Here is a 72089-nt window from a genome sequence, read left to right on the forward strand (position 1 = left end):
TAGTGGTGTTGACAAATTTTTGCATGTTGTCAACAAAAGTCAGCACCAGCCTTTCAGTGTCTGGAGGAACCTGAATAGAGAAGGTGCCTTTGTAACCAGTGCGGCTGATTCTGACTCCATTCCTGAAGATGTGACCAAACCTCATTGGCTCCCCGTTGTCTGCAGCAGTGGCCCTACCGTGCACAATTGCCTTGGTGTCCACACACTTCTGACAGCCACACTTCGTCACTACCATGGTGGGCAGTTGGTAGCCCTGGCACAGTAGCTGCCTCTCCTCCATCTTTGCCACACCACAGCAATAAGCCACGTTGTCGTTGCACCTGATGCCATTGTCCAACTGTCCAGGACAGGTAGTTGAGGGGCACTTGCCCACGTCATAGTATAAAGAGTTTGTGCTGTTTTGGTAGCAGTCGTGTGGAAGACGTATGAGGTGAGATTCAGGCTTCGGGTTGCATGAATGCACATCTCTACCTGTGTTTGAAATGAATGAATAAAAATAGTGTTGATATCACAGAGCATATCCCGCTGATGGATGCCTACTGTCTTTAAGAAGGGCTCACCTATGATTGTAAGAGTGGCCAGTTTGGTTTTGACAGCTCCTGATGGCCCACTTGCTCTGCAGTAGTACTCCCCTGCCTGCTCAGGACGTAAATCTTTCAGGACCAAAGTGCTCTCAGATCGCAATTCCAAAAGATTGTTGTTATGAAACCTGGTAGTTCAAACAAATAAAAGAGAAAAGATAAAACACGATTTGAAAAAACTGTACTTGGTAGTCTAAAACAGAAACGGTGTTTTTAGATCTATGAGCTAAATTCTTACCATTGGTACTTGTCTGCCTGTGGCGTTCCTGCCACTTTGCAGCAGAAGGCAGCACTTTGACCTTCCCTTCTGGTCTTGCTCTCAGGGTTCCTCAAAATATGAAGCTTTTCTAGAAACATTATAAAATAATGCCATGTAACTTATTTTCCCCTGCATACTCTCTTTTAGTAAAATGTAACTCTACAGGGTTTTATTAGTTAGTTAGTTACTGTACCAACTCTTTTCAGCTGCACACTGAGAACTGAAGTTCGCCCAGAGCTGAAGGGCACAACAACATCAAGAGAGGCATGGCCTTGCAGGCTGACCGTCATGGTTGTGTTGCCGTCGGGGCAGATTCCAGGGATGCGAAAGTGACCGTTGTGGTCTGTAAGAGTAAGGAGTTTTCCTGATCGAAGGATGGCGGCTCCTTCAGCATTCAGACCTCCAGCACTCCGTACAGAACCCAGAAGAATGTGTTCTTCACACATGCAGGCATCACAGTCGGCATTTACTCTCCCCATCACACAGTGCAGGGAACAGTCTGGGGAAATAAACACAAACAACAGAGGTTTGTAGGTTTGAAAGCTCTTTCTTTAACTTGTTTAATATATTCCATGAGCTTGTGCTCCTAACTGTGGTGATTTGGTAACTACTGCCAAACAATTCCAAGGTTAGCTCACCAGCCTTTGTGCATTCTGCTCCATTGCATGGTTTCTCTTCTATTTTAGGCCCACTGCAAGTCAGCATTTGAGAGGTGCAGCTTCGATAGCGAAGCTGCATTCCCACTTGATCACATAGAGCAGGACATGGGCCCCAGTTTGACCATGGACCCCAGGTTCCCTGAATGGCCATACTTATTTCTGATTGGACAAATAAACATTTTTTAAAAAGTCGATTGGACAAAAACATCTATTATTCTCTGTAGGCATGTTTTCAAGAAACACTTTGTAACACAGTAAAGCCCATAATTAAACTAAACCGAGATGAAAGGATTTTTAGTAATAGAACAAATAAATATTTATCCAAACCTTTGAGGCAGAGGAAACGTACTGCATAATTTGAGCAGTTGCGCCCAGGACCTTGTTCCTCATTGAGACACCAGAAACCCACAGTCGGATCTGCATGAATCTTTTCCCCAGTATCTCGAGCTGAGATCCAATCTGTGGTTCTAGCTTCGATTGCTCTAGGGGTCTCACACACCCGGGTACGGTAATAAAAACGAATAGCCTCCAGCTGCTCGTAGTCTCCACGGCCTCCAGGGTGGTCAACATTGAACCAAGTGGTCCACTCATAATTGTCTAGAAATGATAAATTTACAGAAGCAAACGTGAACATACAGAAGAACCGATCTTAAGGATTTAATAAACTTACCATCTGAGTGAAGGACAGGAGAACCAGACTCTGTGTTGTATTTTTGCCATGATCCTGCAACATACACATATATGCATGGACTCACAACACACTTAATGCATGTTCTCATGTCTGGTATTATGAGTAGGGTCTACTTAAATGATAAATGACCAGCACTTGTATAGCACCTTTGTAGGACTTTAAAGTGTCTTACACTATAATCAGTCATTCTGTTCACGTAACATGACAAGCCACCCTATATACACTGCCCAAACCCCGCCCGCCCCCCCAAAAAGGTCACACTCTAGTGTTCTGTTCGACCGCCTTTAGCTTTGATTACACCACACATTCGCTGCGACAATGCTTCGATAAGCTTCTGCAGTGTCTCAAGATTTTTTTGATCCAGTGTTGCATTAATGTTTCACCAAGATCTTGCATAGATGATGGTAGAGTCTGACCGCTGCACAAAGCCTTCTCCAGCACATCCCAAAGATTCTCAATGGGGTTAAGGTCTGCACTCTGTGGTGGCCGATCCACGTGTGAAAAGGATGTCTCATGCTTCCTGAACCACTCTTTCACTATTTGAGCTCGATGAATTCTGGCATTGTCATCTTGGAATATGCCCTTGCCATCAGGGAAGATGGAATAACCTGGTCATTCAGTATATTCAGGTAAAGTTAAAGTTAAAGTCCCATTAGTTGTCACACACACAGGTGTGTGTGCGAAATTTATTCTCCGCATTTGACCCATCCCCTGGGGGAGTGGTGAGCTGCAGACAAGCCGCGCTCGGGAACTATTTGGTGGTTTAGCCCCACAATACAACCCCTTAATGCTGAGTGTCAAGCAGGGAGGCACTGGGTCCCATTTTTTCCAAGTCTTTGGTATGACCCGACCAGGAATCGAACCCCTGATCTCCCAGTCTCAGGGCGGACACTCTACCACTAGGTCACTGAGAAAGGTAGTCAATTGACCTCATTCTTGGAGCACATCCTGTTGCTGAACCTAGACCTGACCAACTGCAGCAACCCCAGATCATAGCACTGCCCCCACAGGCTTGTACAGTAGGCACTAGGCATGATGGGTGCATCACTTCCTCTGCCTCTCTTCTTACCCTGATGCACCATCACCCTGGAACAGGGTCCATCTGGACTCATCAGACCAGTTTTCAATAGTGCGATGGACCGTTCTTAACCCAGTTTTGGTCATTTCTGTAATCCCCTTACATATTTTCTCTGCTTGATGCATGCCGATGATCTGACCCTTCTCAAACAGACCAACATCTTTTCCACGACCACCAGATGTGTCTTTCCACATGTTTGTTTAATAAATGAGAAGCAACCTATTGCACCAGTTGGGGTTAAATAAATTGTTGCCCATGCAGTAATTATCCAATAGGAGCCTTGCACCCATTTGCTTAGTTAAATCAAGGTAACAACCTTTTTTTGCTGGGCGGTGTATGTAAATATGTAGTCTGGCTTCAAGCCATTTTGAACCCCTTAGTAATAGGGAGGAAACTGAAGGTTGTCTTTAAAACTGCATCCTCAAGCAATTGGACAACGCTAGGACCAATAGGGGGCATTGAAAAGCAAAATTTGGGCAACTTGAACAAGGAAACTTTTTTGTTTCAAGTTTTTGCCTATAAACAAAAATGTGTGGACACGTTTGTGAGATTCCCACCTTGAGCTGTGAAAACACTGATTCCCAGAAGCAGAAGAAGAGACCTTTGTGACATTCTCACACTTTGTCGCCACGTCTGACCTTTCACCTTCATCTCTGATGTATGTTTCTCACCAGCCACTCCAAAACAGAAGCTCTATAGCAGCAGACACACCTGGCAGGAAGATAGGACCCAAATATTGTAACCAGAATGATTACACAGATTACAACAGTGAATATTAGTAAGTAGGCAATGAGCATAAAGCTTAATAAAAAAATAGAAGTGCATGCTTCTTTCTTTTTTTTCATTTTGGTTTTAGGGTGAAAAAACTTGGACGTACAGATCCCCCCACTCAGATTACACATCTGTGTTAGCCATCACCATTTGTCAGGGGAACACTCAAACATCTCCGCATCCACTGTTGAAACACTGACCACAAATTCCCAACACCCCCTCACAAACACAAGGGCTGCATTTTTAGACAAAACGAGTACAAGTTGTACATGACGTGTTAAACTGTCCGTTTGGGCTTCTGGTGTCACAAAGCACAAAGGTACATGCTGCCAACGCAAAACAAATAAAGACATCAATGTGGTGTTCAAATGAAGTTGTAGGTATAAATAGCTCATCCTGAGTTTTCCTGCATATCAGCTTGATATGGCTACAAAAATATGTAAAATCATTCATTTTCTTACCTTCGTTTATTATTTTCCTCTTTGCTCAAAACTTCTGGTTTAAATATTTTTTCTGCAAAGTTCTTCTTGGCTTTTTTTCAGAATTTTTCTTCTTACATTTCTCTCTGTCTCGTGTTTTTGAACTCTGCTTCAATCCCCTCCTCCACTGTCCCATTTATACCTCTGCCTCCATCAGCCCTCCCCTCCTCTCTCAGCAGATCACCACTGGGTTGTTTTGTTAGCAGCATTGTTTTTCTTTTCTTCCCCTTATGATATCAAATGGTTTACAGATGGAGTGGAACAGCCCTGGAAGGGTCCAGGTAGCCAGTGCTGGTGTTAAAGAACAGAAATGACGAACTAAAAATTGTGTCTCATCCGCTCTCAGCCTGTACCTGGAGTAAAAGTAGGAAAAATGATTACAGCTACATTTAAACAAGGATCTGTTCATATTTGTGACGTTTTTGTTTCATTGGCTGTCCTGAAAGTTTGAAAAGAACCAACTTGTGATTCAAATTAGGCTCCAGATTACAGAGTGAAGATTATTTAGTTCACTAAGGGCAAGGCAGCTTTATTGTATAGCATGTTTCAAACACCGAGACAATTCAATGTACTTAACCATCTTTTAGAGTACAAACTTCACAACTAGAGTCACAATTATCCATCCATTCATTCATTTAGGGATTTCTCCTTTTTCAGCCATCTTCAGTTTTTATCATAATAAAAGAAACATAAACCATATTTATCCACTCAACTCATATTTGAATGCTATTGAATTTAAAGCAAAAACAGAAAAAAAGCTGTCAAAAATAAAATACATATTCACAGTATAACGTTCTAAATGGTAGATTTTATTTTAGCATGTGAATCAAAAAGAAACACAAATACAACATCCAAATCACAACTTTAGTGAATACTTTAGCCCATTTAGTACACTTCCAACTCCAGCAATAGATTTTTATGACACGATAAACTCAATTGTGTTTTGTTAAAAGGGGACATTTTTTTTCTTAAGTTATGATGGCTCTAGTCAATAAAACCAGTGGTTAGGAAGTTCTATGAACTACATCCCTCTCACGTAAATCGATTTCAGTGTTTATTTGTCAAGATTTTCGGTACCTTCCAGACTGAGCCATTTCAGGGCTCTGTCACTTTAAGAAAACAAATTTGATCTGGCCACACCCATCCAACCCCTGCTCAAGCTGCTGTAAGCTGAGAAGCTCCGATATCTAGGAGGGGCTCGGAGAAGAGCTGCTGTCTCTTGCACACAGGGGTGAACCGGGATGATAATTCATCCCTGGAATATCTCTGTTTGTCTGGCCGTATTCATTAGAGTGTGGGTGGGGGGTGGGGTGGTGGTGGTGGTGGTGGAGAAAAAAAGAGCTCTGCCTCTATTTTTAAGAATACTCTGCATTAACTTCTACACATAGATAGGAGGCGGATTGTTGCTGCAGTCTGCTTGACCCTCTGTCTGGGATGTTTGAGCGGGAGTCGGGTGTGTGCGTGTGTGTGTGTGTGTGGGGGGGGGGGGGGGGGGGAGGGGGGCGCCGACAATGTCCAAGAGCACACCGGCCATTCTGGGATTCTCACAACGACATCACAAACGAGGGCTTTTTGAAACGGCTTGTTTAAGACCTAAAACTGGTAAAGCCAAACACTGAGAAAAGGGATGGATGTTTTTTATTTCAACTTTGGGGTGTTTATAGAGGCAGTAGAGGCCCACATGGCAGCAAAAAGATGCAAAAGATGAATTTAGCATAAAAAGTACTAAGTGTGGAGAATGTTTTTTTTATTATAGTCAGCCATCTCACCGCTATTATTGATTGTAAAGCACTCTGCCCTCAAAGCGTTTTGACCAACCCCCTCACACACACACACACACACACACACACACACACACACACACACACACACACACACATGCTTTTTGGAATCTTTTTGCCAACTGAAAATGATTGTGGTAGGGAAATGTGCTCTGACATGAGGACGTGGAAAGGCTTTGTAGCTGCACATCCAGGATATTTCCTTCTAGCAGAAATTAATTTAGGAATCTCTAGACAATTAAGAGTAACTGAAAAGGTCCCCAGGTTGCACAAATCCTTAGCTGCTAAGTGATCCATTGTGTCCGACAGTAATGTTATCTGGTGTTTGGTGATAAGCAGGCAGTCTCTGACTGGTTTTTAACAGCTTTCAGCAACACAAGTAACTGTTGCAGCCAGAAACAACAACACAAAAGTTCTCACTGAGAGCCAAAACATCTGAAGGACAAATTATGAAACTCTGAAAGGCTCAAATTTTAACATTCAGTAAAATCTCTACAAAGCTGAAACAAATGAGAAAAAAAGAAAATCAACTTGGATGTAATCTGCACCTCACTCATTGTTGCTGTAAGGATGTTCTAATGCCAGATGAGGGTTTTATTTTTTATTTTTTTGCAGAAAGAAGCATCTTCATTTTTTTCACACAAAACATCAGTTTACTGTCCTGATTTATAAATTGAGGAACAAGACTCATTTGTCCTCAAGTGTTTTCTTTATTATTGTTATTTACAGGCCAAGGGTTAGGGTCAGGCTTAACTTCCTGATTCATCCAATACAGCACTTGTAATATAAAAGCACCTTGTGGGAATTTAATGGAAAGTAAACATGCTTGAGGTATTTTTTTTACCACAAGTTCTTTTTTAGTTTGAGATTATAGGTCTATAAAATTCAGAGGCAATTGAAGGGTCAGAGCAATTCTCTTGGGGTATTTGTCATAATTTGGATAACTATTGTGGTGAAAAAGCAGCAAAAGAGCTCATATGAAAATGATCCAAGCACTCAAGCACTTTATTTGATGGAATGTGAGGTTTCATTACCGAGGTCAGGTGAGCATGAAAGACCAATGCAAAACTAATGGCAAAGCAGGGAAACGGATGAGATTCATGGCTTGCTTAGATGAGTTTGCATAATGACTCAATAATTGGCTTTAATCTCACAGCTGCATAACTCAGATTCAGTTCACACCTCAAAGAGCTGTTTGTGTGTCTTTACTCGATTTAAAGTTTTCACGAAGAGAAACAACATCTGGTCCTCAGATGATGCTTTGTCTTTTTAAACACAGATCACAAGTAAAGGTATGTGTGCTCAGGATAAACGCAGCTAAACAGTTAAATTATTTTGGAAAATGTCTTCGGAAGGTCATCAGATTTAATCGGCTATTAATTCTTTTATTTATTTGATCCAAAAACAAACAGACATGATGCAATATTTTTGATATTTTATCAGTTATTTTGACCAACAGCAAACACAATTATTAAATCATCAATGCATTCCTGTGAACTACCGGTGCCAATAACAGAAATTGGAAACAGGAATTGGAAACAGCAATGGTAGCAGAGGAGTTGAGGGCCCGCCCCGTAATCGTAAGGCTGCAGGTTGATAGAATACGACTATTACATATGTATGTATCTCACAGACACAGGAAGTAGTCTGAGCGCTCTCCCACTGTAATTGCAGAAGCAGAAACTGGTCTACATATTTTCACTGGAAGAATCATTAAAATGGACCAACAGTGGCTTCCCTTTGATCCTGTGAAAAACGTTCTTGGAGTGTGGTTTCTGTGTCTCTTACATTCATGTCTGCATTTAAATGACTCTAGTGCTTCACACCTCTGTAGGTTGAACAACATAGGATTTTCTTAAAGGTGCAATTTGTAAGACTGACATCCTGCAGTCAACTGTGGTTACTGCAGTCCATTTTAAGCAAAAATTCCGTTCTGTGAGTTTCATGGGCTGTTGCCAGTTACAGTTTCTAGATGACATGCGAGGATGAGTCATACACAGTAAGGAGATTAATACATTGTCATATCTGGTGGGTGTTTAACGGTAGGGAGCACTTACTACACTTATTACGATAGAGTCTCCTCCCCTTCCAAGTCAACAGGGCTAAAAGAGCTATTTTCTAATCCTCTTTGCCTTACGCCCTGGATCACACCTATGTTGTACTTCTATTTAAATGAAAAGTAATTGTGTGTTTTTACCATGCCTGTTGCGTACTTTGAGATTTATCAGCTTGTAAAAGTTTGTAAATTAGCATGACTACAAATCAGACATCAGCAGACTCTCCATTCCTCCAGCGTAGCTGCGACTTACCAAATGGCAAGATTTATGGTGAATTTATCCTCCCGAGTGAAGAATTTGATGTTCGCTGAACTTACAGTCAGTTTTCCTCTGCTTTTCTGGTTTGATGACGTTGAATTGGTGATGTGCATTTGTAGTCCTGGACGTATTTTCACACAAAACCTAAAGTAGAATTTCTCCCGTTCAAAAAGAAGCGCGTTCTTGGTATCAAAATGTGTCTTTAAAATTCACGGACTTAGGCTCCCTATGTGGAAGAGCAACAGCTCTACTTTCAGCTCCCCTGAGGTGAAGGAGCTCTTCATCTCTAAAGCTCTCATTCACTCATTTTTTATATACTTGCAGAGAGGTCTTTAGCATAAATTGAATGCCTTGTGAGCTGTTCTTTGTGGAATAAAGCTTTGGCGCTTTTGATTCAGGAAGTTGAAGTTAGTTAAGGGGGGCCAGAAAATGGAAGGTTTTGAAGTCTTACTCATTATTATTCAGCCATCTCGTCTCTGATTGGCTAACAGCAACAAGACATCCAATCCTTCCATTTGTTCTGCCATGTTGTGGACTTGTTAATGCTAAGCTAATGTTAGCTTCTACTAGCCGAGACATGCTCAGTTCTCTGCTGGATGCTAAGTCAACAGCAGCCTTCCCTGTCATGAGCCAAGATGGATGAGTCCATGAATGCTAATTTACTGTGTGCCATAGATCAATGTGGCTTTTCCTGACCTGAGCATTTTCCTGTCTATTTTCTATCTAATACAGGAAACAAAGGTAATAGAGGGCCATTTTCACATTCAGCCTGTTTTTCCTGTACCATTTTTTTGCTTCATTTCTTAAAATGCCCTTCACATACTGGTGGCAACCAATACATTAATTGTTTCGTCGTCATCATCGTCTCGTCGTCGTCGTCTTCCTCCGCTTATCCGGGTCTGGGTCACGGGGGCAGCATCCCAACTAGGGAGCTCCAGACCGTCCTCTCCTCGGCCACCTCCACCAGTCCCTCCGGCAGGACCCCAAGGCGTTCCCGGACCAGATTAGAGATGTAACCTCTCCAAAGTGTCCTGGGTCGACCCGGGGGCCTCCTGCCAGTAGGACATGCCCGAAACACCTCCCCAGGGAGAAGTCCAGGAGGCATCCTGACCAGATGCCCAAACCACCTCAACTGGCTCCTTTCGATCTGGAGGAGCAGCGGTTCTACTCCGAGTCCCTCCCAAATGTCCGAGCTCCTCACCCTATCTCTAAGGCTGAGCCCGGCCACCCTACGGAGGAAACTCATTTCGGCCGCTTGTATCCGAGATCTCATTCTTTCGGTCATTACCCAAAGCTTATGACTAGGGCTGCAACAACGAATCGATAAATTCGATGAAAATCGATTACTAAAAGCGTTGGCAACGAATTGCGTCATCGATTCGTTGTGACGCACAACTCTTCCAACCCCCCCCCCCCCCCCCCCCACCCCCTCCCCCATCCCACCCGCCGTTGCGCGCAAATCAGCGCGAGGGAGAGCCGGCAGGTGTTTGGAAGAGGAACATGGCAGAAGCAGCGAGACCCAAAAAAATAAAAACTTCTAAAGTTTGGGAGCATTTTCAGTTAAATCAGGCGAAGACATTCGTTACCTGCAACGTTTGTAGGTCAGACTTAGCATGGCACTGGAGTACTACGGTGATGATGCAGCATCTTATACGCAAGCATGTCAGAATGCGAGGAAGGAGAGAGCTCTGTGTCCGGGTAAGTTAAAAACTTTTCAAAAGTGATTCACCCAAGCCCCGGATTATTACACAGGCTAGACATTCCCTAAGCTCGTAAAAAAAGTCTATAAAATCGTAAGCGCGACGCTATTAGATAAGCGGGGGGGGGGACGGACGGGACGACGACGACGACTCGCGCTGCTGCGAACCGGTTCCGCCGTCACATTCCCGCAGAAACTGGTTGATCACACCAGGGCCAGACTGACTCTCAGACATTGGGGTCCAACACTAGACAGATGATGGTTATAGTTTCGTTTGTTAGTTTTGTTTATCTTGATCAATTAGTTTTGTTTATCTTGATCCAGAAGTGTAGAACACCAGCCTTTAATTTATAAAATTTTAGAGGTTCCAGCTAAACCAGAAAGCTTGATATATTTTGTTGTATTTTATTCCTGGGGCTTGTTCCCCAGCCTTTTTTCGTTTGTGTAACTGGTATTATCCTGTGAGGCGGTTATGTCCCCTCCTTTTATGTTATTAAAATATATTGTTATTTGACAGCCCTACGACTCCTCCCACTCCTTTTCCCTCTAGTCATCCTTGTACCTTCATTTAATTACCTGTGCCCGGATCCTAAACTTGAGCCGTAACACTAATAAACTAAATAAATGAGTGTCTAATCGTGCTGCAGACACGTGTCGTCAATAATTTGGCACTTCAGTGCATCTTAGTTAAAATTTAAATATTCTGCCTAAAACTGGCAGTGTTGTGCCGTTGTCAGGTAAAAACTCTGCACTGTATTTTAATTTAAATCTGCCACCGCTATTGGCTAAGAAGTATGCTATGATGTAAACTGGTACATTATGATGTCACAATGCTGTCGTGAGCCTGAGTGTGTGTGTATTTGTTAGCGGCTCCGCCCTCTCGGTCTGCCAGGCAACAGCATGTGTTGCATTTTTCAAACATGAAGTGGGAGTGGAGTTAGACTCTGGTAGGGGTTGACTTGCTCTTTAAGCTGTTTAACTTGGACCTAGCATTTTAGGTCACAGATAGGTGTAGCTTAGGGTCTCTGTCTATACACCTTATAAGACAATTTAGGTGATGGCATGTTGTTTTTCTATTGAACTGTTTTCTAATAATGTTGTGTTTAATAAAGTGAAGGAAGGAGAGAAATAAGGTGTCCCTAGCAGTTTTTAAAAGTGTCCCCATGTAATCCGATTAATCGATTAATCGTGTCGAGACCCCATCCGATTAATCGATTATCCAAATAATCGTTTGTTGGAGCCCTACTTATGACCATAGGTGAGGATTGGGACGTAGATCAACCGGTAAATCACCACGACAGATCGGCTCAGCGTCCACATCGCTGAAGACGCCAAACCAATCCATCGGATTTTATTATTGACTAACACTGTGTTTGATTAGCTTTATTAAAAATAGAGTTCTTTGATTTATTAAAAGGAGAGAGTCCATTCTTCATTCTTCTCTTGAGCTGGAAAGAAAGCAGTTTAGAAGTAAATGCATGAGACCTTGAGGCCATATCTTATGCAGACTAGTTCTGTGTCAGAGGAGAGGGGGAAAATGACTTTTGATGGAAAACAGTCATTTCATTCCGTTACACTCCTGACTCGAGTAATGTAGCTAATTCACATTTTTCAGAAACAGAAAAAGATATTTTCTAAGAATCTTACAAAACATTTGTAGACCAATAAAATTAATATGTTTCAAAGTTGTTCATGTTTACCTTCCTAAATCACATAACTAGCTTGTACCTTCAGCTTAACTTAGATAAATCACACTTACCTCAGATGAGTTGCAGAAATACTTGGTTTCGTACTCCACATTCATGGTAATAGCCCCTCGAACATTTTCTGATTCCACCAGCTGCAACACAAAAAAACGTCACCACAGTCAGTTCTAGAAATCTAAATCAAAATGATGTAGAAGTTTTTATGTCTGATCCCGTTTAGATGGATTTCAAGCTGTGGAGGATTTGAGTCTTTTTCCTCAAGATGGAGGTTTTGAATTAGCTGAGTGAAACATGGTTTTATTCAGCTAAATTAAATATGATGCAAAAATCTTAAATGTTTGCCAAAGTCCACAATCCTAAATTGCTCGTGATCTGTTTTTTATTATTTGGGTTTAGCTTTTCTATTATTTGTCTTTATCTCTTTAGCATGTATCTTGATAGTGTCCTGAGTAGTTCAGTACACGTTCTTAATAAGCTTGGAGGTTGAATAATAACTTTTTTTTTTTTTAACTTTGTTACCTACAGTGCTTAAACCTGATATAGGTGGTGAGTTTGCACATCTCTGAAGGCACTTCTCATGCAGTACTAAGGTCATAGGCGTCATTTTAACCGGGGACGCCGGGGACATGTCCCCGGCAAAATTTGTGATTGGCAGCTGTGTCCCCCCCACTTTCAAAAACGCCTGCTGATGAGGATTTTTGTTTTACCAGCTCAGATCTTATCCAGGGCTCGGCAACCTATTCCCATCAAAGAGCCATTATTACCCGTTTCCCACAGTAATTCTGGACGGACCTTAATAAGCAGTGACTTAAGTGAAGCAGGCAGGTCGCGCTAGAAAATTTAGTTTAAAAAGACGTCATAAATGTGTTCCCCCGTCATTTTTATTTATAAAATATGAAGTAAAAACTCACAATTTAATTTTCATTCATTTGTCATTAATATGTCTACACCCGTGCGTTAAGTGGACCATCTTCCAGTAAACGCACAGCATCCAGCCCACCTCTCCAAATGCGTAAAATGTGCGTCAGCCGCTAGTTAGGTGCGCCGCGCGCACCATCAGCTGATCAGCCCAGACAAGAGCAGAGCAAATAGAGAAAGAATAGAGGATAATTGTGTCTGGATGTGGATGGAGATTACATTTTACATCAGCCTGATCATCATTTAAATACGTAACCCATCACCTGTCTTCTAGTCCACGCTATCAGCATTATTTTAATTGGTGTGTGTGTGTGTGTGTGTATGTGTGTGTGTGTGTGTGTGTGTGTTTTCCACTTCAAACACTGGTCTAACCAACCAGACCAGCGTGTCCAGTAACGTATTAATGTTACAATTAAACTGTTTCCCTTCATGTAGGCTAGGAACGTTTCACCTGCGTGGCCCGGCCGCTTCTGCTCCACACGAACTTTGTGCGTAATCAAATGTCTCTACGCATCATGCGTCTCCATATTGGAGACGGGAACAAGCGCTGTTCAGCCAAAGTTTCATAATTTCATAAAAAGAAAATTTTTCCAAGTGACACATCCCTCAGAGAGACCGGGTTTCCAGACTGTTGCGGTAGTGGACGTGGTTCTGCGCTGCAAACCCCTCAGATCTTCAGCTCACTGTCCACCGTGGGCGCTCCGAGCCACGCTGAACCAGTATAAAGCTCTGATGTTCTGATGGGAATATTTTACCTCCGCGATGTGCGTCAACGATTAAAATGTCAGCTCATCCATGCGCATCAGTGTGCGTCGGGGTAATTCTTTCAAACCAAGCAACATCCTTGAGTTCATCTGTCAAAATAAACAGTCAAATGGAAATATCTGTAACCTGCCGTTTAACTGTTTTGCCTTCTTGTGAAGATTGTTGCAAAGAGAAACAATTAAACTTGATTAACCCCAGAGCCACCCAGAGCGCATGTGGGAAGGTTCCTCCCACTAAAGCGAGTGTTTTCCAAACCCTGTCTCTCAGAGAAGACTTGTCACTTAGAAAATGTTCCCTGATGATGAAACTTTGGCTGAATAGCGCTTGTTCCTGTCTCCAATGTGGCGACACATCCAGGAGCCGTCTGAGGAGAATCCCAGAATCTCACATCCTCTTCAGCTCATAAAGCGCCTATGATTACGCACAAGCGTGACGCGTCAACCCGGTCTCACAGTAAGACCGGGTTGGACCTGTTCATGTTTACGCAGACAATCTTTACATGTAGAATTGGCTTACAGATGTAAAATTAATGCAGTAAAATATAAAGCATTTTATTTAAATATCCATTCATTATTTTACAAACACAGATGGATGGAAGAGCCGCATGCGGCTCCAGAGCCGCCGACCCCTGTGCTAGCCTACTTTATTGTCCCCAGCAATTTTTAATCCCCACTCAAGTGTATGGTTATTGTCCCCAGCAATTCTGAAAACAAACTGACGCCCTTGACTAAGGTTACAAAGTTTACTTTCTTTTTCAAATGTAGCATTGAACAAGTCAAACTGCATTCTGTCTGAGTTACAGATTCTACATAAGAGTCATGGATACTGTCAAGGCAGCAAAGACGTCCGACTGTGAGCTAAAACATCCGCACATCTAGCAGATAAGCCTAAAGTTACGGAAACAGTTGATCTTTGTTCAGTGTTTTATGGTAAAGTTTCAGTGAATTACATTTGATGTTTCAGCTCTGTTGTGTTTTTTCAATTATATAAATGATCAACCTATACAGCACAGTACAAGTGCCAACTGACAGTTTAGTTTGTGGACTAAGCACATTGATATAACCATTGTGGACCCATCACACCACTCTATTGGTTTGAAACCCCCATAGAGAGCTGTGATTGGCCAGCCAGGACACTGCTAGGGGCTGCAAAGGTTCCAATGGAGCGTTCCTAGACCAAACTTTGCAAAGCAAAATTTTGGTCTAGTTCTCTAGGCTACAACCAGTGCAGAGACATTAGAATAGGAGTGATGTGAGCTCTTCTGTTGGCTCCTGTTAGGAGCATTGCTGCAGAGTTCTGGACCAACTGAAGGCGGTCAAGGGCTTTTTTGTTAAAACGTGTGAAAAGTGTGTTACAGTGATCTAGACGGGAGGAGATAAAGGCATGGATAACCATTTCATGTTCATGTTTTGACATCAACCTTCACAGTTTAGATTTTTCTTAAACGTTAAAAGCCGTTTCAGACCAATGTTTTTCAGTGACAGACTAGAGAAAATATTTTAACAGCTTTATATAATTTAGTCAGGATTTTTCTATAAATGTATGCAAATATTTGTCATATTCAATTTTATTTTGATTGAACATTTGTTGATTCTACAATAGCTTCTGCATCATCTGACTTAGTAAGACTTTATTTTTACATGGTGTTCTTTTTTGTGAAAGGTTCCAGATATGTTGTGGTACTTTAACTTTTGGAAAATTATTGAAAGATCAAGTTCACTCATTTTTCTACACATCTGGTCTCTAGTATATGCCTTTTGGGTTGATCTCTTTGGGGGTAAACACTTTTTCAGGAAAAAGAAGTTAGTTGGAGGGAAGACTTGTGTCAAGCCAACCTCCAGATGGAGACTTGCAGTCAAGCCAGCCTCCAGTTTATTGTCGGTTCCCCGTCTATTCAAAGTATTACGGGACGGGATGTGGAAACCTGATTTCAAAATAAAAGTAAACTTCGAGTGAATTAACAGATATTTTAAGAACATAGTAACATATATTTTAGGCTTGTTCACTATTAGCGGCCTGTCAATATCAAGGCCATCTGATTTTGGATTTCAAAGTAAAAGCCCTGTGAATTTTCAACTCAGTCTGATGTTGCCTTCCAAAATAAAGGCCTTTTTAAATTGCCCATATACAACCAAACTTTCAGTGATTTCAAAATGCCCTAAAATGGAAAATTGCTGTTTCCACAGGGTAATTCCACTTTAGATCAACAGTATACAACCCCACAGTGATACTCTATCAATATCAAGTCATTCTGATTTTGCTTTCAAAAATAAAAGCCCTCTCAAATTGTCCATAATTGACCTACCTTTAACGATTTCAAAATGCTCTAAAATGGAAAATTGGTGTTTCCACAGGGTAATTCCACTTTAGGTCAACAGTATACAACCCCACAGCGATGCTTTTATCAATATCAAGTTATTCTGATGTTGCCTTCCAAAATAAAGGCCTTTTTAAATTATCCACAATTGACCTAATTTTCAATCATTTCAAAATGCTCTAAAGTAGAAAATTGCTGTTTTCACAGGGTCATTCCACTTTAGATCAACAGTATACAATCCCTCAGTGATACCATAACAATATCAAGTTATTCTGATGTTGCCTTCCAAAATAAAGACCTTTTTTAATTGCCCATATACGACTAACTCTTTTAACAATTTCAAAATGCTCTTAAATAGATTTTTGCTGTTTCCACAGGATGACTACATGTTCGATCAATAGTATACAACCACACAGTGATTCCATATCAATATTAAGTAAGTCTGATTTTATTTATTAAAATTTACTGAAGTGTGTAATGATGTGCATTGTTGTTTGGCTTGGTTGGTTCCGCAGTGTGTTGTGTTGCTGCACGGGCGTTTTTAGAGTACGCACCGTTATAGGATGCCGGCAGAGACTGTATGTTGGTGAAGTCTTGTTAATAAACCTTACTACCCCGTTGGGTAGGAAATAGATATTCTGGAGTTTGTCGTGAATTAGACCAGAATATAACATGGTGGCAGCGGAGTGAGCAGCACGGCCGGAGTGGACCCCGGGGAGACGCCTGACGAAGCGGTGTGCTATTGGCGGCTAAGTGAGTTAGCACCGCTGCGAGCCATGGAGGGCCTTAAAGCACCGCCGACGCTGCTGTTGGACTCCAGTAACCTATCGCGGACATGGAAGACCTGGAGGGACGAGTTTATGCTCTATGTGGAGCTGACCATGGACCCAGACGACGAACAGAAAAAAGTGAGCCTTTTCTGTTATCTTGTTGGGGTGAGCGGCAGGGAGCTGCTAGACACGCTAATGGGCGACACGTCGAGGGATCAGTGGACGGTTGAGGACATCGTCGAGAAGTTTGATAATCATTGCAACCCGGCCGTTAATGAAACTGTGGAGCGGTATCGATTCTTCACGAGAAACCAAGGCACCAGTGAGACAATCGACACCTATGTGACGGAGTTACGGCTGCTGGCGAGAACGTGCAATTTTGGTGTAATAAGAGACTCATTGCTTCGGGACAGGATTGTATGTGGCCTTAACAACCCGAGTTTGAGGGAGAGACTGCTGCGGGAGAAAAACTTGACACTGGATGCATGCATACAACTCTGCAGAGCCGCGGAGCTGTCGCGGGAAAACAGCAAAACCATTTCGGGAGCTACAGTGGAGGAGGTGCATGCTGTGCGTGTAGCTGCGCGCCATACACAGTTCAGCGACGCAGTGGACTGTAAGTTTTGTGGCAGAACACATGAAAGGAAGAAGGAAAAATGTCCTGCATACAGGAAGAAATGTAAAAAGTGTGGCAGAGAAAACCACTTTGCAGTTAAATGCACAGTACGTGCAGAGCAGACAAGAAGGTCGAATGTACACAATGTGACAGCATGTGAGAGTGATGAGTGTGAAGACGTTCTCTGTGTTACAGAGGCAGACACGCACGATTCAACTACAAAAAACACTGATAAAGTGAGAGACACCCGACTCTTTGCAGGCATGTTGATGGGCAAAGAGATGGTAAATTTCCAGATCGACTGTGGGGCCAGTTGTAATGTAATGCCAATCCACATGCTAAGCCCGAACACACAGTTGGAGGACTCACAGACAGTGCTGATGATGTACAACAGAAGTAAGATAAAGCCATTGGGAAAGTGCAAAGTTAAGTTACGTAACCCGAGAAATCAGAAACTGTATCGGTTGGAGTTCCAAGTGGTTGACAAAGACTGTAAAGTACCACTGCTGGGCAAGAGAGCCAGCGAAGCAATGAAACTCATAAAGGTGCACTATGAAAACATCCTGAAACTGGACAGCATCGTTACTTCAGAACCCCCTACAGCCAAGGAGTGGGACATAGATCAGATTAAGTCGGAATATGCGGATGTTTTCACAGGAGATGGCTGTTTGGAGGTAGAGTTACGGCTCGAAGTGGATGAAGCAGTGAAACCAGTACAGTTACCAAAACGGCGTGTCCCTATTGCAATGATAAAGCCGTTAAAAAAGGAGCTTCAAGATCTTCAGCGCAGAGAGATCATTACACCGGTTGAATGCAGCACTGACTGGATAAGTGGGATGGTTGTGGTCCAAAAGCAGAGCGGGGATTTAAGGGTGTGCATAGATCCAAAACCCTTAAACAAAGCCCTACAACGGAGCCACTTCCCTATGCCCACCATTGAGGACATTTTGCCGGATCTGTCAAAGGCTAAAGTGTTTTCTGTCTGCGACGTGAAGAGTGGATTCTGGCACGTGAAACTGGAGGAGGAGTCGAGCTACCTGACAACATTTTCGACTCCGTTTGGACGCTACAGATGGCTGAGGATGCCAATGGGGATAAGTCCAGCTCCGGAAGTGTTTCAGAGAAAGCTCACACAAGCTTTGGATGGTCTGGCAGGGATCTACATCATTGCAGATGATGTGCTGATCACGGGGCAAGGAGACACGGAAGCAGAAGCAGTGCAGGACCATGACGAGAAGCTGCGACAGTTTTTGTCCCGTTGCAGGCAGAAAAACATTAAGTTGAACGCAGACAAGTTCAAACTTAAACAGAAGGAGACTACGTACATTGGACATCAGCTGACATGCAACGGTCTGAAAATAGACCCAGAGAAGGTTAGGGCTATAGAGCAGATGCCCAGGCCGACAGATGTGAAGGCAGTGCAGAGACTGTTAGGGATGGTGAACTACTTAGAAAAGTTTTGCCCACATCTGTCTGATCACTGTGACTTACTGAGACGACTGACACACAAAGACAGTGAGTGGAATTGGACGACTCGTCATGACGATGCTTTCCAGAGACTGAAAGAGACTATAGCAGTGGCTCCAGTCCTGAAATACTACTGCCCAGAGGAAGAGCTGACAGTACAGTGTGACGCTTCTGACAAAGGATTAGGTGCAGCACTCATGCAGAAGGGTAAGCCTGTGGCTTTTGCGAGTAGAGCTCTTACACGTACAGAGCAAGGTTATGCCCAGATAGAGAAGGAGCTTTTGGCTGTTGTTTTCAGTTTGGAGAAGTTTCACCAGTACACTTATGGTCGTAAAGTGGTTGTACACAGTGATCACAAACCTTTGGAGACCATTGTAAGGAAACCGCTGTTGAGTGCACCCAAACGGTTGCAAAGGATGCTTATGCGCATTCAGAAATATGACTTAGATGTGGTGTATGTGCCAGGCAAAGACATGCTATTAGCTGACACGTTGAGTAGGGCATATCTTCCAGAGTGCGCACCTCAGGGCTCCATAGAGGAGGAAATAGAGAGCATTAACATGGTCACTCATGCACCCATCTCACCAGACAGATTAAACAGCATAAGGATTGCTACACAGGAGGACAAAGCACTACAAACCCTCATAGGCACAATTCACAGAGGGTGGCCAACTGACAAAAGAGACATGGACGGTGACATCAGACCATACTTCTCGTTCCAGGATGAACTGAGTAGTCAGGATGGACTTGTCTTTAGGGGTGAACGTGTTGTTGTCCCGACTGTCATGAGACAACAGATCATAGCCAGACTGCACTCGACACACCTAGGTGTAGAAGGTTGCCTACGGAGAGCCAGAGAGTGTGTGTATTGGCCAGGCATGAATGAACAAATTAAGACGTATGTGACTAAGTGTGACATCTGCAGGTCAGTAGATTACAGACAGCAGAAAGAGACTTTGGTTCCTCACGAGATCCCGACGAGACCATGGGCTAAGGTGGCCTCAGACCTGTTCATGTTTGACAACAAGGACTACCTTATCACAGTGGACTACTATTCAAACTTCTGGGAAATCGACTATCTCCCGGACACTAAGTCCACCACAGTGATTAGGAAGTTGAAGGCCCTCTTTGCCAGACAGGGCATCCCAGACCTTGTTGTCTCAGATAATGGACCACAGTATACGTCCGGTGAGTTTCTGAGATTTAGTCGACTGTGGGATTTTCAGCACAAAACATCTTCGCCAGGTTACCCTCAGAGTAATGGGAAGGCCGAATCAGCGGTGAAGACAGCGAAAAGGCTGCTGCTAAAGGCAAAACTGGCGGGGCAGGACCCGTATCTGGCGATTCTGGACCATCGCAACACACCATCACAAGGCCTGGAGACCAGCCCAGCTCAGAGGCTGCTCAGCAGGAGAACACGGACGCTTTTGCCAACCAGGACGAGCCTGCTAAGGCCAAAAGTCATTCCTGCCCGGCGGGAGTTGCAGATGAAACAGAAGCGCCAAAAAGAGTGCTATGATCGGTCAGCACGTGACATGGACTCTTTGACGCTTGGGGACAGTGTCAGAGTTCAGCCTTTGGACCGCCACTCCACTTGGAGCAGGGGAGTGGTTGTTGGGACTGTTGACCCGAGGTCCTATGAGGTTCGGTTGGATTCTGGGAGTGTCCTGAGGAGGAATCAGAGGCACCTGAGACATGCAGGCGTGATGGATCCAGACAATGCCATGACAGACACTGGGGCACTGAGCAGCTCAGTGACTGATCCGTCGGGAAGTCGTGAGCAGCGGATTGAGTCTGACGTGGTAACAGGGGGTATCAGGACACGGTTAGGCCGCAAAGTGGTTCCACCACTTCGGTACAAGGACTATGTGCCATAATGAGGACTTGACAGTCTTTACTGGTTGAGGGGAGAAGTTATGTGTTCTATGGACACACATGTCCACTACAGTTGCAGAAATGCATATGTTCGAATAGTGGAATGTTTTTGTGTTCTGGGAATGTTTTTGTGTTCTGTTAGTGTTTCATATTGTTTCTCCCTTAGTGGGAAGAAAAAAAAAAAAAAAAAAGAGAAGGGATGTAATGATGTGCATTGTTGTTTGGCTTGGTTGGTTCCGCAGTGTGTTGTGTTGCTGCACGGGCGTTTTTAGAGTACGCACCGTTATAGGATGCCGGCAGAGACTGTATGTTGGTGAAGTCTTGTTAATAAACCTTACTACCCCGTTGGGTAGGAAATAGATATTCTGGAGTTTGTCGTGAATTAGACCAGAATATAACAAAGTGGATTTCTTGTCTTTACATATTAATGACACAATCGTTTCTTTGTATTTGTAATGTTATGAAATAGAACCATTTTCATAAAAATAAGATAGGTAAATCTGTTAATCTTTGAAAACAAATCCCAGAAGAAGGGAACAGCTCAATACAAGGAGAGTAATTGTAAAGTCCAAAAGGTGCAGTCATGATACCATTAAAGGTGCTTGCTAACCCAAAGCCCTGCATGTGTGGTGGTGTGAAGGAGTGGGGATGAGGAGGGGAGGGAAGTGAAGTGAAGGCAAAGTACTCTCTCGTGTGGCCAGGTCCCCCGCTGACCCAAGTAGGCACCCCTGGAAGCCACAAATGCCCATCTGGACGGGGGCCTACATTAGCACCACCACCAAGCCCCATGGAGCCTGGGGTGGTGGGCGCACATCGTAACCCACCACAGAGGAAAATACATCCACCCAAACATTCAATAATCTCTCTGACTGCATAAGAACAAAAGACACCATGGCTGAGTTTATTCTCCACCTCTGTACTAATTTTAAAGTTAACTATAGTCTTTTTTGTGGGTTTTAAATGTGGTGAACACTTGACAAAGTAAAAAGAAAAAACAATACAAGACTATTATAAATTAAAGGGCCTTGGGGATGTCATTCAAAATAAAACCAATGCACATCAAACCATACATGTGAGTAACAGAAAGAATAAAAAAAAACATTTCAGAATAATTCTAATGTGGAATTACCCTGTGAAAACAGATATGATTCTTTTTAGAGCATTTTGAAACTGTTCCAGGAGTAAGTCTGATATGGGCAGTTTGAAAACGCTTTTATTTTTGAAAGCAAAATCAGAATGACTTGATATTGATATGGTATCACTGTGGGGTTGTATACTGTTGATCTAAAGTGGAATTACCCTGTGGAAACAGCAATTTTCTATTTTAGAGCATTTTGAAATCACTGAAAATTTGGTCAATTGTGGACAATTTAAAAAGGCCTTTATTTTGGAAGGCAACAACAAAATGACTTGATATTGATAAAGTATCACTGTGGGGTTGTATACTGTTGATCTAAAGTGGAATTACGCTGTGGAAACAGCAATTTTCTATTTTAGAGCATTTTGAAATCACTGAAAGTTTGGTCACATATGGGCAATTTAAAAAGGCCTTTATTTTGGAAGGCAACATCAGAATGACTTGATATTGATAAGGTATCACTGTGGGGTTGTATACTGTTGATCTAAAGTGGAATTACCCTGTGGAAACAGCAATTTTCCATTTTAGAGCATTTTGAAATTGTTAAGAGTCGGTCAAATATGGGCAATTTCAAATTGCTGTGGTTGGATAGTGTTGATACATGCAACTACTCTTTGGAAATATGACTTTTGCTTTTAAGAGCATTTTGAAGTCATTGATAGTAGTTCAAAAATGAAAATTCACAGGGTTTTTACTTTGAAATCCAAAATAAAATGGCCTTGATATTGACAGGGCGCTAATAGTGAACAAGCCTAAATTATTTATTATGTTCTTAATATATCTGATAATTCACTCGAAGTTGAATTTTATTTTGAAATCCGGTTTCCACATCCATTCCTGTAATAATTTGAATAGACGGGGAACAGAAAACAAACTGGAAGCTGGCTTGACTGCAATGCTGGAATTGGAGGCTGGCTTGACACCACTGTCTCGTCCACCCGGTCGAACCATCGCCTCGAGGACACCTTCTCCATGGCAACATCGTAGGCTAAAGTTGGGTAGAATAGCAGCCTTGCAAACACTCCGGACATGGTGAAACTTTCGGTAGCAACAAATGTTTTCTGGACACGGTCAACGTTTCATTGTGAGAACGAAGTGTTATTTTCTTCCTGTCAAAGACCGGTTGGCAGACTACGGCCAACATACATGTTTCTCTGGTTCTAGTTCTATTTCCGGTGAGATCTGTCCAACTTCCGGAAGGAACCCTTCAAATTTAAGCAATCTGAAATAGAAAAAAATCAGGTATTTATATACATTTATTAACTTTAGATAATATTTATATATATATCAGTATTTTTACTTTTTGCCTTCATAAATAGCAACACATGGGTCCTTTAAAAAACTACTTTGAAGTTGAGATATGGTTGCAGCATCACCACCTGTAACCACTAAACAACCTGGGTTGCTCAAAAATACATCAGGATCTTCATTAGTCTTGACAAGTTTCAAAAACAGCACTAATGACAATTTATGAAAAACTAAATACCTTCGAGTCTTTTAATTTTTTCCAAGGATGAAAAGTCAAACACTTCAGTTTAGAAACTAGAAGTTATAAAAACTCATTTGTTCTTCTCCTTCAAAAGACTTCTTCCATTCTTTTTGATCAGAGGTGAAACAGCTTATAAGACTGTTGTTGTAAAAGAACATCTACTATATCACACACATCTCGAAGGATGAGCCAGTGTTGGCTTAACATAAAATATTAAAGTTTGATTTATTTGACTAAGTTTTCAATGGGTAGTTGAGAAAAAACTCAAACCTCCTTTTCTTGAAGCCAAGAAAGAGGTTTCTGTAAAGGCCCAGATAAAATGGAATCTGCATTGCGGCTTTTAAAAAAAAAAGAGAAAAAAAAGGGACAAGCACAAATTTAACACAGTGTTCCCATACAGACAGTTAAAAACAAACTTTTTATTTAAAAAGATTTTCTCCAAAATCAATCATAGTAAAAATTTGTTGCAATATATATATTTTTTTAATTTAAAAGTGCAGAGTACAATAATACATTTGGCCTATAACACCAGATGCATAACTTCAAAAAGCCACGCAGTCAACAGAGAAAAAAAAAGCATATGCGCAGTTTATAATAGACAACTAACATCTGAATAATGGACTAAATCCGAAACCCAAAATACTGTTCAATTATTTTAGAAAACAAATTTTCCTTTGATAGTGACGTATCAAACACAGATTGCACCATCAGCATTCGATGTCAGATTCCTAGATAAACTAACTTCATACTCAGTATACTGTTGACTTCATCTACCCAGAAAAGCTGATAGCAGTAGAAAGTGGTGACCCACTCGGACATCTGAACCTTGATTTGGAGACTCGGCAACAAAAATAACAGTAATACCATCAGAGCAAAGAGGTCACAGATTGGTTGTAGTGGAGTTCAGGAAGTCGTGTTGTATCTCGGACTTAGTGGCCATGGACAGGTCTCGCTGTTGGGGAGAAGAACAGCAGTTGTAAGGTTGAATCCCTCAGTGGAATCCCACAGAAAACAAGAAAATGATTTTAAAAAACAAACCAGCCAGCTGAGAGCATGCACACCATGTAAGCTTCAGTAAGTGACGTTCAATTTATATTTGACTTTGAGAGTGCTGGTTAAACAATGTTGAAACTCGTTTGTTAGAAATATCTGCCTCTTATTCTTTTATCGTCTGTATCTGAAGTGGACTTTTCTCAGACACCATCGTCCATCGACATCTTTTAAATCTCGCTGAAGTGAGATGGATTACTCTTGGCTGGCCGTTTAGTGTGGTGAAATTATGTCATTGCCTTATGTGTTCCCACACCTACAAATCAACTTACTATTGAGCCAGGTTTATATGTTGGTTATACTTGGAAAACTGGTGCATATTTTTATTGATTTTCTGGTGACAGAAGCATTGTGACGGTTGTTAGTTCCAGTTAGTGAGAGAACCATTGCACAACAGGAGAAATCTGAGGAAACTGCTTTAAAATCGCCCTTAATGACCGCGAGGAGAGCAACTAAAGCCTTTGCGGATTTTAGGAGGAATACTGAAGTCACATTTTTGTCTGTTGAGTCTGGATATTCGGATTACGTATTTTTTAACATGTTGCTCAACATGAACTGTCAAATCTATACACAAAGCACCCTGAGCCAGCTGTAGGGGGTTTGGGTTGGTTTTCTCTCTCCAGTTTCTAATGACCCTTTGTTAAACTAAACTTTAAAGGCACAGAAATAATTATTACCAGTTCTGATTAGTTTCAAAGTATGAATAAAACTGCTGCTAGAAACACTCCGTCTTGTAGAATGATGTTTATATGGTTTTTACATTTTTCTTTTGATTAATGCTTTAGTGAATAAACATGAACTTTTAAATCACAACTGGTCACACAAATGGAAATGAAAGGAACTTGAACATGTGCAACACATCAATTAAAAGTCCACAATAAACTGATTATTAATCCTAAACGCATCTGCAGCGTCTCAAGGATTTGTGTCAGTAACCTTGTTTTACACGTTCTGTGTCACAGTCAACTTTTTATTTTTAATTAGTTCACCTCCCCCACAAGGAAAACGCAGGCAGCAGGTATCCCCTTTCACTGCTAAAATTAAATTAACACATTTAATGCAAATTAGAATTAGCTTGAACAATAATCCTCTACAGGGGCATCAAACTCAGATCTTTTAGAAGAACATTTCAAACACTGAGACACCCCTCCACAGTGGTGGGGTTGCACCTTCCCCCCTTTTGACCAGAAACATGCAATAAAGCAGGAATTAGGGGTTGCACGACTTAATTTTTTTTAAAGTCGACAGTCAAGTAAGGAAAATAGAGTCGACTTCGACTAGTCGTTGATGACGTCATACACCTGAAGCGGCGGGGGGTGGGGGGGTGTCGGTTGGTTCGCTGGAGTTTTTGACAATTAAAATTGCGCCCACATTTTCAAAGTTAAACACATTTCTTTTAACAACGGTAGTTTCTGCTTCAGCCCTCTCCCCCCTCCCCCTGCGCAGCGGCCGCAAACTCACTGATGCGCCTGCAGCCTCTCGGAGTTCCTGCTGCTCTAAACATTAAAATAATTATTTCATTTTCTGTTCCTCACATCTGATTACCTTCAATGGTGTCTGTTTGTTGCAACCACCAGGTACAAAAACTAACTTGTTTATATTTGACTATTTTTCTGTCCTGCCTGTTTATTATCTTCCTGCATCTCCTCTCAATCCTAAAGAAAAACTGCTACCTGGGTTCATATATATTCACCTTATGAGTTACCTTTGAACTGCAGTTCTAAAAGATCTACTGACCGCAAAAACAGCGGAGTGCGAGCTGCTTGCTGACCACATCAGTTAGGTGCGTCACCGGAGGACAAAACAGGTGATGCACCCCGCTCCACAGCAGCGGGATGCATCAGGCAAAAATAAAAGACAGAAAGCATAAAAGGAAATGAGCCGACATGAACGATCGCATTACATTTGTTTTTGAGTGGTGACACCTGATTTGATAATGTTACTGTGGCCGTGCTCAGGACGCAGATGTCTGGAGCGCGTCAACGATCAGAGCTTTGCATGCGCAAGCTGGTTAAGGTTAGGATGGGGGTGAAGGGAGGGTTAATTGCAAGAGGGAAAAGGTCACAATTTGGTTAAATGTCAGTTTTACGGCGGGTGTCAGTACCAACGCTCTGGCACAGCGCGCCGCCTCCGCCTCGATCCAGACGCGCAGGGGCTCGTCACCTGCTGTCTTTTCTGAGGACTGCATTTTGTCATTATCACGTGACAGCGACTAGTCGATGACAGGCATAATAAGTCACTACAGAGCAGTGAGGTCGACTAGTCGACTAGTTCATACAACCCCTAGCTGGAATTGTCAGGATTACATAGTTTTATGGTTTCAAACACACCTGGACTGAACCGATTCAGTGCTGACCAAGTCCCTCTAAAACATAAACTTATATCATTTAGAATTTCAACAGGATTGTTTTGTTCTAGCACAGCAAAGAGCCAATAAATAAACAAACAATGAAAGCTGGAGTAAATGCATTAGACAAAAGAGTCAATTACCACAAACTCAGAATACGTGCTGGCAACAGAGGCTATGCTGAAGTTACGATGTGGGGTCTGCAACACACCACTAAGGGGACTCCCCTTCTGCTGGGGCTTGTTCTCCTTGTTGCAGCACTGAACTCTGGGGTGGGGGGGCCTACCGGCACCCGGTGTTCGTGCTGCTGGAGCCTGGAAGATGCACAAGTCGGAGTTCCATCGGACACATAAGATGCAATAGGAGACAACCCAAACATCTCCATGTTATTACCTTGTGTAATATTTGGATAAATCCAGTCACAAATCACAAAATGGCACAGCTTACTGGGAGTTGATCCTAAATATGTTTTCACTCAAATTTCCTGGGATTTAAAAAAAAAACTGTGTGTGAAAGGTCCACCGCCAAAAGAATAAAGCCAACCTTGTTAGCGGAGAGCGGGATGCAGGGAACAGGCGAGTGACACACAGTTCCTCCGTAAGCAGAGCGCATGCTGCTGTTAGAGGTGGCGCTAGAGAGGCTGGACGTAGCATTGAACTGGTGAAAGGCACAGAAGGTGATCGTGTTAAACAATAAAAATAAAAGATGAAACAGATCGTTAAAAGTTCAGCCAGAAACTCCACCTTTCGTGTTTTATTGGGAGTAGGGGTGCCAACGAATCTGCGTTTGGTTGGAGTTCTTATAGTTCCATACAGCATGTCCTCCTCAGACTGCTTGCTTTTCTTCATGTGCTGTGAAGATTTTTGGAAAGAGAACGATTCACCACATTTCATCATAAACACATTTCTGAATGCATGACCTACAGCTTGCTCGCCCACCCTCTCGAGTTTCTCTTTTTCTTTCTCCACTTGGTGCAGCTCCCACTGTTGTGTCACATACTGCAGGAACTTCTGACCATTCACCGTGAACTCCTGGCTGTGCTCCTCCTCTCACGCATCAATATGGTCTTTTAGCTTCTTTTCAAGCTTCAAACAAAATCACAATTAAAACTGCAAAAAGATCTTTGACATTTAGAAAGTTTGCAGCCGTCTTCATGTCTTACCTTTGGAAAGTTTTTCTGGAGCTCTGATCTATGCTTCTCCTCTTTAAGGAGATTTCCTCCTCGGTTTGTGAACCTTGCTGGATCGGTTGCTTTTTTCTATAAATATTTAAGGTAGTAAATGTAATAAACAGGGTATCTGCAGGTTTAAGGGAGCCAAATTTAATACTTTAAGACCTTTTTAAGGCCACTTTGACCAAATTAAAGCTATTTTTAAAATTAAATTTAAGCTATAATTTCCAGCTATAGAGCTCTGGACCCCACGTGACTCTCAGTTAGTAGACGCGTTATATTGGCAGGTAAAAGAAGCTAAACAAACACGGATGTAAACATGAACGTGAACGGGATCGGCTTGGATTTTACTTCGTCTGAGTTTACTTCACACTTTAAAACCGAAGAAATAGTTTTATATAGTCAGAAATTAAATAGACTAAACATCTCCGACCCTTACCGTGCCCCTGGGATACTTTTTAAAAATGCCAGAAGCTGTCGGAGTGGACTTCTTACCGGACCTGGCCGGGGAACCCCTTGGGATTTACCCGGAGGAGCTGGCTCAGGCGGCTGGGGAGAGGGAAGTCTGGGCCTCTCGACGCTACATGCCCCCGCGACCCGACTCCGGATACGCGGATGAAAATGGATGGACAAATAACAGATTTACACGTAAGTAGTTTAAATAGAGTGCTGTGCTGTTTGAATGTATAAATTGAACACCAAGAGAAATCACTAGTCTGATTTTGTTCCGTGAATAAAATAAATATGTCAGGCAGGAGCGTCTCAGGATCTGTCTGAGATCTGTCTCGGTGAGACAGATAATAGCAATCCAAAGTGCTTTTTATGTGTGATCTGACAATTGATCAACCATTGCTTAAAGATGAAATACAGCTTAGCCGGTTAATTGCTGTGATCATAAAACACGTAAACGGCAGCACGCAGAACTCACAAGGCAACGTTTTACGTGATTTTTACTTGTTGCTATGAGTAATAAGACAGAAAAAGCCACACCAAAATAACTTTAGGAAGCCCACTAAGAATCATAATAAAAGCATTTAAAATAAATACCATACACAGTTGAGGAAACGTTGGTTTAAGTACCTAATATGAAGTAGTCGCTGCACAAGTGAAAACCTTTACTCTCAGGGTCCCACAGCTTCATTTTAGCCCGGCCCCGGTCACCAGTGCGTTTTATTACAATGATCCAACGTTTGCGGCACTCCGGATCTTGGGGAATCCTGTAGATGGCTCATTCCTTATGCCGTCCGTGTCTGTTCTGCATCCTGGGGCACAACAGGAGTTTACCATATTTCCTGGCTGATTGAGTTTTCTGACAATAACAAATAGTCCAGCTGCCGGCTTCTACCTGCCAAATGGCGCCGTTTCGATTTGAACTGTTGCATGCCGGGAGAAGTGACGTCAACTCCCGGAGCTCTATTGCCTGGAACCGGTGCTAACCACGTCGTGAACGTGGGATTAGCCATCCAGTTACCATTAATGTTGCACTTCCCCATGGCGCAAACTCCCACTAGCATGCTCATCTAAAAATAGCCCCCTTTCACAACCAACCGAATGTGTACGGTTCCGCTTACGGCAACATCATACACAAAAAATGCTGAACACTAACTAGAAATTCACGAAAATTTTATAGAAATAAACAAATCTTGTTTATTGGGCCTTTGGTAATTTAAGACCTTTGGAAACTATTTAAGGATTATATGTAATTTTTAAGGATTTTTAAGGCCTTAAATTTGGAAAAGCAAATTTAAGACTTTTAAAGGACCTGCAGATGCCCTGAATAACATCTTAAATATTTAGCTTTGTGAGGTGATTATAGGAAAACAAACATGAAAGACCCATGATAACGTGGTACAGTCAAAATCTTCACAACAACAATGACTACAAGCACTAAAAAAGTGCAAATTATGCCAAGATCATCATTAATTAGACACCTTCTACTAAATAAGTTACGATCTATTTAAACAAGGGTACTTTTGGCACTCTAAAAGGTGTTGTGTGTGAACATTCTGCTTAGACAAGACGTTTGTGAAAATCCTGGGATCAGATGAACTGAACCCACCTCCAGCTCCAAGAAGAGTTTCCAATTTTCTTCCCATTTTTGGACACCTTCAAAAAGTCCCTTGTGGGTCTCATAATGCCGTTTTAAACGCTGAATCTCAGCATCGTGTAGAGCCATTAGCTCTTCATTAAAATCCCCTAAAAAATAATAAAATCTGTAAACATAATTTAATACAGAGTAAAATTAAAATTGTAGCAGCTGCTTGAAAAATAAATCAAAAATAAATAAAACTCACCACAATAATATGGCACAAATGCCTGCCGCTGATCGATGCTGAAAAGGCACTTGTCCCAAAACACAGCGATCTCAGAGCGAATGGCATCTATGACGCTGCGAATGTTTCGCAGTTTGAGCTCCTCCAAACGCTGAACTTCTGCTTGTAACTAAACAAGAAAAGTATAGAAATAAGATAAAGAGCAAATATAAGTGATCATGCGGAAAAAAAAAAACAGCAGCACAGTCTTCTCACCGTCTCCAGGTTCCTTTTCCTAGATGAGACCATGTGTTCGTTCAAAGCTTCCCTCTCCACCTGACGAGTCTGAAGTCGGTCCCACAGCTGGTGGATCTTCTCCCTGAGGGCCTCGCATGTCGCCTCATTTTCTGCTTTATGTTCCTCCAGCTGCAGGAAGAAAATGAAAAAGAGTAGCAGCATTTTAACTGAAGTGTATAAAATGTAGAGGTGCTGAAAAAAATTGATTTAAGTTTGAATCGGGATTCTTATTTATAAAGATTCAGAATCGATTCACAAAGGTTCAGAATCGACTCCAGGAACTGAACTGTTTGGCATGTTACAGGTGTGAGATGCACTTTTGTCTGTTTTTTGGCCTTTGTTAGGAGAGTCAGTACTCCGTTTACTTTTGTGGTCCCATAAATTGAGATGATTTATTTTTTAATCTGCTGATAAGAGGGCACTTGAATGTAATTTTTTCCATACTCAGAAATTTGAGATATTCTCATATGTATTTTCTAAGTTGACAAGTGAGTACTCAGGATTACTCGTGTGTTAATTTGAAGTTGTTGATAAATGAGAGAAAACATTTTCCTGTGTAAGAAATCTGAGGCACTTTTTTTAAACAGGTTGAGGACTCAAACGTTAAACTTGTTTCCACAGATACTTAAAAAGTATTTGACCGTATTACTTTCAAAGCTACTGTTAGGTAACTAAAGATTTGTTATATTTTACAAGGTAAGTAAAAATAAATGTTGCATTTTGGTCAAAAGATGGTTTCTGTTTACAGTTTTAGAATCACTTTATTTCACCTTGTAAATTAGCTTTTTTTTTTGCATGACCAGTTTAAAGTAAAATAAACCATTTCCCATAGCTTTAACTAACTTGCACAACAAAGTAGTTAATCCTGGAGCTGACACCCTTTGTTAATATTGATTGTGAATCGATTTAAATGAGAATCGGAATCGAATCAAATCGTGAGTTGCTCTGAGATTCACATCCCTAATAAAATGCATAACGCCATCTTTAAAGACCCAAGTATGAAAAGTATTGAAAAAGTTTGTGATTTTGAGGGGAGGTGGTTAAATGAAAAAGGAACCCTTGTCTTCTAACCCCCTCTCCCACCTAGATTATCTACACACCCAACCGAAACATGCAAGAAACCCCTCCATCTATCAGACAGCTTTGTGAAGGCTCACCTTCATGGTTTCCGGACCTGCAAGCGCTAGTGTCCGGCTCCCGGTGGAGGCTCCCGTGGAGGGCGGACGCCCTTCTCCAGGCGGATGAGATAATCAAACATCCTCCGGAAATAGGCCAACGGCTGTGGGTCTGGCTGCTGAGCGGTCACGCTTAGAGGCTTCTGGGCTGCCGCATGATGTGGTCGCCACGATTCAGAGTGCGCGGGCGCCCTCTACCATTGCGTCTTACGCTGCTAAATGGGCAGCTTTCCAGAACTGGTGCGCAGAACGGAATGTTCAAGCGCTCTCCTGCCAGCTGGCGGATGTCCTATCGTTTCTACAGATACTGATGGATAGGGGCCTCGCATTCAGCACTGTTAAGACATATGCTGCAGCTATCTCATCCTGTCATCAGGGTTTTGGAGATAGATCTGTTTTCAATCATCCTGTAACCGGATTACAGGATACAATAAGATAATTAAAAGAAAAAATAAACAAATGGGCCAATAATTAGGTTCGGGGAGAATTGGAGGTTGTTTAAGAATGACTGGAGTCACGGGTATAGCATGAAACGGTTTATATACTAAATTTTAATAATAATGGGAAATATAACACATAAAGATAACACACAAAAACAGATGAAAACAATCGACAATAGTAAAATGGTCGGTATGAGATTTGATCATATGAGTCACAAGTCAGCCGGCGTCAAGTCAAATCCCCACGCTTGGGGTGAAAGTCAGAGTCCGGTGGTGCGATTTTTTCCTACCACACCGTTGAGATTGTTCACAGAAGAGAGCAGTCTGCTCTTCAGTTACTTGAGATGTCCTGGTTCGTTCAGTGGTTAAGGCTCGCCATCTCCCTCGTCAGGAAGAAATCCAGTTCTCGTTCCAAGTGAGTGATCATAGGAGTCGGGATCAAACCCAAGGAAAAAAAAAAACCCAGCCTGTAAACAACAGGACTGTTAGCGAGTTGGCATCGACCCTTCTCGTCACATCACAGCATAAAGTCTTACAGACTTAAACAAATGCTTCACTCTATTGGCATAGCCAATCATGTTTGGGTTCACAGTTCAACTAACATAACATCAATTTGATTGTCTATTAAAATAATTCTCAGTAGCTCTGGAAATATAATTACATATGACAACAATTGTTCAGCTCAATAGGCTCAGTTAGATTCTATTACTCTACACTATTCAACAAGAAATACATTCATGACAACAAGGATACATTTAGTTGTGTTTCTATACAGCATTGTGACACCTTGTATATCTGTAACCCAATAAATAAATAAATAAATAAATAAATAAATAAATAAATAAATAAATAAATAAAATGTTCTATAACAAAATTCAACAAAATATAAATTCTGGTCCTTTGGTCCACCTTTGTAAAATAATTCCTCCCTAATCAGTTAGCTTTTATTTATTTTTATTTATCTATTTTTTTTATTATTAAATGTTTGGTTAAGGGACGCATTGCTAATTCTATGGCGTTAGCTATAACGCCCCTGAGGACCTTGTACATCTAGGCCGTACCACCATTAACTGGCGGTTTGAGCCGTTAACTCCTGGGAATCCCATATGCCCTACCGCCGTTAACTGGCGGTTTGAGCCGTTAACTCCTATATGCCCTACCACCGTTAACTGGTAGTTTGAGATGTTAACTCCTGGGATCTAACATCTAGCAGCCCACTGCTGTCACCTCGGTTGCTGTAATTAGCTTTTTGAATTTAATAATTTACTGAATTTAATCTCATTCACTCACCAACGCGCTCCAACGGTTCCCTCCTACAGAGGATTGGTTCACTCTGTCGTCTCCACACAAATCTATAAGAATGGAATTAATTTGATAAGCTATTTAAGTTTCCTTTTTTTTTTTAAGTTGCATCGTTAGCTTTTTCTCTTCTTTTTTTCTTTACTCACCGCGTTGGTTCCAAGTTCCTAGCTCTTATTAGAAGGAGTCAAGTCCGCCTCTCCCTCTATCTATGCGGCACCCAAATCAGGGTTCTTCACGGCCTCGACCGTTGTTTTTTTTTCTCTCTCTCTCTCTCTCTAACCGCTCAGTCTTTGCTTTCTGTATCTGCGTGCTGCACAGCCGTTTGTCTCTCCTCTCGCTCAGCTGCGTCGCACGGTTTTATTTCGCGGAGGCGGGACTTATTTCTCTCAGCCAATGAAATTTCAGATTCCCACCTGGACCAATAGTATACAGCTTTCCTTCTCTGTTTCTGTTAGTGATGTTCAAGATTCTTGTTTTAACCGATGTTTAATATTAAACTCGTTATTTTAGTTATTCACCCTTCCAATAATTCATTATGAAATTATCTATTAGTTAATTAGATATCTATTAATTAGTATTGTTAATTTCCTTAATTTATATTTTATATTTTATCTAAATTGAGGATGGATCATATTAGTAAGCCAATTAGTTAATACCTCATTAAGGTTCTAGCTTCTGGGTTACATCCTCCCCCATTAAATATCATGCACGTCCCTGTGCATTGTTTCTACGGGGTACACAACTTCTTGAGTAAGAGAGTCAATAAAAGCTTTATTAAGTCCTTGGAAAAGGGACCTAACTACGGTCACTAGTGGATTGCCCAATTGAGAGTAAGTTAGTCTTTGAGGAGGCTGACTACTTCGTTCAGATCTCCTGACATACATCTCTGGTTGCACAGTATCATGCTCATCCGTTTCAGTTTGATTCTCAACTGAGACAGGACGAAGTGAGCTCTCTGTTTCCGACAGAGCTGATGAGCTATTCTCTAAGACTTTGGTCTTTTCAGATGTATGTGTCTGATCGTGTATGATGGGTTCAAAACTTACATCACGTTGCTGCGACTTTAGGACACCATCCAATTGAGGTAGGTTTGTGTTAGTTTCATCCCCCGTTTCTACGTCAGGTAAGTATACTTCGTTTTTTTTCGTTTTTTCAGGTAAGTATGTTGCTGCTTCTTTCACTCTTTCAGGTAAGAATGTCGCAGTTTCACTCATTCTGTCAGGTAAGAATGTTTCGGTGTTGATGCCTTTGTCAAGTAAGGACAATTCAGCATTTTCATTACCAGCTAAGGTTGGTTCCTTGCGATCCCCTGTGTGTAAGGATAGTGTGTTTTGTTGTTGAATATTATTTACCGGTCCTGAATCTGCTATGAGTTCCCTATTTGGCAAGGTGACCGCTATTTGATAGGATGGTCGGTTTAGCACTTGTGGAAGATCAGAGTGATAAAACTCATCTACCTCTTCGTCAAGTGGCTCATCTGGGTCAGGTTCTAAGGCTGAACTCTGTCTTGTATGAGGTCTGCTAGGTTTCGTAACGCGTTCTGTTTCATTTTCTAATGAAGAGAGAAAACCACAAGGCAGTAAAAGATCTCTGTGGAGTGTTCTGTTGGGTCCTTCTCCGTTCTCTGGTTTTACAGTGTATACTGGCAAGTTTTCCATCTGTTTGAGAACTATATACACTGTTTGCTCCCATTTGTCTGCTAATTTATGCTTTTCTCTTAAGCGAAGATTTCGGACTAAAACACGATCTCCCACACCTAGTGTGGACTCACGAATGTTTCTGTCGAACCGTTCTTTGTTCTTCCTCGCTGTTTTTTGAGAGTTTTTTATGACAATGTCATAACTCTGTTCCAGATGACTCTTCAGTTCTTTAACATACTGAGAATGAGTTATAGAGGGCTTGTTCAAATGCGGTAACCCAAAGGCAATATCTATAGGCAACCGAGGCTGCCTACCGAACATTAGCTCGTAGGGAGAGTATCCCGTCACGTCATTTTTTGTACAATTGTACGAGTGAGTAAGTGGTTTTACAAAATCGCGCCAGTGATGTTTCTCAGTGGCTTGTAAAGTTCCCAACATGCTGAGTAATGTACGATTGTACCGTTCAACGGGGTTGCCACGAGGGTGATAAGGGCTCGTTCTGACTTTACGGATACCAAGTAAAGAACAAAGTTCCTTGATTGTACGTGATTCGAAATCCCGTCCCTGATCACTATGAAGACGCTCAGGAAACCCGTAGTGGACTAAAAAATGTTCCCACAGGTTCTTCGCGACGGTGGTGGCTTTCTGATCTTTGGTTGGGATGGACACTGCATACTTTGTAAAATGGTCTGTAATCACTAAGACATCTTTAGTGTTCTTACTGTCTGGTTCTATGGAGAGAAAATCCATGCAAACTAACTCCATAGGTCTGGTGGTGGTAATACTCACCATTGGAGCAGCTTTGTCAGGGAGGGCCTTCCGACGGATACATCTTTCGCAAGTTTTAACTTTGATTTCGATATCACTAGCCATTCTTGGCCAGTAAAAACGGGACCGAATGAGATCTGTCGTACGTTCAACCCCAAGATGCCCCATATCATCATGTAGGCTTTGCATGACTGTTGAACGTAATGAATCAGGCAAGACTAACTGCAATGATGTCTCTGGTCCTAATTGGCGTCTCCGGTACAGTAAATCATTTTGAAACTCAAACCGTTTCCACTCTCTCAAAAGGTTAAGAACCACCGGGGGTTCTGCAATAGTATCAGTTGGTGGTTTATTGTCAGTCATAAGCAGCTGAATGACTCGGCCAATGGTTGGATCTTTCCTCTGCAAGGAGACAAGGTCAGCATGGTTATACTTGGGCACAGCAAAGAAACTGTCACTATTGTCTTCCAACTGGAATAGGTCTGGAATGGCCGCTGCAGACATGGCAAGTGACTGAACTAAACCACAAGGAGAATCAGTCTCATCCAAGACCATGTGCTTTTGGCATGTTGCCTTCACTGCTTCGGCTTGAAGTTGAAGCTCGACTTCTTTGACAGAGGATAAAAGATGAGATCGGAACTCATCTAGTCGTTGGCATTCCTCAGTGAATTTTGAGTTGTCTTCAGGTTTATCATGCAGCCTCCTAGACAGGCCATCCGCGTCAACGTTCTGTGTACCTGCACGGTATCTGATGTCAAAATTATAGGTGGACAACGCAGCTAGCCAACGATAGCTCGTTGCATCGAGTTTTGCCGTTGTTAAGAGGTAAGTTAACGGATTATTATCAGTAATGACAGTGAATGTGTTCCCATACAAATAGTCATGAAACTTATCTGTTATGGCCCACTTTAAGGCTAGAAACTCCAACTTGTGCGCAGGGTACCTAGTTTCACTAGAGCTTAAACCGCGACTTGCATAAGCGATTACCTGTGTGACACCGTTTTGCACTTGGTATAGCGCTGCACCGAGTCCGGTCGTACTAGCATCTGTGTGTACTAGATATGGGAGTTTTGCGTCAGCGTAGCCAAGAACTGGCGAAGTGGTAAGTTTTTCAATAATAGTTTGAAAGGACTTCTCACAGTCTTGGCTCCAACGATTCCCAAAGGGTTCTTTGGGGTTCAAGTACTTTGATCTACATGGTGGTGTTTTAAAGTTTTTCCGTTTGGGTGGATAACCAGCCGTGAGAGACGTTAGTGGCTTGACAATATTTGAGTAATCTTTAACGAAGCGTCGGTAATAACCGGTAAATCCTAAGAAAGATTGGAGGTCCTTCAAAGTCTGAGGCTTCGGCCATGTTTTGAGTGCTTCCACCTTATCTGGATCGGTTTTTATGCCATCTCGAGATACTATATGTCCAAGATAACGCACAGATGTCTGGAAAAAACGACACTTATCTGGTGATAGCTTGAGTCCGTATTCTCTAAGCCGTTCAAGAACGTGAGAAAGTCTGGTTTCGTGTTCTTCCAAGGAGTTGGAAAAGACGATCAAGTCGTCTAGGAAAACTAACACTTCCTTCAGATTAATGTCCTTCATACACTTTTCCATAACCCGTTGGAAAGTGCTTGGAGCATTTGTTATTCCTTGTGGCATACGGTTAAATTCATAAAACCCAAACGGGCAAACAAAAGCAGTTTTAGGTTTATCCTTTTCACACATCTCTATTTGATAGTAACCTGACTTGAGGTCCATCACAGAAAACCACTGTGATCCAGCGAGAGCAGAAAAGGACTCCTCCAAGTTAGGCAGGGCATATGCGTCGCGAATGGTTTGCAGATTAAGCTTTCTATAGTCTATACATAGACGTACCTCACCATTCTTTTTCCGAACTACCACTATTGGTGAGGCAAATGGAGACTCCGACTCTCTTATTATACCGGTTTCCAAGAGGGCTTCCAAATGTTTTCTCACGGCTTCATAATCATGTGGATGGATCGGCCGAGATTTCTGTTTGAATGGGGTCTCGTCTTTTAAGTTGATGTGATGTCTTATCTGTTGTGTATGACCAAAATCAAGATCGTGGTGCGAAAACACATCGGAGTAAGTGTTAAGTTTGTTGGTGATCCTCCCTTTCCATTCTTCGGACAAGGGCGAAGTACCGAAGTCAAAACTGAGAGGAGGGTTTGAAGGTGAAGTCTGTTGCTGCGAACTACACGCCGCAAGTACTTTCTGATCACTTTTGTCAGGTTCTGGATATGGCATAACACGATCGGCTTTAACTAACTCAGCGATCACACAGTTAGTGGGTAATGTGATGTCATGGTTAGTTTCGTTTCTTAGTACAACAGGTACTTTGTATGGACCATGTGAAGGTAAGGAAATGAGGCAACAGTCTACAATTATACCCCCTGGTAGAGAACCATTGGTGGGTTGTTCAATGAGTGCATAAGGCTCATGCTTGTTTTGGCTGGGTTGCATAAACCCTTCTAGTAACAGTTTTTTATTTGCAGGGAGAACTTCTTGGGTTCTCCCTCGAAGCTTCACCACACCAACTCGTCCATCTTTGCTTTGTTTTTTTCTGACTGCTAAGGCTTTTAGCACGTGTTGGTACCCATAAGAGAGTGCCTTGGAATCAGGTAAGTTATTGGCAGACAATTGCTCATACAAAGGATCGAGTGTGTTTGTGCCAATGAGTAGTGGTGTATCAGAGTTTGAGCTTATATCCGGAACCACTAACGCAAGGGTAGGTAACTCAAGTCCAGACTGATCGAGCTCTTTTGGAAATGTGACACTTATCTCTATGTATCCTAAATAAGGAACTGCTTGACCGTTTGCGCCCTCGACTTCTAACAGATTACTGATGGGTTTAATTGAGAGGTCAGGTAAGTGTTCTTGGTAAAAAGAATTGGCAATGGTGGTTACCTGGGACCCTGAATCCAGTAAACAATTACATTCAACACTGTTAACTGAGACTGTAGCTGTGCATCGCCCACCCACTAATCTTTTGGGAAGTTTTGGCACTGAATGAGCGTGAACTGGCTTGCAAAAAAGTCTCTCTGTCCTTTCCTTAGAGGGACTTGGTTCTACTTTAGCACCTATCTGTCCCACGATAGGAGCTTCTACCGGTTTAAAGGAGGAGACTGAGCAATTGGCTTTGACATCTCCCACTCGCGCTGCTTCTGTCTAAGAGCAAGTCTTTTAGTTGCAACTAGTGCTGGATTTGGCTCGTTGCTACAGCTAGAAGCTATGTGCCCATCTTCTCCGCACTTAAAACAGTATCCAGGCTTTGGTCTGGGCACCACTGCTGTTATCTGCTGAATCTGTTTGGGCTCATCTGGAATTTTAGTCCCCACACGGGGTTTTGACTCTTTTTGAGTTTTCTTTGCCTTTTTATCTGTGTTGTTAACCTTAAGCTGTGCAATTTGGCTCCTGAGCTCAGCGATTTGTTTGCGTAAGTCATCACAGTTATCATCTATTTCCAGTTCACAAGTGTTTTTACTCTGAGAGCATGTTGTTTGCACATTTGAATACACTCTAGTTCGTTGTGCCCCTAAGTGTTGTTTCATGCGTGCTGCTTTAGTAGCCTGTTTGTCTTCTTCAGTGCGCAGTTTGAGGAGAAGTGCTGTAAAATGAGGCGGGTTGTCTTTCTTTTGTTCGAGTTGCAGGTTTGAAATCAGCGAGCTGTCCCAACAGCCTCTGCAAAACTGCTTGAGCAGCTGCTGGTCGGCGTCACTGGAGGAAATTCCATTCCTCTGAATAACTAGGTTTAACAAGGTGTATAACCTCTGAAAGTAATCGGAAGGTTTTTCACCACTGTCCTGGTTTGTGTTTAAGAAGCGAGCAAAGAGCTCGTCGCCGTCTTCGACAGCTGCGTAAGCTGAATCGAGATGTTCAAGGTACGTTTCCGGGTCGGATTTTGGACTAAGAGCTTTAACGATGCTCGCTGCTGGGGCTGACAGACTCTCCACGATTCTTCGTACAATTTGGGACTTGGTGAGTGAAGGATCATTTATGCATAACACTACACTACTACGCCAAGTATCATAGTCAGTTTCAAAAGAAGGGTGTGGAACTCGCCCTGAGAACGGTTTTAGTCTGTATTGTGAAGTAGGCGGAGGGATAACCTCACTGCTTTTAACAATGTGTTCCACAATAACTCGCTGAACCTCAGGTGTGTTTAAAAGATTTGGTGGAATGCAAGGGTTTTGTTTTCCAGTCTCTGTAGGTGGACAATTGTCCTTTGAGTTGTTCATATAGTTAACTTCTGGTGTTAAAGGCAGGGAATATGTAACTTGGTCACTATGGAGCATTGGCTCTAGTTCAGTGACTGGTTCAGATGCATGGGTATCCCTTCCTAAAGATTCCCCAATTTTTGCCAGTTCCTCCATTAGAAGGTCTTTAAATGATTGATTGCTACGCGCAGCTATGTCCCTGAGCTCTGACAGATAGGCATCAGTGGCAGATGTGCTAGTTTCTAGACTGTACGCGCTGGCTAGGTCTTGAATATGGAAGAAAACATCTGGGTTCCTAGTACAAGGTTTGTCATAGGGTAAACATTGTTTCTTTAATTCCTTAACAGTGGCTTCATGTTGAAACTCCACAATAATCTGATCACAGTTTGGTAACTTAATGCGCCTGTTAACTGGTCCGAATCCTTCCATAAACCCAAAGATTTCGTTATCAAGGTCTGTATCAGTTAACCCACTGATTAAAACAGCATTTGAAACTTTGACCTTTTCTGTTTTCACAACTTCCATTTTAAAACACTCAAAAGTACCAATAATGCCAAAATGGCAAACCACTGTGACCTCCAGGCACTCTTATGATGTCAGTCAATGGTTAGCTAAGGTAACAACTCTACAATTCTCCTGGCTGGCTCGCCAAGTTTTATGTAACCGGATTACAGGATACAATAAGATAATTAAAAGAAAAAATAAACAAATGGGCCAATAATTAGGTTCGGGGAGAATTGGAGGTTGTTTAAGAATGACTGGAGTCACGGGTATAGCATGAAACGGTTTATATACTAAATTTTAATAATAATGGGAAATATAACACATAAAGATAACACACAAAAACAGATGAAAACAATCGACAATAGTAAAATGGTCGGTATGAGATTTGATCATATGAGTCACAAGTCAGCCGGCGTCAAGTCAAATCCCCACGCTTGGGGTGAAAGTCAGAGTCCGGTGGTGCGATTTTTTCCTACCACACCGTTGAGATTGTTCACAGAAGAGAGCAGTCTGCTCTTCAGTTACTTGAGATGTCCTGGTTCGTTCAGTGGTTAAGGCTCGCCATCTCCCTCGTCAGGAAGAAATCCAGTTCTCGTTCCAAGTGAGTGATCATAGGAGTCGGGATCAAACCCAAGGAAAAAAAAAAACCCAGCCTGTAAACAACAGGACTGTTAGCGAGTTGGCATCGACCCTTCTCGTCACATCACAGCATAAAGTCTTACAGACTTAAACAAATGCTTCACTCTATTGGCATAGCCAATCATGTTTGGGTTCACAGTTCAACTAACATAACATCAATTTGATTGTCTATTAAAATAATTCTCAGTAGCTCTGGAAATATAATTACATATGACAACAATTGTTCAGCTCAATAGGCTCAGTTAGATTCTATTACTCTACACTATTCAACAAGAAATACATTCATGACAACAAGGATACATTTAGTTGTGTTTCTATACAGCATTGTGACACCTTGTATATCTGTAACCCAATAAATAAATAAATAAATAAATAAATAAATAAATAAATAAATAAATAAATAAAATGTTCTATAACAAAATTCAACAAAATATAAATTCTGGTCCTTTGGTCCACCTTTGTAAAATAATTCCTCCCTAATCAGTTAGCTTTTATTTATTTTTATTTATCTATTTTTTTTATTATTAAATGTTTGGTTAAGGGACGCATTGCTAATTCTATGGCGTTAGCTATAACGCCCCTGAGGACCTTGTACATCTAGGCCGTACCACCATTAACTGGCGGTTTGAGCCGTTAACTCCTGGGAATCCCATATGCCCTACCGCCGTTAACTGGCGGTTTGAGCCGTTAACTCCTATATGCCCTACCACCGTTAACTGGTAGTTTGAGATGTTAACTCCTGGGATCTAACATCTAGCAGCCCACTGCTGTCACCTCGGTTGCTGTAATTAGCTTTTTGAATTTAATAATTTACTGAATTTAATCTCATTCACTCACCAACGCGCTCCAACGGTTCCCTCCTACAGAGGATTGGTTCACTCTGTCGTCTCCACACAAATCTATAAGAATGGAATTAATTTGATAAGCTATTTAAGTTTCCTTTTTTTTTTTAAGTTGCATCGTTAGCTTTTTCTCTTCTTTTTTTCTTTACTCACCGCGTTGGTTCCAAGTTCCTAGCTCTTATTAGAAGGAGTCAAGTCCGCCTCTCCCTCTATCTATGCGGCACCCAAATCAGGGTTCTTCACGGCCTCGACCGTTGTTTTTTTTTCTCTCTCTCTCTCTCTCTAACCGCTCAGTCTTTGCTTTCTGTATCTGCGTGCTGCACAGCCGTTTGTCTCTCCTCTCGCTCAGCTGCGTCGCACGGTTTTATTTCGCGGAGGCGGGACTTATTTCTCTCAGCCAATGAAATTTCAGATTCCCACCTGGACCAATAGTATACAGCTTTCCTTCTCTGTTTCTGTTAGTGATGTTCAAGATTCTTGTTTTAACCGATGTTTAATATTAAACTCGTTATTTTAGTTATTCACCCTTCCAATAATTCATTATGAAATTATCTATTAGTTAATTAGATATCTATTAATTAGTATTGTTAATTTCCTTAATTTATATTTTATATTTTATCTAAATTGAGGATGGATCATATTAGTAAGCCAATTAGTTAATACCTCATTAAGGTTCTAGCTTCTGGGTTACAATCCCCTCACAAAACGTTTTCTAAAAGGTGTCAGGAGGAACAGACCTGTGTCCCGCCTGCTTTTTCCCCAATGGGATCTAACGGTGGTTCTGCGTGGCTTATCTGGAGCCCCATTTGAACCCTTGGACCAGGTCTCACTCAAGTTCCTGTCGCTTAAGCCACTGGCGCCACTGGTTATGATGGGAATAAGAGCCATTGGAGGTGAGCAGTGGGGTCACTGCGGTTATATACCACAAGGGGGCCCACTATTGGTGGGCGTACATTTAAGCTCTTCATGACTGGCTGATGCGGAGATCATCCTTCCAATAGCAGCTAGCTTAAGGACTGCGACTAGACTCATAGAATCTGGGGTTACAATACGTAACCAATGTTCTCTCTAGTCTCTGGTCCTCCGGGATACCGATCTCCTCCCAAATGTCCTTCAGCTGGCACAGCGCTTCGTTCAGGCATGAAACAGCATCTGCGGCGAGTATCTCGCTGTAAAGTTTAAAACAGTCAGCACGAACAAAGGTTAATTGTCGACATATGAAAACAATCTACGGTTTCGTTTATAAAAGAAGTTGGTATGACAATCCCACATTAACGCTATCCCCTGGGCTGGTCATCAGACCTTTTCTAACCTTAATTATGTTCCGCGTAACCTTATTTTAACACTCACAACCCTCTGCATTACCAGTAGAAAGCTCCAGCCTTACCTCTTTCTCATTATTTAAATTAATGCACTAGACAGTTTTACTAAACCAACACTGAACGAACAACAAGCCGTAAGCCGTCTCGAGCTCGCTTGAAACCGTTTGTGCCAGGCTTATATCGCAGCATTCTGCCTTCTGATTGGTTCGCTGTGCAGGTGTGCGTACTGACAGTCACCCCTGTAGGTTGCAAGGGGCGTTGTCCCTTCGAGAACCCGTAGCCGCCCATCTCTAACGGATTACGCTACGCTTGTACCTAAAATGAACACACTTGTTTTATGGAGGTGTAGCGTATTCTTCCTTAGGTAATTTTTATACAATGAACTCATAGTAAAGGGAACCTAACGACAACATTTGAATGAAATAAACACACACTTAAAAAACACACACATTTATTCGCTTTTTACATATTTTACAGCTCTGATTTGGTCGGAGAAAGACTAAACGGGTGCAAACATTAATACTGGGCATGTATGACAAGTGGTTTCAAGAATGTGTCACTATCCAGTCCTTAGTAGTGCTGATGGGCTTCTTCATACATGGTCGTCCAGCAGAGCTTCAGTCAGTCTTGAACTGTTTGTAATAGAAGTTGTTACCACAATAAATTTATAACCTGAAACAAGACCAAACAGGTGTCTGAAAAACCACAATAATATTTTTTGTATTTGTTCTACATAATAAATACTCAACCAAAAACAAGACTGAATGAATAATTCCACATTTACCTTTCTCTCTACCGGGAAAACGGAGGGCTGAAATCTCAGAGAAAGTGCAAATATTACACACACCCCATCGCCTGCCACTTCAACAAGGTGTTGCTGTGGATCAACCTGGGACTCTGTGGCCTCATGTTCTTCATCGCCGTCAAGCAGAGTGAGCTGCATTCAATTAATAATAATAATAATAATAATAATAATAATAATAATAATAATAATAATAATATTCATGCTGCAGACAATCCTTTTCCCCTGACTGACTGCGACATAAAAAGATGCAGCAAGGAGAAGATGAAGATGGAAATGTTTGGATCAAAACAAACACGCTTCCCTGATTTATCTCATTAAACTCTTATTAGTATCTGATAACTCTCAGGGTCAGTCACAGAGAAACAAAATCAGATGTGAATTTAGCTTCAGTTTGAAATATTTCACATCACTCTGGAAATGTTTCCATTTGTATGAAGTCAGGTTGTATTTTTAGTGATGATTTTAACTGTTTCTGCAGAGCAACCTCGCTCTGGCCTCCTTCAGGCCTCCATCATCAGCTGTTACGTCATGTACCTCACCCTCTCCGCCCTGTCCAGCCGACCGCCTGAGAAGGGTACGACACAGAACACAAACATGGTGACCGCTGAACATCAAAGCTTCACTGACAAAAAGACAACCTTTCTTTGTGTGCTAAAATGTTGCACGTTGCACACAATCACACGTCCATCATCTGCCTCTACTTGACTCCTAATGACTCACCTGCAGGTTTCAGGTGTGACAAACAGCTCTTGTGAAACATTAGTGCAGCAGCTTGTCAGCCCCCCCCCCCCCCCCCCCCACCCCCCTTCCAGGCTTTAAACGTAAATCCCACAAGCAAAACCTGGACTGTGATGTGTGCCGTTGACTGGGCTGGTGGCACGGCGGTGGGGAGATATTTGTTTGTACATTCCTCGTGGATCCACTGACATCATAAAAGCAGAGGAAAACAGCCTGGCAGTGTCATTACATGTGTTCTCACACAGCCCGTCATAATGGACAGGAAAGAGCCGAGCGGCTTTTAGACCTCCGAGTGTGCAGCTTTTATAAACGTCACAAACAGTTAGACAAAATATCCACATTCATTTCAATGCAGCTGACAATAATTTACATTATGGGGCTTACCAGTCTACTTTTCCTTTTGCTTAATTTTCTAACAACAACAACAACAAATAATAATATGTTTCTTCTGGTTTGTTTGACGTCAACGTGAAATGAGTTATTAATATGGTTGCTTATTCTGTTGCACAGATTTCCTGGACAGGAGTTTTTTGTGTCAGCGTAAATACATCGCCACATTTAATTCACTAAACTAACAATAAGTCCCAGAATCTGTGCTTCTAGCACCACATTCAACCAGCAGCAGCAAAGACACCATCATCTCTGCTTTTTGCAGCTGGATTATGGAACAGCTGGCAGAATCTAATTGGGATTCTGATTCTGGAGTTGTTGATGAATGTGTGTGTGTGTGTGTGTGTGTGTGTGTGTGTGTGTGTGTGTGCTTGTGTGTGTGTGTGTGTGTGTGTGTGTGTGTGTGTGCTTGTGTGTGTGTGTGTGTGTGTGTGTGTGTGTGTGTGTGTGTGTGCTTGTGTGTGTGTTCTTGTGTGTGTGTGTGTGTGTGTGTGTGTGTGTGTGTGTGTGTGTGTGTGTGTGTGTGTGTGTTAGTCATGGTGATACAGAACATTGTAGCAACTTGTTGAGAAAATATGCACCTTTAAGACACCTTCTCATGTCAAACTGCTCACTCTTACACACACACACACACACACACACACACACACACACACACACACACACACACACACACACACACACACACACACACACACACACACACACACACACACACACACACACACACACACACATCTTGTATTCGTACCCATGTTAGGACTTTGTATTGACTTCCATTCATTGTAGTGAGTCCACTATGCCTAACCCTTACCTTAACCCTAACCAGTGTATTCCTAAAGTTATCTGTAACAAAAACTCAATTCACATCTTATATGTAAACCTCACTCCTAGGGAGTACTCCGTATTATGACCCTGTTTTGGTCCTAACAAGGACCATCAGTCGTAAGAAGGTTCATAAATATCACCAATTCGGTCTTCACAAGGGTACAAATACAAGCCCCCCCCCCCCCCCCCCCCCCCCCCCCCCCCACACACACACACACACACACACACACCAGGATGCAATATCAGAGTCAGAGAGACTCCAAAAGCTAGACTGCTCCGGCAGCTTTTGTTTCATAATGAAGACGCCGCAGACTTCTTCACACTCTTTTGCCCCGCCCACGTGCTCGAAGAAGCGCTCATGACATCACAGACCACTCCTGTGGTGCCGGGGGTGCACACAAAGTGATTTGGATGAGGTTTGGTTTGTAGTTGGACCAGGAAATTTTCACATAGCTGCGTGTCTGCTCCTGTGTGTCTGCTCGTGCAAGGCGGTGTTGTACCATGTTCTGCCACCATAAGATTCAGTGACTATAGGGGTGAGCCCATAGACGGGGGTTGGTTCTCGATTTGTTCTTTTTATGCTAAATTCAACTTGCTTGAACAGCTTTTTCCAAGATCAAACACCTTTAAGGCTCCCTACGGAGGGAGCTTCTTTCAGCCCCTCTGAATCGTGGATAAAACCTTAACATAGATGATTTTATATCTTTTCATCAATGGCCTGTAATTGTTGCCCAGGTAGACTTTGTCTTTAGGGTCAACCTACTTTATGGTACTTGCCCAACAGTGACCGCAGAATTAACGTTAAACGATTAGAAGACCGAGCCAACATAACGTAACAGTTTCACAGCTCTTTGGATGTACTGGTTACACAGCCGTGTTCTGAAATCGATACATCATGCCTTCTTTCTGCACAACTGCATAACTCTGTTTTTCTAACTGATGATCATCCTAATGACTCCGAGACTGGGAGAGAAGGAACAACTGCACAAATGTTAGGTGCAAACTGTTGTCTTTGCAAAACGTTTCTGCTGACATGCAACAGAAACTTGGATTCAAGACGTGTTTTTCTGCTGAAACACGAGGAGCACATGTAAAGACTTCATGTCTTCTGTCAGCTTCCAGCGCATGAAAGCACGAACACATGAGAGATTAGAAACATGTGGAGCTGACCTGGAAGGCAGATGAAATGTGCTCAACAAGTTTGTGGGCTTTTCTCCTTGGAGCGCAGCTTGGATACCTCCAGAGATCCACGCTAATAAATGTCTGAAAGAGCAGGATGCTTGGTTTAAGAGCGGGAAGAAAAAGGTTTCTCAGAACTTTAAATCACTGTAATCATAAATCTACACCGTCTAAGGGAAAATGTTAAAATGTTGTCATTTTGTACATGTAGATAAACCTGATTTGCTCACTGTTGTACAAGTAGATGAAAAAGGAATCAGTGAAACACATTTTTGCGTAGATTTGGGTCATCAGAAACAGGAATTGTATTCCTATATAATTTAATTGTATAATTGTAGCAGGTTTGTAAATGTGCTTATATATATATATATATATATATATATATATATATATATATATATATATATATATATATATATATATATATATGAAATCAGAAAATGGTGGGACGATTCCTCCAGGATGAAATGAAATCTTTGTCTCAAGTGGAGAAGTTGAAGTATCTTTTAAGGGTTTCACATTTGGTACCACTCGGCCCAGCTTGCATTGCGCTGTATAGTGTTATTCTAGCTTTTGACAGCAGATGATGCAAATTCCCCATTTGAATTGCCACACAAATTTCAAAAATGTTTAAAACTGGTAAGTAAACACAGTTTGAATGTTGTATTAGCTAAAAAAAAAAAAAAAAAAGGAATGACTCCAGTTAGAGAACATGAAATAGTCTAGAATACATTAGAACTGTGTATGCTAGATTAGCTTAATGGCTAAAACAAATCAGTGTTACAGTTATACTTTTACATTTTGTTGCACCTTAAACTGGCTGTGTGTGTGTGTGTGTGTGTGTGTGTGTGTGTGTGTGTGTGTGTGTGTGTGTGTGTGTGTGTGTGTGTGTGTGTGTGTGTGTGTGTGTGAGAGAGAGAGAGAGAGAGAGAGAGAGAGAGAGTTCGCATGACTTCCATTCTAGCCTTGTTATTTTATTTTACTTATATTTTACGACCTCCTTACGTGAGCTGTCTTTAATGAGCGCAAGTCAGTTTCATTGTACAACTGTTTAATGACAACTAAATGATCTTGAGTCTTAAAGAATTTGGTTGGTGTGTGGATGGAACAAGGCTCAAATCCCACCAGAAATAGCGTTAATCTTTTAGACTTGATGGGAATTCTTCAAAACATCAAATGCAAAATGGGAACTACCTATGTCTGCTAGAATGCATGGATGTGTTGGAGAGGATGAACTGTCTCTATGTGTTGGACGTGACACAGATGTGTTCACACGAAAGTGCTATGAGGTAGTTTTGGCTCCATCTGGTGAACATGGCATGAACATGTTGGAGAAGAGGAGTTCCAACTGGTGGACTTTCAACAGGGCGCAGATGTGGGTTACAAAGCCTTTATTACAGTTTTTCTCAATTGCTAAAAAACTAAAATCCATAGACAAGAAAGTTCTCAGTTGCTTGAACTCATCAAGCTAACTGTTGAGCCTGTTGTCAAAACCTTAAACCATTTCACACGGTTTAGCAAAACTCTAAACACATTCTCATACTTAAAACACACTCTGCACTCTAATGTACATGTCATCCATAACGGTAAACACAAGTGGCACATTTACCCATAACAAGAGCACAAATGTCATTGATTGAACTCCATCAGTCAAAATAGATTTCACTTGTTTCAAATGGTGTGACAACCAATATAAGCAAGTTCAGAGAGCAAACGGGCTGTTGAAGGTGGGAATGAGAAAGTGTGACAATGGATGGAAGAATTCATGTGCGAGGGCGAGGATGGAGGGGGGGGGGGGGCAAGAAAGAGAAAGAGGAGGACAAAGAGGAAGAGCAAGACAAAGAGTGGAAATATCCACTGAAATTTGAGCAACAGTCATAGACCATGTTGTTGTCCCTGGGCTGACAATGAGGGAAGCAGGACTTAGAGTGCAACCCAACTTGAGCCTCAGGAGGGAAGATATGTGATGTTGATGAGGTGCTGTGACCTGACCCAGCCCACAGACATAAAGAGGCCCATTGATAACATGTTTAGTCCTTTGATGTTTGTCATTTTATGTATTGTTTTTCTCATTGAACACTGTAGCACAATGGACTGCAGGCTGTATATGGTACAATAAACAAGTTGCATGGCCCTGAACATTGTGCGTTCCCTTTTTTAGTGTATTGTTTACTGACTGCTTGATGGTGTATGTAATTTCCAGTAATTTGTTTATGATTTGAGAGTAGTGTTTGATTATGGGCTGCGCAGTGCCGCAGTGGTTAGAGCTGTTGCCTTGCAGCAAGAAGGTCCTGGGTTCGCTTCCCGGCCTGGGATCTTTCTGCATGGAGTTTGCATGTTCTCCCTGTGCATGCGTGGGTTCTCTCCGGGTCTTCCGGCTTCCTCCCACAGTCCAAAAACATGACTGTTAGGTTGATTGGTCTGTCTAAATTGTCCTTAGGTGTGAGTGTGTGTGTGTGATTGTTTGTCCTGTGTGTCTCTGTGTTGCCCTGCGATGGACTGGCTCTCCGTCCAGGGTGTACCCCACCTGATTGCCCGTTGACCCTCCCCCCCCCCGGGGGCTCAGAAAATGGATGGATGTTTGATGAGCACAGCTAAAACTATTTTGAGGCAAAAGTTTGATTTTGCAAGGGAAATAAGAGGTTTTGTAAATCGTGCTTGAAGCTGAGTTTTTGTGTTTAATGTTTTGAGAAAAGGGAGCAAGGTTTCAGGAATTGTGCTTTAGCAATTGAGAAAAACTGTAAAAACTACTACCAGGGGCAATGGTGCCCCATGGCCACCCCTAGAAAATTGCAATACATCACCACAGGCTAAACTCTCCCAGAGTTACCACAAGGACCAATTTGGTGTGCCACCCAAAAAATTTGGCCAAGTGTGCGCACCCCTATCAAAAATTTCTGGAGGCACCCCTGACCAGGGGGCAACAAATACTCTAATGATACATTACAGGGTACATTACAGGGTAATTTAGCAATTATTTGACCTCATTTGAAAATAAAATTGTTTTTGATTACTTTACAGACATTAATGACATAAAACGACAGATTTAAAGTTTTGTTTTTCTTCCAGTTGAGAAGAGAATGAGGTTTATTAAGAGTAGAGATCTATTTGGGAAGATAAGAGACCAAAGATGATCCTCAGAGAAAGAGGAATTTACATCAGCATCATGCTGGAGATGTTGAAAACCATTTTTGAATGGGTAAAATCTATTAAATAAATTTAAAGGTACTTATTTTGAGGTCCAGATCTTTTCCCACTTTTTCCAGGTTTATTAGCAAAAATTGGTAGCTCAGGTCTGAGAGCACCTCTCCGAGCGTATCTACATCTGCACCATCTACTTCCAGAACATCAGCCTCCGACTCACGCATCACACGTGGAATCCAGGCTCCTGGTTTTCCATGACAAGGTTCAGCAGCTTTGAAAAGCTGTGGAGCTAACCGAAGTTTCACCAGCAGAATGACGGGTCCCTCTACATCTGCAGAGATCTATTTTCCCCACAGTCTGAATTTCACGGATCCGTCGTTTGCATGCCCATTTGTTCAGACTTCAAACAAATCTTGAATGACTGGATGTCATAAACATTTTGATCAGCGGGGGGACGCTGTTTAGCATTTGGGGTTTCAAATATTTCCCATTAACAGAGCTGGAATTAAAAACCAAAAGAAGATCTTGTTTGGATCTACTTTGGCAGAGCATTTTGTTCAGCTGTTTTATTCTGATTCTTCAAAGTTATTTTTGCTTTTTACTCCATAATTAGGAGAAGGGTTGTCCAGAATGGTCGTTTGTAATCCATTTGGCATTTTGTGTGGCCCGTGGTTCTAAATCGAGGACATGATGCACATGGCCTAAAAAACTACAACAATAAAAATGCAAACTTTATTTTAGATGATTTTATTGGATGCTATTTAATATTCCCCCTAAAAAAATCTGTTTTCTCAGTGTGTAAACTATATATATATATATATATAATTTCCTACTTAAGTACGAGTATATATATATACATATATATATATATATATATATATATATATATATATATATATATATATGTACATATATATATATATATATATATATATATATATATATATATATATATATATATACATATATGTATATATATGTATATATATATATATATATATGCATATATATACATATATATATATATGTATACATACATATATATATATATATATGTATACATATATATATATATATATATATATATATATATATATATATATATATATATATATATATATATATATATACATATATGTATATATATATATATATATATATACTCATACTTAAGTAGGACATTTTAGTACTCTTTCCACCTCTGCTCATCAGTGAAGAGAAAAGTGCTCACAAAGCAAATCAGCATGAGGTAACACTTGATTTAGCTGTGAAGGTTTCGTTGTTGCATAACGAGGAAAATGGTTGCAGTCTGTAAAAGAGAGGAGAAATGTTTGTGTTCCAGCCAAGAATGATAGAGGACTAAGGCAGGTCTTGTGCCAATGAGACAAGTGAATCTGATGATTAGTATATATAAGTAGAAACAGCTGTTTTAACACGCTAACGTCACATAAACACACTTTAAAACATCTTTTCCCGTATCTTTGGAAGGGTCATGTTAACAATTCCAGAGCTGAGATCTTTAAACCAGGAGATGTTCAGAGTCCGGTGCTTTCATCTCTACAAAGTCCTATTTTTCTCAGATTGAACCGTGATGTCACACAAATGTCTGTTTGTAATTAACCAGATTCCAGCTGATGTGATTGGTCACACATGAAGGACCGCTAATCATCAAGCAACAGGAGGTGGAGAGGAAGCCCATCGCCGTTTCGTCTTTAAATCAACATCTGTTTGTAATCTGAACCTTTTGCTACTAGATTGAGACAGTGTGTGTGTGTGTGTGTGTGTGTGTATGTGTGTGTGTGTGTGTTTTAAATGCTATGGGACTGTGTGTGTTTTATTTATTCAGTCTGACTTTTAAAAAGAAATAAAACTGAAACTAACAAAGTTTAGTTTTGGTTCCCTAACTCATTCATGTGAAGCTGAAATGGAGACATTTAGTCATGCAGCTGCTCATTCATTTATACTAATCACACTTTCAGACATTAGCTATAAAATTCCTGTCTACTCTAATTATTCCTCAAACAGACTGGCATTTTTGTGATTCTGTGTTTCTAATTTTTATTTAACACCCTTCAAACTGAGTTGACAATGTTTGGATTATTCCAGAGCAGTGAGGTCTGATTTGTCTCGACAATCTCAATCGTGTCCTGTTGGACATCCTTCGTTCAAAGGTTTATGACCTGTTCTTGCACAGCCAAACACAACATGTGTTACAGTAGAGTCATTCGAGCTATTCAAGCTTTCAGCCAAGTGTTTGTTTCTTCAGGGGATGCTACAGAGTCTTGCAGGATTTACTTACTTCAGCCAGAAGTTATCACAACCTTTAACATCTTTATTAAAGGAATTATTAAATATTTTTTCTGCATCTGTAATTGCTGATCACAGTAAGAATTACCATTGCTTTTCTTGGATGAGCTTTTTCAGAATCAGAATTGTGTTTTATTGCTACGTAAGCGAGAGTCTCTGTAGGAATTTGCTTTGGCAAAAAGGTGCAAACATACAAGTCAATCAATCAATCAATCAATCAATCAAAGCTTTATTTATAAAGCGCCTTCCGCAACCCTGTCAGGAAGCCCAAGGCGCTGAACATGGTTCAGTAGAAGTACAAATACAAGTAGAGCAAGTAAAAAAATAACATAAAAGGATTCTGCGTAATAAACATAAGAACTAGTGCAGATCCGTATGGTTACAGTGGTTATTTGGTGTTCAGAAGTCCTACAGCAGAAGCTGTTTTTGTGGCGTGAGGTTCTGGTCCAAATGGACCAGAGGAGAGTGGTCTAAACAGTCCATGACCAGGAGATGACCTGCACGCTTCAGAGCCCTGGAGATGTACAGATCATGGATTGATGGAAGGTTACAACTTTTTTGCTGAACGCACAACACGCTGTAGTCTGTGCTATTCCCTGGCAGTGGCCCACCCAGTGTACCACACAGCGATGGAGGACGTGAGCATAGACTCAGTGATGGTGGTGTAGAACTGGATCATCATCGTGGTTAGCATTCTGAGTTTCCTCAGCTGCAGCAGGAAGAACACCCTCTGCTGGGCGTCTGGGTGAGGGAGCTGATGGACCTCTCCCACTTGAGGTCACTGGTCATGGGTGATGGTGGTCCTGAGTTTTTGTCCAGTTTTTGTTTTGATTGTGCCCTTAAAGGGAGACTTTGCAATTTTGGCTTGCTTTGACCACCCATTATTGTTCAGTTAGTAAACCCAAAAGTGACTGCATTTGTTTTTTGGACACCTTGATCTACCAGCTGAAATGTCTCCCCAGCCTTCCCTGGTGTCTACAGGGGTGATCCATCACCAAATTAAACAAAATGAGCTGTGTTCACGATCTAAAAACATGCAGGAAACATACTGGAAGCATACTGCAGCGCCGGGCACATCAGCTCCACGTTACTAAGTCAAACAGGAGGCGGCGCCACTCTGAAGTTGCAAGTGCAGTGTTTTGGCCACAGAGGGCTGTGGGGGTCTGAGTGACATTTCATTAACCCTGTAAAGTAGGGATATTCAATTTCAGTCCTGGAGGGCCAATATACATCACGTTTTTGTGGTTTTTCTGCGGCAGCACACTTGATTCAGTGGTTGAATCACCTGTGCAGCAGCACATCAGGCTCTGCAGAAGTCTGTTAATCACCTGCTGTTTAAAATTAGGGGTGTAGGAACAGGGTTAAAACTAAAACATGCAGGACACCAGCCCTCTTGGCCCGGAATTCAATACCCCTGCCGTAAAGGGTCATTTTAGTGGATCAAAAAAAATATTTAAAGGGATGAAAAAGTTGCATAGGATCCCTTCAACTGTGTTGTGCTTTTCATCTTAAAACAACTGAACCTGACTTTGCTGGTTTTAAGAATTGTTTCCTCTTTGGTCAGATATCACACTGCTGCCCTCTAGTGGCCATCCGAGTTTGATCTGCACGCACATAAAAACCCCCAAAGTCAAACCAATAAAAGAACTAAAAACAAACAAACAAAATTTGACCATATTTAGAAGACAAGTTATTGATTTAATGCCTAAAATAGCTGCGTGATGGACAGCTAAATACATATCCTGGGGATTTTTACTTTGAGGTTGAAGTTGAAAATAAATGTAGCTGAAACACGTTTGCAACGATCAATAAAGGATTTGTGATGAATAGAAGGAACCACAAGCTGGGCCCGTTATGTGGTTCATGTCAAGCAGTTTTCCTACTGGAATCCCTTGGTTGTTTCAATGTCTCCAGCAAGTATATGTCATAGTTAGGCTAAGTGTTTTTGTATTGCTCCAGGACTTATTTATGTATTTCATTTGTGTTTTATGAGGATTTAAACCGACTGAGATGTATCGTCTCGTTTTGAGCGGGTCCTCAAATTATGCAACAAAATAGAAAATAGGATAGCAGAGTCATTACACAAGCTCTGCCTCACCCATGATTAACACTAAAGGCGTTTGAATAAGGCCTTTAGTGGTTAGAGCTGTTGCCTTGCAGCAAGAAGGTCCTGGGTTCGCTTCCCGGCCTGGGGTCTTTCTGCATGGAGTTTGCATGTTGGTGCATGCGTGGGTTCTCTCCAGGTGCCCACAGTCCAAAAGCATGACTGTTAGGTTGATGTGTGTGTGTGTGTGTGTGTGTGTGTGTGTGTGTGTGTGTGTGTGTGTGTGTGTGTGTGTGTGTGTGTGTGTGTGTGTGTGTGTGTGTGTGTGTGTGTGTGTGCGATTGTTTGTGTCCTGTGATGGACTGGCTCTCTGTCCAGGGTGTACACGGCCTGATTGCCCGTTGACCACTGGAGATAGGCACCAGATAAAAAGCAACCTTGTTGTTAAATTAAGTAGAGATGAGGCAGTGGAAGCAAAACGATCACAGACCAGCAGTAAAGATTCATAAATAAGCAAAAACAAAGAAACAGATCACAAGTCGGAGCATTTTAGCTACTGGGTGTATTGTTCTTCAACTATCCACCAGGTGTCACCACTTAACAACAGATTTCTTTCCATCAGAGGAAGGAGACTCCAAATGAAATCCATCATTCAAGCAGTTAATCATTTCAATCCCAGCAGAGCTTGAATATGGAGTTTGGTAAAAATAAATAAATAAATAAATAAAATAAAGGTTGCAGTGAGTGAATGCACACTGCCAGCCAGCTGTTTGGTTCTGTTCTGAGACCAGATTTAACATTAAACAGGGTGGCCTTTAAAGGTTAGCAGCGATCCTTCTAAAGGTCACAGCTGGTACAACCTGTTTTTTCGGAGGGAAAGAGTGGCTTTGCTGCTTTTAGATTTCAACACTTCTGATGCCGCTCTTCAAAAATTGCTGGAGTAAAAAATTCTGCGTGCTCCAGGGTGCAGGAGATTCAGGTGAGAACCCAAGATTAGAATATGGTGCAAACGTTCATAACTTAGAAAGTGAAACTAATATATGAGATAGGCTCGTTAAAGCCAGATATTTCATGCCATTTTTTGTTAAAATTGTGATGATTCCAGCTTACAGCTGATGAAAAACCCTGAATACGAAATATCCAAAAATTAGAATATTACATCAACTAAAAAAACAAAAAAACAAAAAAAAAAAACAAAGATTTAAATAGAGAAATGTCGGATATCTAAAAAAGTATAATCATTTGGTTTGAGCCCCTTTTGCTTACTGGAATAAATGAGCTTTTGCGATATTCAATTTTTTTGAGTTTCACCTGTAACTGTTACTCGTGAGCGTAAACTCATGCAGACTCTTTCTTTTTGGATTTTGCTCATTCCTGACGGTGTCTCCAGAAGACATGATATTCTGTTCTACTGTACATGTGCTCGCCGGTGGAAACGAGCTGCCCAATTCTGAGTTATGGATCCAATTAAATAGTCAGTGTAGCACAGAGCCCTTACATGCAATAAGTAATAGTAATACTCCAGACAGTCAGCCGTTAATGGGCACTTCTCCACCCACCTGGGACACTAAATCTCTCTTGCTTCTCCCAATAACCTAATGAAAGCTTGTGTTGCAGATTTGTTTTTCCAAATTGTCTGCGGCTTTGGTTCAAAGGAAGAAACCAACACCATGCGCCAACATGCGGTGTGTGTTGCACTCTTACATGGATGTTTTAATCACCCTCTGCTGAAGGGTGGAAAGATGGAGAACGACTTTGTTTGTGTTCAAAAATAAACGACTGGGAGGATTTTAATAAAACTCTCAGAATGTAAAGATTAGATGTGCGCCTATAACTGACTAACTTTTGGAGCCAGTTGGATACCAAATGACCCCCCACAGCTGAGATAGAGTCACAGAAACTATTAGAGATTTAAGAAAATATGGATACGGAAATATATCGTGATTTTTTTTCTTGCAAAATAATATTGATATTCAAAATCCGTGTATAAAATTCTTGGAAGAACTGACATGCAAACTTTTGTGTATTTTCTTTTCTTTTGGTGCAATTAAACGCTGACCGCTAGTGGGCAGCAGTGGGGTTTGTTCCGCCACTGAAATGTAAATCTCTCTATTAGGGTGCAGATACCTCATGTTAAACACGTTAGAAATCAGTTTGAACTGTTCATCGAATTTTCCTTCTTTTCTTAAAAAATTGCATCGCAATATATTGTGGTATATTGAATCGTCTCCCCTGTATTGTGATCAATCAATCAACCAACCAACCAACCAACCAACCAACCAACCAACCAATCAATCAATCAATCAATCAACCAATCAATCAATCAATCAATCAATCAATCAATCCTTTATTAATCCCAGAGGGAAATTAGAGTTTCCGTACACACAATTCGGAGATCAGACATACATGGGCAAGACACATGATAAGAATTGGTGACTGTGGTCATTCGCAACCCGAGTCGCGCTACCTTAATAGAGATAAGAGGGTTTACATGAGGAATTGGTTCAGGTGGAGGGGAAAAAAAGGCACTTCAGAGTTACCCTCCCACCAGGAGGGCAGATTTGCTCTGCAAAAAACACCTCAACATATATGCAACAGACTTCAGACAACACAACATAACATGAGATTCCAATAGGAAGGCGGGGGGGGGGGGGGGGGGGGGGGGTCCTGTTTCCCCCAGCGAGAGCAGCCATCTACGGCGCTCATCTACTGTACAGTTACAGGTGGGAGGGAGATCTTGGAAGAAGTGCAAAGCACATTGACTCCTGCAGGTTGATGACCTCGCCAGGCTGAAGTCCATCAATCCGAAGGTGGGGGGGGGGGGGGGGGGGGTGTTCTCAGCATCTGTCTGCATTCCTTCGTGGGGGTTTTTAGCCGATCAAGGCCGCCATGGCGTCAAATTCAGATAACAAGACTTTGTTTGGGTCAGGCTGAGATAATTTTCCTCTCTGCCTTCAGTCTTTAAACTGATAATTTCCAGTCCTTCAATGAAGCCAATTTTGGGTTTTTAAACTTGTCCATACTGTCCAGTGACTCTCTCCGAGATGACATCCATTTTGCGCTAATACCGTTATCGTAGCTAGAACGCTGTCCAGCTCATGATTCACCTCGAGTAACATCCCAGTCTGAGAAGTCTCCAGACGGACGGTGCTTTCCGTGGGTGCGGGTCGCCCTCCAATCGCTCCCGTCTTCCCAAATTTCCAGAAATGTATCATATCACATCACCAGAATTTCACCAATACGCATCCCTAGTAACTACAAATGCACAAAACCTGCGTAATCTTACGATGCTGTGTGAGATCACATTCAACGTTATTTTCAAGATTTGACCTGAACAGCTGGAACTGTTATCATGCACCAGGTATGAACTGTTCCCCACATACTTCAGTTTGAATGAAGTCAGAGCCATTTATGAGCTAAAACTAAGATGTCTAAAGAGGTTTTCCATTCCAGAACCACATCTGAAGCCACTCAGACTGATCTCATGTGTGGACTGAACAGCTACGCATTCAACTAAACTCATTAGAAACCTTGCAGATTCAGGCAAATGATTGTCTTCCAGTTTATCACTACAAGGAACCTCCTGCACATGATTTTCAAATTGTCACTGACAAATTGCTCCTTCCGAATTATCGATTAGTGCTTCTTCAATGCTGACTGCGAGAAAAAAGGTTTGCAGACCCACTGCCATGGGCGTGTAATTACTGTGACTGGAAAAAGACATTAATTCAACTGGATTCCTGGCAGGTTGTCACTGTACATCTGAAATCTTGTTCCACAAATCTCCATAATCAAGTTTGGTGTCTGACTGGGTCAGAAAATGGTGCATAAATGCATAGGTAGGTCTTATGTTTTTAATGTATTAATCACTGGTCAACAACATGTGAGGTGTATGGTAAAATCATGCAGCAGTAATACTAAACCTACCGACCTTTGCTTAAGGGTAGAGAGTAAATTCAGTTAACTCTTTGGTCAGGATTTTTGTATATTTAATAATTTTAGACCAGTAATTATTCAAAACAGTTATTTATTCAGTATATATATATATATAAATGAAGTATCGGGTTGGGTCCAAATGCAATGATATAAAAAGTCTAGGATAGATCTAAAATCAACCCAAACCAAATTAGGCCATGAATTGGTTAACAAATAAATAAGACTTATTGTTCATGAATGAGGAAAAGATGGAGAGCGAGTTCAATAGGCGGATTAGTGCTGCATCTGCAGTGATGCAGGGGTTGTGTCTGTCCTGGTGAGGAGCGAGCGGAGCTCTTGATTTGGTCGATCCACGTCGACTGTGGTCGTGAGCTTTGGGTGTACTATAGAATACTAGATAGAAGATATTTGTCTTCTCCGCAGGGTGTCGGGGCTCTCCCTTAGAGATAGGGTGAGAAGCTGGCTAGAACCAGGTCCTCTGGGAGGGGTTCAGAGCAGAGCCGCTGCTTCTCCACATCGAGAGGAGACAGTTGAGGTGGCTCAGGCATTTGGTTAAGACGCCTCCTGGACGCCTCCCTGGTGAGGTTGTCCAGGCACGTCCAACTGGGAAGAGACTTGAAGGAAGACCCAGGACACGCTGGAAGGACTATGTCTCTCGACTGGCCGGGGAACGCCTTGGGATTCTCCAGAGGAGCTGGCCCAAGTGGGTGGGGAGACAGAAGTCTGGGCCTCTCTGCTTAGGCTGCGGCCCCTATGACCCGGCCCAGAATGAGCGGACGATAACGAATGGATAATGTTGTTTGACAGAATAATTCCAGTTTAAGTTGGATTTTCAGCGTTTTGGTTTTGGTGTCTGAAGTGGGCGTTTGTTAGCAAATGAAAAAAAAAAAACAGTAAATGGAGACACAAAGAGTGCCCCTACATGTGTGAGTGAGCGTGTGACGGGTTGATTTACAGACTAGTGACCTGTCCAGGGTGACCCCCTCTGACCTGATGGCTGCCGGAGTTAAGCACCAGCTCCCTCGGACCCGACTCAGGATGAAGCAGTTAACATGAGAGGGTGAATTTAACCTGTGATAATTTACACATTTTACTAAACGGGTTTTGTGCTTTAACAAAACTAACAGACAGAAGAAAACACATGAAGATAAACGGTTTTAATTTTTGAATCATGCTGGTAAATAATGCAGCTATCAGATTTTTATCACACCAGTAATCTTTGCACAGATAAAAGTCTCGGAGTGGCACTAAAAGGATGGACAGACGATAAAGACGGAGATATACGTAGAGAGGCGTTATGGATCCCAGCAGTGAGGAAATTCACTTGTTAAAGCATTAGGTGGGTAAAGGGGGGAGGTGTGTGTGTGTGTGTGTGTGTGTGTATGTGTGTGTGTGTGTGTGTGTGTGTGTGTGTGTGTGTGTGTGTGTGTGTGTGTGTGTGTGTGTGTGTGTTGAGTACTGTGTAATAAAATAAGACATAAACATTTAACAAGCATTCAGTAATGAAGTAAACTGTTTCAGCTTTAAGCCACACTGAGGATGAGGAACCAGTAAAAGAGATGAAGAGCATGGTGGCGCAGTTGTTAGCACTGTTGTCTCGCAGCACGAAGGTTGCAGGTTCGAAACTCGGCTGCGGCCTTTCTGTGTGGAGTTGCGTGTTCTCCCCATGCAAGCGTGGGTTTCCTCCGGGTTCTCCGGTTTCCCCCACAGATCACAACATGCCCTATAGGTTATAAATTGTAAGTCGCTTTGGATAAAAGCGTCTGCTAAATAAATAAACATAAACATAAACTATGTCTGAAACGGCTGAAACAACGACCATCACCTGAAGGCTCCTGGGCCACATCTGGATCACAGATCTGATAAGTAACTCAAAAAGCATCCGTTCCTGGACGCTGTCTTGTCAGAGTTTATGATAGAAATTATTTTTTCTGAACATTTTCTCCTTTTTTTCTTGGTGATCCTACAACGACGTCTTGATGAGCTTGTTGTTCAGTTGTCTTTTAGAGACCAAACACCCATCTGATCATTTTATGGTTCCTTAAACTTCCCCCAGTACGTTCCCATCGGTAGTCCCAGTCTTTTTATGATCTTTCCTGTCTTTCTGTCCTCCTTGTGGATCGTCAGCTTTCCCGTCTGCCACCGTCCCAGCAGCAGCGCTTGACAGACACAAAGGAAGCCATCTGGACCGGGTTACTCCGTAGCAGCGACCACACGGGACGCAGCCAGAGCGCCCTCCAAGACCAGAATAAGTGGCGGGGTGGGAAGAACAAGGAAAGCAGCTATGGGAACATTTCCCCGGTACAGTGGCACCCATGCTCCCCCCCTTCCTTCCGCTCTGTGGATCTCCCTCTTTCTTCACACCTCTTGAGATAGTTCTGCTTAAGTGAGTTGATAAGTCCTGTTTTGTGTCCGACTGTTTCTCCACGCTTTGTCTGTGCAGCGCTAACTTTGGTTCATTCAGGAGGAGAGCGGTGTGTTTGCAGCGAGGGAACAGTTTGGGGAAAGGGCCTTTTGTTGATGGTCTGAAAGAGCAGCATACCGACAGGGGAGCAAACAACAGCAGCACACACACACACACACACACACACACACACACACACGCACGCACGCACGCACGCACGCACACACACACACAGTCATGCATTTCCATGACACTGCAACAGCTGTTGTTACAATAAAGTTCACTCCTCTTCCCTCTCTGGTTTTGTGGAACTGACTCCGTGAGGTGAACACTGTGTTTTCTTTGGTATCTGACACTCTTGACATGCATTTTTGGGACCAGCAACCCTCCTGCCCTTCTTTAGAGCTCTGAGAAGGTCCCCTCAGGGAACAGGATCCCCGGTGAACATTTCTGTGGCTCTCCTCCTCCCTCATTCTCCTCAGCCAGCGAGTCACACACTTTCATTCTCTCTCCATATATCAGCTGCTTCAGGATGAAGACTGGTGTTGATATTACAGAGACAGAGGACCTTGGACCATCCTGATCTATTGTTGGTCCTGAAAAATGGACGAGGTTAAGTTAGCAGTGGTGCCCGTCCTGGTAAATGTAAAAGGAAAAGGCCTGTCTCTTGGCCAGCTCGATCCAGCTGAGCATTGATCCACCTCTGGACAAAGCAGAAGTCTATTATGTTGGAGATTATGTTCAAAGCTTTTTATTCTGTCCTTGTGGCCGTTGATCAGCTGCAGGGTGCTGATTGAGCATCCTGCAGCCACGAGTCTGACCTGAATGCAGCCAAAGATCAGCCTCAATCAACCACAGCCTGTAATTTTTGCTCACTTTCACCCTGATGACCTCATTCTCTTTTCTTCTTATCTCCTTCACTCACTCTTGCCCATGTTCAACTCGTCACGCTGCCACTCCCCTTTACCCTCCCATTTCTGTTTTCTATTAACGTTGTTTTTGGTGAAATTACTGTCAGCTAAGTTTGTCCTTTTAAAACCTTCCCCAGTCAACAGGAAGACACCTGTTAAACAAGGGAAAAGTCGTTGTTGAGTGTTTCTGCATTGCCTCGGCGGATCAGTGGAGGATTTGGTCATCTTTTTGATTTTCCATTCTATATTTTATTTCTCAAACCTCACCTATGGTCACGAGCTTTGGGTGGTGATCGAAAGAACAAGATCGCGGATACAAGCGGCCCAACAGGGTTTTCTCTGCAGAGTGACTAGTTGACTGGTCGACTAGTTCATACAACCCCTAGAAGCTAATAGAGATAGGTGTAGGAGGCCGATGATCATCAGAAATAATCATAAATAAATGGATTTTCAGTGAACCACACCTTTAAGAACTAACTTAAAGCTCTACATTATTTTCTATTTATTTTTATCTTTTTCTCTTAATGGTGCTGATTTTGCATTCAGTGCTGAGACTTTCCTCAGATCAGCTGTTCTTTCTGTCTGGAGGAGGTCCAAGATGCACAGATTTATGCTCGAATAATCACTGTTATTAAAGTTAATCACTCATATGATCATTTTCTGCAGCATTCACATTACTCCTTCAAGTCTTAAAAAAATATCACTGAAACATCTCAGAGCCGACTGCTGCACCCTGAGGCCTTTTTCATCCAATCAGATATTGACTTTGTGTAGGTTCTCATTAAGATGCTACTCCACACGCGTCTCTAGTGAGCATTTTAGATCAGATCTAACTTATCTTTTCTGTAAATAAAAATGTAAATGATTGCTTAGAGCTCAAGCTTTTTCTAGTTTTCTACACTCAGCAGGCAGCAAAACACTTAAAGAGCCTTTTCTGCTGTTTAAACAGAGACTTGAACACTGTGAGTGTGTCAGTGTGGCGAGTGCTCATTAAATAAGTAAACATGCAGTTCCCCAAAACACCCTACAAATGGCTGAATTCACGGCGTCCTCTAATGGTTAGGAGCACATCTGCATTTAGAGCCAGAATTTCAGATTCAGCCACCCGACACACACGTTAATGTCAGATGTAAACGAGGCTTGCCGTCATTCATAATGAGCTTTCCTGCTAAATGTTAATTGCTCCCTAAGTGTAATTATGCAGTATTGTCCTTTAACTATTAATAATGTGTATTAAATGTGTAATAACTGGACTTTCATCACTTTAGTGTGTAGCGTCATGAAATGTCCTGTTTTTGACCTAAAGGTCATGCTCTGCTGCGTCTGCTCGAGTGCAGACATAATGTCTCTGACACAGGCCTAATCTACATGAGATATTGGTCAAGGCCTTTCACGCCTCTGCTCATCTGAACTGCTTCACCTTTTACAGCTCAAGACAAGACGGAGAACTCTTTTGATAAATACATAATCAAACAACGTTTGTTATTACCAATAAAAATGTGAGCCCAATGTTCAATCAATCTGTGAAATGACAATGTTATTACTTGATATTATAATTCTGTAATCAGTAATATTTTATAAGTACTTACAATCTTAGACAGCTGCACTAGACACGTGATGACACAAAGTAATGCTAGAGTCACATGACACATTTCCTTTTGTCTGATCCAATCAGAACCTTCGTTTCTGATGCGAGGCATGGTTTTCTGTGGTGTTTGTCTAAGCCCTCTTTTGCAAGTCAAATTCTGATTCGCCAGTAAACCGAAATATGACAATTATAAAAACTATCCCACGTCACCTTTAGTTCAGTTCAAAGCGTTCTTGAGAAGTTCGGACAGGCCATCCGAACACCTCTTCAGCCGAAAGAACCTTGCTCAACAAGCTGGATAAAATCTGTTGCACGTTACACCTTACCGCTACGGTTCCTTCAGAATAAAAGCTGAACCTCACGACCCCTTCAGGGTCTCGCTGACGCCAGTAATAACCTGTCGTGACCTGGGAGCATTCTGAGACTAGACTGGTCGTTACCGCTGCTGTTTCTAATGGCTTCGGTACCGAGGAGGATCCACGGACCTCGGCATTCTAGAGGCTTCCCCTGGGGTACGTAGAACGACAGATGGCGTTTCATGTGTGTTATAAATCTCCAACTAACGTTTAGAGCGAAACATTCACTCCCACTCAGAACTAAATGCTTTCCCAGATACGAGGTTCTTATAACAACATTCCACACATATACATCATCCATCTCACGTCTCATTCCACCTAGTTCATCAGTACACAGAGTGTTTAAAGTTAGTCTTGTTTAAATTGTGTAGAAATACATTTCTTTATTATAAACCTGACTCTCTCTCTTTCCTCTGGGTTAATACAAAGTGTCACTTAATCCCTGCAATAAAAAGTTCTGATTTTCTGGTTAAAATATTCAAAGATCCAAACTCTTTAACCGAAAGAACAATGACAAGCTGAAAAATCCAGTCGCTACACCAACCAGCGGCAACAGCTCCTTTCAGAATAAAAGCTCCATCCACCGGCCCAGGCTTAGGTCTGACCAGACGCCAATAAACGTGTTGTGTGCCCGGAAGTAACTAAAGACGGGTTTGATCAGAACCGCGGCTTTTCCTACCGGCTCGGTTCCAGAGAGGGTTCACTGGACCTCGATATTCCTGATCTACAGAGGACTTCCACCGAAGGCAAGGTAGACCGGCATGATAGTGTCTCATGTTTTTCTGAAGCTAACCAAAGCTTAATGCAAAACAACATCTTCAGTTCCCTTCAGAACAATCGCTTCTTCGGATTTGCTGGTTCTGATTTAACATCACACGTCATCCATTCACCGTCTCATCCATTTTTAGTTACACTATACATTTAGTTTAAAGTCAGTCTAGTTAATTTGTTAGTAATAAAATTCTTAACTTTTAAATTTGACTCTTTCTATTCTGTTGTCTCTGAGTGAATACGTAACGTTATCTAATCCCTGCAATAAAAAGATCCAATCTTCTGGTTTAAATAACCCTGCGATCCGTAAGGTGGATTTCATATTTCCCACGGAATCCCATGGCTTATGGCTCATTAATTAATGTAATTCTCCATTTGTTACCGAAGGGATGTATGGTAAGTCCAATAATCTGACGAGCATCATATGCAGATGCTGGTTCAAGTAAAAGGCAAAAATACAAAACAAAAAAAAAACATAAACAACAAAAAAAAAACATTATCCATACTTTTTCTTTGTGTCGGGTCGTGGGGGCAACAAACTATTAGGAGAGGTCAAGACTTCCCTCTCCCCAGTCACTTGGACCAGCTCTTCTTGGAGATCCCAAGGCGGGCCAGACGAGAAATATCGTCCCTCAGCGTGTCCTGGGTCTTTCTTTATGTCTCCTCCCTTTTGGACGTGTCTGACAAACCTAACCAGGGAGGCGTCCAGATGACCAAGCCCCCTCAGCTGGCTCCTCTTGATGTGGAGGAGCAGCGGGTCTACTCCAAGCCCCTCCCAGATGACCGAGTCTAGACACCCTGTGGAGAAAACTCATTTCGGCCGCTTGTATCCGCGTTCTCATTCTTTCGGTCGCTACCCCAAGCTCGTGACCATAGGTGAGGGTAGGAACGTAGATTGACTGGTAAATCGAGAGCTTCCGACTCAGCTCTCTTTTCACCACGACAGCTCGGTTAGGGTTAGGTAATGTGGAATGAAAAAACTCATTGAGGTCACTGTTTTCTCAAATCCAAGATGTATTTGTTTCTATGGGAGTTCCTGGGGATGAGTGTAAATAACAACATGAGCATTTTAACGTCAGACTCATTTAAGGAGCTAAATTAGATGAAAATTACCCTGTTTTGACTTGCATAAATCACCTGCCTGTTGTCATTTTCCACTCCAGCTTCACCTTGCTCCGAGAAGGCTCCTTTGACTGTCAGCGACGGATGTCAGGAGACACAATTCTTCTTTATTTAATTGGGTGTCAGCTGTAAGTGGAGCAGCGATGAATCTGTTGACGGCCGCTTTGGGTAATTTCTTCTCAACGGCAGCGATTCGCACATCTTTTACTTTTCTTTGTTTGTATTTGAGATCTCAGGAGTTTCAGCAACAGCCATGTGTTCATTTATTTAGTTGCATGTTGCAAAAATGCTGGTAAATATCAAGTAATTTATGTTTATTTTGTATTCATTGGATCTTTTATATCCTTTGCTTCTTCTTTTGTTTAAACTTTTATTTATTTTCTTCACTTTTTCCTCTCTGGTGTTGTCACCTTGTCAGTTCTGATCTGATCCGCCTCTCAGAGGAGGCGTGTAGACAGTTAGACTAGCTGAAAGTGTCCAGAAACTCCACGATGAAGGGCGACGTGGCTGACCCGTGACTGCAGACTGTTTTAGGGACACTGAGAGCATTATTAATCTCTACCTTTTAATTTTTATCATTGATTTTCTCTGCATTTGCAGCTCAGCAGAGGCCAAAACCAGCTGGTCAATTCTGGACCCTCTCTGGTCTGGGCCAATTGATTTTATGACACATTTCTGCTCCCTGGACTGGACTGATCCATTAATCATGGTTGATTTCCAGTTGTCAGAATGTAAGGCACCAATGGGGGGTTTGATGGAGGGAGCTTTACTTGTCTTAAGGAAATCTGCTGGTATAATCATATTTTTTACATTCAGCAACAATCATTTATTATAAAAAAATGTGTTTAATGTGCCATAAAAAGTGATTTTAAAAGGATTGAGAGCATAAATCGACACAAATAACACATTTTATAAGGAGCCTGCAAGAGGGAGGGTAAATAGATTAAGATGGTGAGTGAAGTTTGGGTTGTGACAGTGTAAGTGGTCTCGCATGAGGCATCAAGTCAACTGAAATCAAGTAAAATGCCTAATTAAAATACATTTCAATGTGTGTGTGCTTCATATTTTGAGAATACACATAAAAACGACTCACTCTGTGTTTGTATGAAATAGAGATCTGGCTTCTGGTCGTTTCTCGGTGATGAGACTCCTCCTCTTTTTTGATTAGTCTCTCTGTGTTTCAGATGAAGGACAGAGGGCGAATTGATCCAAGCAGGCTTCGGTTTATAGGCCGTTTGATGAAAGTCAGTTGGGGACGGTGATTGTGCGAGACTGAATGTCGTTACACCATGTGTTGACCTTCAGGAGACTTTCGGCATACAATAAGAACCTGATGAACAAACGTTTTATTCCATTTGGTGGTGAGAGTGGACAAATAAATACCACCTTTCACCCCTTTATAGGCCTCTTAATTATAATCACCTTTTTCCTCACAATTACTCTTAATGGACTTTGCGGCAGAAACATTTAGGCTAAATGCCCCACAGTTTAGAAATCATTCAAATGAGAATCGCTGAACCAAACTCGGGATATCTCTCATACGTTTGTTTGATTCTGCAGCCGTTTTCCAGCCAGCGCTGCAGCCGGCCGTGGAGCATTAGTGACTATTGACTAATTGATGACTTTGTGTTATGAATTCTCATACATGCTGAACAGCAGCTCAGAACTCCTGGATGTGTCACCAGCAGCAGGATCAGCTCTGGTTATTAAGTGTCTCCATTGCCAAATGTTTGACAGGCATTATCTTCCCAGAAACTACACGTGGATCCTCAGTTATTGAAATGCAAATCTGAAAAAGGAAAAAAAAAAAGCACGACATGGGTGGCAGACTTCAGCACATTTCCCATATTAAAGAAGCCGAGAGGCATGCGGGACTCGTGTGTCTGCTCTCAGCCTCGGAAGAGGAATGATGTGATCTAAATCAGTAGAAAACCAACCCATTTCTGCTGCACTTGACCACGTTTGTGCTGCATTCTGAAGCTTCCTTTCATCATCAAATCTGACTGCACAGTTTCATAATTACATTTGATTGCAGGAGTCAAAATGCAACAACAGAAAAAGAAGGAAATGGTGAGCTCCTGTGATCAAAGGTAATTCAATTCAATTCAGTTCAATTCAAAGATACTTTATTAATCCCAGAGGGAAACTAGAGTTTCAGTACACACAATTCTGAGATCAGACATACATAGGCATAGACACATGACAAGAGTTGGTGACTGTGGTCATTCGCAACCCGAGTCGCGCTACCTTAATAGAGATCAGAAGGTTTATATATGAGGATTGAGTCAGGTGGAGGGAAAAACGGCACTTCAGAGTTACCCTCCACAGGGAGGGCAGCTTTGCTATGCAAAAAACACCCCAGACAGAAATGCAACAGACTTCAGACATTACACAACATAAGTGTCCACTAGGTGGGGAGGTAGGGTTGGGGACTCTCCACACATCAGTGCATGCAGCCACGATAAGTAGCGCTCGTCACTCCTGTAAACGATTCAACGGCCTTCACCGGTCGCAGTCCCGCCCAGGCTGGGATAGGGAGACAGAGTTGCCATGGCGACAGCAGCATTCCACATTTCTTCGGGGGGGGGGGTATTCACTTCAGCCTCACAGGCTCAAGGGCACCAGATTCAGATAAGAACTTGTTTTGGGGCCAGACAGAGAAAAATATCCTCTCTGTCTTAAAGTTCTGTTGGTCCTCAACCCCTCTCGATCCAATAATGGTGTAAATTAATCTATCCTAATCCGTGCTGTCCCGTCAACTTTCTCCTTGATCGAATCCACCTTCTGTGCCAGAGTCTGAATCTCAGCCAAAGTTCCAAGCTTATGACTCACCTCAACAGTTTTATGAGTTTGTGCATTCACAGCGCGGTGTGATCCATCATTGAGCTCCGGGATTGAGCCAATATTCCTCGACAGCTCATTAATTTTTGGGTAAGCCAGGTAACCACTCAGGCCAAAAAGCAAGAAACCTGACACCAAAACCACGAATATCCAGACATCTTCAGAATCCTCTACAGACAGTTGAGAGAGGCAGATCAGGTTCCACTGTTTCCAGGAGTCCATGATATACCCAGCTGGCTCTGTCCCAGAGGGGCATCTGGGAGCCCCTTCTCCCGTTCTCTTCGTTGAAAAAATGTAGTCAATCGCGTTGAGAGACCAACTGACCAGATCCATTTTTAATAATTTCCAGTTTCCAGAAAAAATGCAGAAGCTCCGTACACCCAAAAGACAGACAAAGAGCCCTGGGATAAGATAGGGAGGAGAGGAGGAAAAAAGTATCTGCACTCTCCAAGAGCCGGAAGAAGAACTAAGATAAGAACGTTTAAGATGTGAGGGTCAGAGAAGCAATCCTCCTGAGATGGGTTTATTTTAAAGTTAAAGTCCCATTAGTTGTCACACACACAGGTGTGTGTGCGAAATTTGTTCTCCGCCTTTGACCCATCCCCTGGGGGAGCGGTGAGCTGCAGACACAGCCGCGCTCGGGAACTATTTGGTGGTTTAACCCCCCAACCCAACCCCTTAATGCTGAGTGTCAAGCAGGGAGGCATTGGGTCCCATTTTTTCCAAGTCTTTTGTATGACCCGACCAGGAATCGAACCCCTGATCTCCCAGTCTCAGGGCGGACACTCTACCACTAGGCCACTGAGAAAGGTTACCTCATGTGACAAGGGCTGCAAAACAATGGTGGGCTGTTTTCTATCACAATATTTGGATGCAAATTATTTTAATCATTCAGCTTAATGTTTCTAAAATATGCTCTTGCTTCAGTCTTTCGGCTGTGGACTCGTGACCTGCAGCTTTTTGTTCTGCATTTAAAAAGCACCCACAATTATAAATGCCCCGATTATCGAGCAGAATCAGCCAACCTTGAATTCCTGTTTTGCTCTCTTTGCATCTCCATATGAAAAGTGGTGCCAGTGTGATGCATAATGAATTATTCAAGCTCTGTCTTTGTGTGTACAGTATGTAAATGATAGGAGATGGTTAGGATAATTGAATAAAGGTGGAGGACCTTCAATGTGGTGAGGGGACGGGCTGCTGCTTTAACTAAACACATTCACACGCTCATTAATGACATTCATTCCACTTTCTTGAAATGCACCAACCAACCCACTCTTGCAATAAAACATATTTAGTGTGTTTAACTGCGCTTGTGCATAAAGTTTGAATTAGAATTTTTATGTTTACTGAATGCTTTCTGCAGCAAATATCAGTCTAGGATGAGCTGATTGAACTGCTTATCCGAATACAAACTCTGACTTAAATTGTAACTTAATTTAAAAGACTCCTCATCACCTGCCTCACTTCATGCCTGTAATTTAAACGAAGATGATCTTATGTTGGATGATTAGCGGGTCATTGCTGCTTTGGTCAAACCCCCAAAATCACAAGATTTCATGCATCACATTCAGATAAAGAGTTTGACACCAAAGTATAGCTCAGGGTCTGCAAAATAGTTCAATCCAGTGCTGCGGTGACTAAAGCCCAGTGCACCGCTTCCCATCACAGCGTGGACTCTGGAGAAGTGGCAAACTCCATGGTCCAAGACTTCAGTGAGGCAGACTGCGTGATGAACACATGCCACGAGCACAAGGACGTAATTTTCACTTTAGAAGTGGGGGGGACAGGGGGGGGGGTTGGTGGTGGTATCTTTACAGTATGTTCTAATGGGGAACAGGCTTCAACACAAACGGTTGTTTTCTGCTTGGTCCTAGAGCTCAACCAGTGTCAATTTAATATAGCGTAATATTGTTTTTGGATGGTAAAAAGTGCAGGGGTCAAAACTTGACTTTGGAAAAAGTAGGGGGGACATGTCCCCCCTGTCCCCCCCCCCAAAATTACGTCCATGCACGAGCATACATCGCCGAAAAGCATCCGTCACAAAAAGATAATGGCAATGATTAAACACCACATTTAACCCCAGAGACCCACGGTTGTAATATTAAAACATCAGATTTAAGTCTACAAAAATAAACCTTCCCCATTTTTTTTCTTTTTAAAACCACATTTACATTGCTAATAGGTCCTATTGTTCAGTTCTGCAACACTATTGGCTGTTAAAATGTGTAAATAGGCCCGTTTATCTGGCCTCCTAGAACAACATGTGAAAGGTAAAAAAAAGATTTTGCAGTTGTTTTCTAAATTTGGGTTTCTGGGGGTTAAAGGTGCAGTTTGTAAGACTGACATCCTGTGGTCAAACATGGTTACTGCAGTCCATTTTTAAGCAAAAATATCCCTCTCTCACTCCCGTTCTGCGAGTTTAACCCTCTGGAGGCAGGCGTTGCAGATTTGCAACAGTTAAAACCTACCTACCTGGTTACTCCACACACGTATTTCATGAGCATTTTTAACTCAGAAGTACCCCTGAAGGACTTAGTTGTTCGTCCTTTTATCAAAACTTATTTTGAGCCTGAGAGAGTTAAAAGCTGTTGCCAATTACGAGTCAGCACTAAAAGATTCTAGACGACAAGTAAAGACGAGCCAAGTAGATAAATACATTATCACATCTGATTTTAGCACTCTTGGGTTTGTTACAGTAGGGAGCACTAACTACACCCTAATGTAGTTTGTCTCCAGCATTAAGCCTGATTTTGTCATGTTTTGGGGGATTCTTCTGACCCGAGACATACAGAATCAGAAAAACGAGACAACTGGGTGAGTAAAATGTAAAAAAAAAAAGGTTTATTTTTCTAAAGGAGCACCATCCAAAAGGGAGGAGAAGATCTCAGCAATCCGCCGGTCCGAGGGAGAGGGTCTAGAAACAGACATGAGTCAGTAACTGTTGGCAGGTGAAGGAGATGAATAAACTGTGCTTGCAGTTCCGGTGGGGGAGAACAAGTTCCTGAGGTAAGGGAGGTCAGGTCCGAGTGTGGTAACCACGTTTTTAGGAATCCTTCGATGGAACTCGGGAGCAGGATGCAGGAGAGGGCAGGTGAGCGGTGGAGAGTGGGTCGGTTGGGTTTGAGGAGTGAGGCATGGTCCAGGGGTGAGATCCGAGGAAGTATGGTGGAGTGCTGAGCGTAGAGGCTTGTGTTCTGGAGAAAAAGGGAAATAGAAACAAACATCAGAGACTCGGGACAACAAGAAACTAGTACTTGAGATGTAGGGTTAATTAGGCAAGTGCTACTCAGGTTGAGTTGTGCACCCAAGGTGAGTAATCATCCGGCAAGGTGAAGGTGTCTCACTCCTCCCTTTATACCCAGCCAGGTTGATG

General features: G+C 42.1%; 1 protein-coding gene and 1 pseudogene across 1 annotated transcript in view; both read right to left on the bottom strand.

Annotated features, from left to right (window-relative positions):
* Positions 1–4631, bottom strand: part of cilp (cartilage intermediate layer protein, nucleotide pyrophosphohydrolase) — a 7027-nt gene extending 2396 nt beyond the window's left edge. The window contains exons 1-9 of the mRNA XM_015950609.3: positions 4501–4631; positions 3826–3979; positions 2170–2223; positions 1827–2096; positions 1479–1658; positions 1034–1339; positions 820–928; positions 561–709; positions 1–471 (exon numbers count right to left, since the gene is read on the bottom strand). The exon at positions 1–471 is cut by the window's left edge and continues 2396 nt beyond it. Coding sequence (XP_015806095.3) covers positions 1–471; positions 561–709; positions 820–928; positions 1034–1339; positions 1479–1658; positions 1827–2096; positions 2170–2223; positions 3826–3919 — 1633 coding nt within the window. The 5' untranslated portion in view covers positions 3920–3979; positions 4501–4631. The remainder of the gene's footprint in view (positions 472–560; positions 710–819; positions 929–1033; positions 1340–1478; positions 1659–1826; positions 2097–2169; positions 2224–3825; positions 3980–4500) is intronic.
* Positions 4632–24024: 19393 nt separating this feature from the next.
* On the bottom strand, positions 24025–43640 carry LOC107381570 (protein regulator of cytokinesis 1-like; annotated as a pseudogene).
* Positions 43641–72089: the final 28449 nt, after the last annotated feature.

The sequence above is a fragment of the Nothobranchius furzeri genome, chromosome 9 (assembly GCF_043380555.1).
Source record: "Nothobranchius furzeri strain GRZ-AD chromosome 9, NfurGRZ-RIMD1, whole genome shotgun sequence".
Taxonomy (NCBI): domain Eukaryota; kingdom Metazoa; phylum Chordata; class Actinopteri; order Cyprinodontiformes; family Nothobranchiidae; genus Nothobranchius; species Nothobranchius furzeri.